General features: G+C 38.5%; 1 protein-coding gene across 1 annotated transcript; it reads right to left on the bottom strand.

Annotated features, from left to right (window-relative positions):
- Positions 1-14,072: 14,072 nt before the first annotated feature.
- On the bottom strand, positions 14,073-48,522 carry mahe (maheshvara). Its single transcript, XM_067782950.1, has 3 exons — positions 48,061-48,522; positions 27,130-28,623; positions 14,073-25,937 (listed from the first exon to the last, which is right to left on the bottom strand). Exons 2-3 carry the CDS (start codon positions 28,525-28,527, stop codon positions 24,546-24,548), a joined length of 2,790 nt encoding a protein of 929 aa, XP_067639051.1. The 5' UTR covers positions 28,528-28,623; positions 48,061-48,522; the 3' UTR covers positions 14,073-24,545.
- Between the last annotated feature and the right edge of the window lie 23,567 nt (positions 48,523-72,089).

Below are 72,089 nucleotides of genomic sequence, written 5' to 3'. Positions count from 1 at the left end.
GAATCCTGAAAGAAATCCTTAAATGATCCCGAAAAAGTCCCGAAATGACCCTGACGGGATCCCGAAAGGATTTCGAAAACTATCCAGAAATGATGCCGGAAAAGTCCTCAAATGATCCCGTATTAGTCGAGAAAAAGTCCCGAAATGACCCTGACGGCATCCCGGACAAATCCCGAAATCCTTCCAGAAATGATCTTGGGAAGGTCCCAAAATGATCCCGAAATAGTCTCGAAAAGTCCAGAAATTACCCTAACGGGTTCCCGGACGAATCCTGAAAGCCATCCTTAAATGATCCCGAAAAAGTCCCGAAATGACCCTGACGGGATCCCGAACGGATCCCGACAACTATCCATAAATGATGCCGAAAGGGCCCGCAAATGATCCCGTATTAGTCGAGAAAAAGTCCCGAAATGACCCCGACGGGATCCCAAAAACCATCCAGAAATCATGCCGGTAGGTATCCCAAATGATCTCGAAATAGTCCCGAAATGACCTCGTCGGCATCCCGGACGGATCCCGAAAATTATCCAGAAATGATGCCGGAAAGGTCCCCAAATGATCCCCTAATAGTCCCGAAATTACCCTGATGGGATCCCGGCCGGCTCCCGAAAACCATCCAGAAATGATGCCGAAAGGGTTCCCAAATGATCCCGTATTAGTCGCGTGAAAGTCCCGAAATGACCCCGACGGGATCCGGAAAACCATCCAGAAATGATGCCGGAAGAGCCCCCAAATGATCCCGAAAAGGTCCCCAAATGACTCCGACGAGATCCCAGACGGATACCGAAAACCATACAGAAATGATGCCGGTAGGTACCCCAAATGATCCCGAAATAGTCCCGAAATGACCCCGTCCGGATCCCGGACAGATCCCGAAAACTATCCAGAAATGGTGTCAAAAGGGTCCCCAAATAATCCCGTATTAGTCGAGAAAAAGTCCCGAAATGACCCCGACGGGATCCCGGACGGATCCCGAAAATCATCCAGAAATGATGCCGGCAGAGCCCCCAAATGATCCCGAAAAAGTCCCCAAATGACACCGACATACTCCAGAAAAAGTTCCGAAATGGCTCCGAGGTATCCACGACGGATCGCGAAAACCATACAGAAATGATTCCGGAAGGATCCCAAAATGATCCCGAAATAGTGCGGAATTGACCCAGATGGGAACCCGCACAGATCCAGAAATGATCCCGGAAGGGTCCAAAAACTATCCCGGAACTGTTATAAAAAATCCCGAAATGGCTCCTACGGCATCCAGGACGGATCCAGAAATGATCTCGGAAGGGTCCCCAAATGATCCCAAAATGGTCCCGAAATGTCCCTGATGGATCCGGCAAACCATCATGAAATTATGCCGGAAGGGTCCCCAAATGATCCCGATATAAAACAGAAAAAGTCACGAAACGACCCATAGAGGATCCCCAAATGATCCCGTATTAGCCCCGAAAAGGTCCCGAAATAACCCCGACATGATCCCGGACAAATCCCGGAAACCATCCAGAAATGATGCCGGAAGGGATCCCAAATGATTCCGAAAAAGTCCGGCAATGATTCCGACGGGATCCCGAACGGATACCGAAAATCATCCAGAAGTGATGCCGGAAAGGTCCTCAAATGATCACCTAATAGTCCCGAAATGACCATTAAGGGATCCTGGACGGATCCCGTAAACCATCCAGAAATGATCCCGATATAGTCCCGAAAGGACCCTGACGGGATCTCGAACGCATCCCTAAATGACCCTGACGGGATCCCGCACAGATCCCGAAATCTATCCAGAAATGATCTTGGGAGGGACCCCAAATGATCCCGAAAGTCTCGGAAAAGTCCAGAAATTACCCTGACGGGTTCCCGGATGAATCCTGAAAGCCATCCTTAAATTATCCCGAAAAAGTCCCGAAATGACCGACGGGACCCCGAAAGGATCCCGAAAACTATCCAGAAATGATGTCGGAAAGGTCCCCAAATGATCACCTAATAGTCCCAAAATGACCCTGACGGCATCCCGGACTGATCCCCAAATCCATCCAGAAATGATCTTGGGAAGGTCCCAAAATGATCCCGAAATAGTCTCGGAAAAGTCCAGAAATTACCCTGACGGGTTCCCGGACGAATCCTGAAAGCCATCTTTAAATGATCCCGAAAAAGTCCCGAAATGACCCTGACGGGACCCCGAAAGGATCCCGAAAACTATCCAGAAATGATGTCGGAAAGGTCCTCAAATGATCTCCTAATAGTTCCGAAAAGACACTGACGGGATCCCGAACGGATCCCGACAACTATCTAGAAATGATGCCGAAAGGGCCCGCAAATGATCCCGTATTAGTCGAGAAAAAGTCCCGAAATGACCCCGACGGGATCCTGGACGGATCCCGAAAACCATCCAGAAATTATGCCGGCAGAGCCCCCAAATGATCCCGAAAAAGTCCCCAAATGACCCCGACATACTCCAGAAAAAGTTCCGAAATGGCTCCGAGGGTATCCACGACGGATCGCGAAAACCATACAGAAATGATTCCGGAAGGATCCCAAAATGATCCCGAAATAGTGCGGAATTGACCCAGATGGGATCCCGCACAGATCCAGAAATGATCCCGGAAGGGTCCAAAAACTATCCCGGAACAGTTACAAAAAATTCCGAAATGGCTCCTACGGCATCCAGGACGGATCCAGAAATGATCTCGAAAGGGTCCCCAAATGATCCCAAAATGGTCCCGAAATGACCCTGATGAATCCGGCAAACCATCATGAAATTATGCCGGAAGGGTCCCCAAATGATCCCGAAATAAAACAGAAAAAGTCACGAAACGACCCATAGAGGATCCCCAAATGATCCCGAAATAAAACAGAAAAAGTCACGAAACGACCCATAGAGGATCCCCAAATGATCCCGTATTAGCCCCGAAAAGGTCCCGAAATAACCCCGACATGATCCCGGACAAATCCCAAAAACCATCCAGAAATGATGCCGGAAGGGATCCCAAATGATTCCGAAAAAGTCCCGCAATGATTCCGACGGGATCCCGAACGGATACCGAAAATCATCCAGAAGTGATGCCGGAAAGGTCCTCAATGATCCCCCAATAGTCCCGAAATGACCGTGACGGGATCCCGAACGGATCCCGACAACTATCCAGAAATGATGCCGAAAGGGTCCGCAAATGATCCCGTATTAGTCGAGAAAAAGTCCCGAAATGACCTCGACGGGATCCCGGGCAACTCCCAAAAACCATCCAGAAATGATGCCGGTAGGTATCCCAAATGATCCCGAAATAGTCCCGGAATGACCTCGTCGGCACCCCGGACGGATCCTGAAAATTATCCAGAAATGATGCCGGAAAGGTCCCCAAATGATCCCCTAATATTCCCGATATTACCCTGATGGGATCCCGTACGGATCCCGAAAACCATGCCGAAAGGGTTCCCAAATGATCCCGTATTAGTCGCGAAAAAGTCCCGAAATGACCCCGACGGGATCCCGGACGCATCCCGAAAACCATCCAGAAATGATGCCGAAGGGGTTCCCAAATGATCCCGTATTAGTCGCGAAAAAGTCCCGAAATGACCCCGTCGGGATCCCGGACGGATCCCGAAAACCATCCAGAAATGATGCCGGAAGAGCCCCCAAATGATCCCGAAAAAGTCCCCAAATGACCCCGACGAGATCCGGGACGGATCCCGAAAACCATCCAGAAATGATGCCGAAAGGGTTCCCAAATGATTCCGTATTAGTCGCCAAAAAGTCACGAAATGATCCCGACGGGATCCCGGACGGATCCCGAAAACCATCCAGAAATGATGCCGGAAGAGTCCCCAAATGATCCCGAAAAAGTCCCCAAATGACTCCGACGAGATCCCGGACGGATCCCGAAAACCATCCAGAAATAATGCCGGAAGAGGCCCCAAATGATCCCGAAAAATTCCCCAAATTACCCCGACGAGATCCCGGATGGATCCCGAAAACCATCCAGAAATGATGCCGAAAGGGTCCCCAAATGATCCCGTATTAGTCACGAAAGTCCCGAAATGACCACGACGGGATGCCGGACGAATCCCGAAGACCATCCAGAAATGATGCCTAAAGGGACCCAAAATAACCCCGAAAAAGTCCCGTAATGATCCCGGCAACCATCAAGAATTTATCTCTCGAAGGTACTCATATGATCCCGAAAGTACCCCGACGGGACCCGGACCGATCCCGAAAACCATCCAGAAATGATGCCGGAAGGGTCCCCAAATGATCGCGAAATGATTACGGAATAGTACCGAAAATGTCCCAAAATAACCCCGACGGGATCCCGGACGGATCCCGAAAACTATACAGAAATGATCCCGGAAGGGTCCCAAAATGATCCCGAAATAGTCCCGAAAAAGTCCCGAAATTACCCCGGCGGGATCCTGGACCGATCCCGAGAACCATCCAGAAATGATCCCGGAAGGGTCTCCATATGAGGTGAAGCTAATGATAAAACCATGTTAATAAGGCAGCAGGCGCAGGAGCGAATGAAAAGTTACATAGAAACGTACAGGTAAAGTTAATAAAAGCGTGCTAATAAAAACAATTGAAGGAGGGCGGATGGCGGGGGTAAAAGGAGAGGACCACTGATCGTTCCTCCAAAATTGTCTAGATATCGATCTGTATGTGCCAGATACCACAAAAACTATTGATTTAGGAGAAAATTTATATCGAGTTATAACAATTTATAGATTTTACACCAGAGTGGGAGATAAAGGAGGGTAGGGGCGGAGGGTGTCACTGCTTACTTTGTAAGTCCTCGACTTATTTGACCCCTTGAGTCTGTGATATTGGTGAAGGCCAGTATACGTACAGTTATAATGTGTAAAAATTATTAAAAAGTAATTGCTCGAAGAGGTCGTGGGACCCCCACCCCTCTTTCCATGTGCGAAAAAAATTTCGCTAGTAGACTACTGTCTGTGTCCCATATTTCATCAAAATCCGTGTAGCCATTCTGGAGTGATTCAGTCGCAAAGACGAAAAAATATAATAATTAAATTATAACTGTTCCTAGGGGGCGGGGACCACGCCCCTTTTCAAAAATATATAGCTAGTAGATCCTTCTAGACTATTGGCTATATGTGTGCAAAATTTCATCCAAATCGGTCCAGCCGTTCTTGCGTGATTGAGTCACAAAGACAAACGTCTGGACAAACATCCAAACATCTAAACATCCAAACATCCAAACTTTCCCATTTATAATATATATTAGATATTAGATTTGTTTGAACAAATGTCGAGCACGCGAAGCGCTGAATTTATGAAATTGCTGGAAGAAAGACTCAATAAACACGAGGATAATATAATCAGACGGCTAAACGACTCCATGAGTGGTTTGGAAGAAAGATTTATGCAGCGGTTGAGTGAAATAGCTAGTGAGTTGTCTAGTACAAAGAAAAGAATAGACGTGATTGAAAATAGTCACTGCTATTGAGAGCTTGAGATCAACAGCAGTCGATGGCATGCAATCTGAGCTTTTATCGCTCAAAGCGGAAGCAGAAAAGGCGCGAAAAACAATTGAGCAGTTTGAGAGTGCGGCGGTGTCAACAGATCTCATTATAAATGGCATGCCAAAATGTAATGAAGAAAACTCGAGTGAGATGTTTGGTGATGTATGCCGGGCAATTGGTTTTGCCATGCCTAGTGTACGTGAGTGTTTTCGTATGCGACAAAACAAAAGCCAAGCGCGCTCAGCGCCAATACTGTTTAAACTCAATTTCCAATATGATAGGCGTAAGTTTCTTAAAGCAGACGCTGCTTTTTGTAAACACAAAAAGAGATCAATGATGCTATCTGATATTGGTCAAGGCGGTGAGGGTAATTTCTACATACATGAAAGTTTGACAAAAGCAAATAGAGCTCTAACAAGCTAACCTAAAACCGAACTGCGTTTTTTTTAGCGCACGCAAACAACCGGCGTTTTTTGCCCTAACCCAAATAAGCAAGCGTTGCGACAATGTAAAGCATGTGTGCAAACGTCAAATCTAAATGTCACGCAGAACAAAAATTGAAAATCGAGTTAGGTTTTCACGTAACAAATTCAATTTGAGTTGCTCTCATACAAGTTGCATGTGCATGAGACATTTTTGACAGAAAATGACTTGCGTGCGTTTATATTAGGTTGGCTTGCAAAGCATGTGTGCAAACGTCAAATCTAAATGTCACGCATAACAAAAATTGGAAATCGAGTTAGGTTTTCACGCAGCAAATTCAATTTGAGTTGCTCTCATACAAGTTGTATGTGCATGAGACATTTTTGACAGAAAATGACTTGCGTGCGTTTATATTAGGTTGGCTTGTAATGCATTACGCAACTCAACTGAAACGTCAAAAACTCATTTCGTCGGCATTTAGCATTAGAGGGAGAATCTATGTGAGAGTACATCACGGAAAAGAGGCAGTTTTTATGGACAGCAAAGAGAGCGTTGATGCACTTTTCAGCCAGTCAAGTCACATTACATAAAAATTAAGACAAACTATGTTGACATATTTATTATATTCTCTTCATTTTTCCCTATTTTCCCTATATATTTCTTCTTTTGTTTTTATATTGTGTATTTTTCTCTATTAATCAATTACTGCCACTGTAAACTTCCAAATTAATTGCGCCGATTTTGGATATCAGCACGTTTAACGCAGATATGAGTTTTACTGCTGACAAAAGATGTTTAAATTTTCTCTTGAAGCTTGTTAGTAGGAAGTATACCGGGTTGCAATTATGCTACTTTAATGCTAGAAGCTTTAATAATCAAAAAAGTTGATTACATTAATTATATTTTGCAGAGCCTTGATATTGATGTAGTATGCATAACGGAAACATGGTTTAGTGAGTCCGTATGTGATAATACTTGCGTACTGCGCGACTATAAACTATTAAGAAATGATAGGCAAACGGGGGCGAAAGGTGGTGGAATCGGCATCTACTGCAAATCCGGGATTAATCGAAAAATTATATTTAAATCAAGTTGTGATGATCAGGATGAGTATTTGGTGGTAGAAATTGGAGATGGTTGCAGGAAGTGTTTGATCGTATGTGTTTACAATCCTAGTAGAAGATTTGATCTTAGTGGCCTTTTCAATGAAGTTGCTGAGTTAGCTCCCAAATATGAGCATGTCTTGTTATGTGGGGATTTCAATATTGATCTTCTCAATAGTGATAGCAGTTCCATTGATTTAACAGATAGGCTGATTTCTGCTGGTTTGGAAGTAATAAATAAATTTCCCACCCGCTTTGGTCATAATTGTAAATCAAGTCTGCTTGATATTATATGTGTGTCTGATCGTTCAAACGTACTTCATTGTGATCAGTTTTCCATTCCAGGTGTATCAGATCACGATATGATTTACAGTTTAATACTGATGTACACAAACAATTTTATTACAGGGATTTTAAATCTGTTGATATTGATGCATTAAGATATGAGGCTGGCATCCTTGATTGGAACACAGCTTGGTTCTTTCCAGATATAAACCAAAAACTAGACTTTTTCACTTCAAGCTTAAATTATCTTTATGATAAATATATCCCTGTAAGAATGGCCAAAGTCTCCAATAAAAAACCTCCATGGTTTACAATAGTGGTATTACAAAGTATAAAAACGAGAAACCAGCTATACATACGTTGGAAACGTACACCTACGCGCGAAAACTGGGAAGCATACCGCGTTGCCCGTAACAAAGCTAATATGACCACGAAAAACTCTAAAAGGCAGCACTACCGTACCAAGTTAGATGTAAACTTATCTGGCAAAGTATTGTGGAACCATCTAAAGTCTGTTGGAATTGGGAGTAAAACTAGTATAGAATGCAATTTAGACGCCAACTCTATGAATGATTACTTCTTAGAATCAAACATTATCCAAAGCAGCAGAGATTTTAAACTGAATGAAAGCTTACTACTTGCAACAGAAAAAAACCGTGACTGAGTATGATATTCTAAAAAATATTTTTTCAATTAAATCGAATGCCATTGGAGAGGACAACGTAAGCTTAAAATTTATAAAGCTGATAATTCCATTCATACTTTCAACCCTAACACACATTTTGAATTTTTCCATCACTACCTCGACGTTTCCGGACTCCTGGAAAATAGCTAAAGTTAATCCAATCTATAAAAATCGTTCGGGTGCCATTCCATCAGATTTTCGGCCAATTAGCATACTTCCTTCTTTGTCAAAGGTTTTGGAAAGGCTAATGGTTACGCAAATAGTTGATTATCTATACAACAATAATCTTCTTGCCGAAAACCAGTCAGGATATAAAAAGGGTCACAGCTGTGCAACTGCTATGCTTAAAGTAATTGATGATATTAGACCGTCCTTCGATAAAGGTGATTTAACTGTTTTAACTCTATTGGACTTCTCCAAGGCTTTTGACAAAGTTGACCATACAATACTTTTGCACAAGCTTGAAAAGTATTTTGGGTTTTCTGAAAGCGCGGTAAATCTGCTCAAAAACTACCTTAGTAATCGTTGGCAAAAGGTTGACTAAAAATATGGCTTCTGAGCTAAGAAGATTGCATTCGGGGGTACCTCAGGGATCCATTTTGGGCCCGATTTTGTTCAGTATTTTTAGTATACTCAGTTGAGCAGAGCTCACAGAGTATATTAAGTTTGATTGGATAACGGTTGGTTGTACATATATAAAGGAATCGAGATAGATATAGACTTCCATATATCAAAATAATCAGGATCGAAAAAAAATTTGATTGAGCCATGTCCGTCCGTCCGTTAACACGATAACTTTTTGAGTAAATTTGGAGGTATATTGATGAAATTTGGTATCCTGGGCACTCATCTCAGATCGATATTTAAAATGAACGATATCGGACTATAACCACGCCCACTTTTTCGATATCGAAAATTTCGAAAAACCGAAAAATTGCGATAATTCATTACAAAAGAGAGATAAAGCGACGAAACTTGGTAGATGAGTTGAACTTATGACGCAGGATAGAAAATTAGTAAAATTTTGGACAATGAGCGTGGCACCGCCCACTTTTAAAAGGTAATTTAAAACTTTTGCAAGCTGTAATTTGGCAGTCGTTGAAGATATCATGATGAAATTTGGCAGGAACATTACACCTATTACTATATGTACGCTTAATAAAAATTAGCAAAATCGGAGAAGGACCACGCCCACTTTTAAACAAAATTTTTTTTTAAGTAAAATTTTAACAAAAAATTTAATATCTTTACAGTATATAAGTAAATTATGTCAACATTCAACTCCAGTAATGATATAGTGCAACAAAATACAAAAATAAAAGAAAATTTCAAAATGGGCGTGGCTCCGCCCTTTTTCATTTAATCTGTCTAGGATACTTTTAACGCCATAAGTCGAGCTAAAATTAACCAATCCTTTTGAAATTTGGTAGGGGCATAGATTTTATGACGTTAACTCTTTTCTGTGAAAATGGGCGAAATCTGTTTATGCCACGCCCAGTTTTTATACAGTCGTCCGTCTGTCCTTCCGCATGGCCGCTAACACGATAACTTGAGCAAAAATCGACATATCTTTAATGAACTTAGTTCACGTGCTTACTTGAACTCACTTTATCTTGGTATGAAAAATGAACGAAATCCGACTATGACCACGCCCACTTTTTCGATATCGAAAATTACGAAAAATTAAAAAAATGCCATAATTCTATACCAAATACGTAAAAAGGGATGAAACATGGTAAGGTAATTGGATTGTTTTATTGAAGCGAAATATAACTTTAGAAAAAACTTTATAAAATGGTTGTGACACTTACCATATTAAGTAGAAGAAAATGAAAAAGTCCTGCAGGGCGAAATAAAAAACCCTTAAAACTTGGCAGGTATTACGTATATAAATAAATTAGCGGTATCCAACAGATGATGTTCTGGGTCACCCTGGTCCACATTTTGGTCGATATCTGGAAAACGCCTTCACATATACAACTACCACCACTCCCTTTTAAAACTCTCATTAATACCTTTAATTTGATACCCATATCGTACAAACTCATTCTAGAGTCACCCCTGGTCCACCTTTATGGCGATATCTCGAAAAGGCGTCCACCTATAGAACTAAGGCCCACTCCCTTTTAAAATACTCATTAACTCCTTTCGTTTGATACCCATATTGCACAAACGAATTTTAGAGTCACCCCTGGCCCACCTTTATGGCGATATCTCGAAACGGCGTCCACCTATGGAACTGAGGATTACTCCCTTTTAAAATACTCATTAACACCTTTCTTTTGATACCCATATTGCACAAACGAATTCTAGAGTCACCCCTGGCCAACCTTTATGACGATATCTCGAAACGGCGTCCACCTATGGAACTAAGGATTACTCCCTTTTAAAATACTCATTAACACCTTTCTTTTGATACCCATATTGTACAAACAAATTCTAGAGTCACCCCTGGTCCACCCTAATGGCGATATCTCGAAACGGCGTCCACCTATGGGACTAAGGATTACTCCCTTCTAAAATACTTATTAACACCTTTCTTTTGATACCTATATTGAACAAACAAATTCTAGGGTCACCCCTGGTCCACCTTTATGACGATATCTAGAAAAGGCGACCACCTATAAAACGAGGGCCCACTCCCTTTTAAAAAATACTCATTAACACCTTTCGTTTGATACCCATATCGTACAAACAAAGTCGAGAGTCACCCCTGGTCCACCTTTATTGCGATACCTCGAAAAGGCGTCCACCTATAGAACTAAGGCCCACTCCCTTTTAAAAGACTCATTAACACCTTTCGTTTGATACCCATATTATACAAACGTATTCTAGAGTCACCCCTGGCCCACCTTAATGGCGATGCCTCGAAAAGGCATCCACCTATAGAACTAAGGCCCACTCACTTTTAAACCCCTCATTAATACCTTAAATTTGATACCCATATCGTACAAACACATTATAGAGTCACCCCTGGTCCACCTTTATGGCGATATTTCGAGACGGCGTCCACCTATAGAACCAAGGCCCACTCGCTTTTAAAATACTCACTAACACCTTTCGTTTGATACCCATATTGTACAAACAAATTCTAGGGTCACCCCTGGTCCACCTTTATGGAGATATCTCGAAACGGCATCCACCTATGGAACTAAGGATTACTCCCTTTTAAAATACTCATTACCACCTTTCATTTGATACCCATATCGTACAAACAAATTCTAGAGTCAACCCTGATCCACCTTTATGGCGATATCCCTAAATGGCGTCCACCTATAGAACTATGGCCCACTCCCTCATAAAATACTCTTTAATGCCTTTCATTTGATACACATGTCATACAAACACATTCCAGGGTTTCCCTCGGTTCATTTTCCTACATGGTTATTTTCCCTTATGTTGTCACCATAGCTCTCAACTGAGTATGTAATGTTCGGGTACACCCGAACTTAACCTTCCTTACTTGTTAATGATATGGTCTACTGCTGTAAAAATGTGTCCATACACCTCTATGCGGATGATGCACAAGTATATCTATCCCGTCCAACAGGACTATGTGAAGATTTGATAGCTAGAATCAATGATGATTTGCAATCAATCTCTATTTGGGCCAAATGTAATAATTTGAGTCTTAACGCAAAAAAAACCAAAGCCATATGTATTTCACACAGGTCGAATTGTGAGGAATTCTTTCCCCCAATAATTTTAGAGGACTCGTCTATAAATTTCGAGTCAGTTGTAACTAGCCTTGGTTACAAAGTTAATTCATACCTTGGGTGCTCCGATTATATAAACCAAATCATATCTAGAATTTATTTCATTCTAAGAAAGCTGTGGTACACAGCTAACTTCGTCCCGCAGGACACAAAATTACGTTTGGTGAAAACCTTTATAGTTCCACTCATTTCTTATGGCGAACTCATCTACGGGCACCTAGATAGCGCATCTGAGCGAAAACATGCAATGGCCATAAACAGCTGTGAAAGGTATGTGTTTTTTTAGGCGTAAGTATGACCACATCTCACAATTTAGTTACAAGATACTCGATTGCAATCTGACTTGCTACTTGAAGTACCGTAATCTTATATATATGCATAAACTCATTAATATGAGAAATCCAAAGTACCTTTTTGAAAAGTTGGCTTTTGCGCATTCGATTAGAACACGCAACCTCATCGTACCAAAACATCATTATAATACTTCATCACGAACGCTTTTTGTCAGTGTTGTCAAACTCTGGAACTCTTTACCAAACAAAATTAAATCGATAACAAATCCCAGGCGCTTTAAATTGGAAGTGTTTAAGTTTTTAAATATCTAAATATTTCTTCCTATTTTCTTTTACTTTTCATTCTTATGACCTTAATTTCTGTTTTTCATATTTTAAGGAATAAATCTTTCTAAACCTAAAATATTTGTTATAAGTTGTTAATTATGATTTAAATTAATTAAATTTTTTATGATATGCATATACTGTAATTATTATTGTTATTAGATATTATTATTATTAATTATATATGAAACTATTGTAAATTAATTAATGATGATGGGCTTAAGACATTAGTCTTACGCTCAACCAACGAGTCTTATAAATAAATAAATAAATAAATAAATTATATTGCACTGAGTGGTTGATGATAAATGAGAATCCGCCTCATTTCCCTTCTGTTGTTGTTGTTGTTGTTGTAGCAGTGCTTCGCCCCACCTAACAGACGCGACCGATCACAAACTGTCATCAATATCCTCTAACGGGAGTCCAAGGAAACTTGCTGTTTCAACAGGGGTGGACCATAGGGAAAGGGGTGTTAGAGGCGTTGGTTCCACATTACAATTAAAGAGATGGTTGGTGTCATGTGGGGACACATTGCAAGCGGGGCATACATTTTGTATGTCGGGGTTGATTCTGGATAGGTAAGAGTTTAACCTGTTACAGTATCCAGAACGAAGTTGAGCCAGAGTGACACGCGTTTCCCTGGGGAGTATGCGTTCCTCTTCCGCAAGTTTTGGATACTTTACTTTGAGTACTGGGTTCACCGGGCAATTCCCGGCATAAAGGTCCGACGCCTGTTTGTGGAGTTCACCAAGGACCTGCTTATGTTTTTTCGCTTCATACGGCTGTGTTCTCAGATGCCGTATTTCCTCAAAATGCTTACGGAGATGACTCCTTAAGCCCCTAGGCGGTGCTGGCTCGTCAATCAGATGTCTGTTGGGATGCCCAGGTTTCTGGGTATTCAACAGGAACTGTTTGGTCAGCATCTCGTTTCTTTCCCTGATGGGGAGTATTCTCGCCTCATTATGTAGATGGTGTTCTGGGGACATAAGAAGACAGCCCGTGGCAATTCTGAGAGCAGTATTTTGGCAGGCCTGTAGCTTCTTCCAGTGGGTAATTTTTAGGCTTGGCGACCATATGGGTGACGCGTAGCACGTAATTGGCTGGCTAATTGCTTTGTATGTAGTCATGAGCGTTTCTTTATCTTTTCCCCAGGTACTGCCAGCAAGGGATTTGAGGATTTTGTTACGGCTCTGAATTCTCGGAACAATTGCGGCTGCGTGCTCACCAAAATGTAGATCCTGATCAAACGTCACACCCAAGATTTTGGGGTGTAGGACAGTCGGTAGCGTAGAGCCATCGACGTGGATGTTCAAAATGGTCGACATTTGGGACGTCCATGTTGTAAATAAGGTCGCGGAAGATTTAGTCGGTGATAATGCCAGGTTTCGCGAGGCGATTTTCTATGAAGGTTGTACCCAGAGCAGGGGCCGAATCGTTATATACGATCCGTGATCGAATGCTATAGCTCCGCAATGGTGCATTGGATTAACGAAATATGTGAACTAGGGACAAGCGTACTCACTAAATCCATAATATATTAAATTTTTTGAAATAGTTGGATAGCCTTATTTTAATCGCTTGTGTGAAAACCGTTTTCGATCCGTGATCGTATGTTACGATTCCATAGCAGGTCTGCAAAGCAGATCTTGCCGTGAGCTTTGTCTCCTGGATCGTAGAAATGCGGGTGTTGTACCGTCAACTGATCTTGTTCGCCTATAAACTATATTTAGTAACCGAGTCAACATACCCACTGCATTGATAGAAATACAAATAATTAAAAAGTAAAGAAAATTATAATTTAATAAATTTTATATTGTAATATAAATGAAAATAAAAATTACCATTTCAAGAGCAACATTAAAAATAAAAAAAACATTTTCCCATATTATGCGTTACAATTGAGGAGTGCCATTTCAAAATGCAATATTTATGTAATCACGTTCTCCTTTTCAATATCTCCAATACAGTTATTGAAAAGTGTTCAGAGTGATTGGTCTGACCTACTTTAAATTCAAATTGTAAGATTTAGATTCATACTTAGATACTAATTTTATTACGTTTTCTTGATCTTCTCGAAACTGTTCCGATTGTAATTATTTCTTTTTGATATGGAACTCCTCAATTCATGTTAAAAATCTTCACTCCCATGTCATACTTAAATGAATATAATTAAAATACTTTTTTATTATAAGTTTTTGTTTAATCTTCATTTGAATGAATGACAATAAAATATGTATTAGTTGCATCATATTTTTAGAATTCTATTGAGAACTTCTACTTTTCACTTGTAATGATCGAGTTTTTATTTGTTTTGAATTGCATACAAATATTCGGATTCGACGCCTCACATATTTTACAGCATAATGTTTTCATAAATTGTGTATGTTATGTTTTGAAAGTAATACATACGTTTTAATTACAAGTACAATTACATTAAATTCATTTTCATTTGTGTCATTTCGATTTTATGGAAATTTGATTGCAGCACCAAAAAGAAATGGTCGAGCAAAAACTTTCGTAACAATTTAATACGCTTTTACAGTTTTAGTTTTCGTTGGTACATACCAACTTGTGCCGTGTGATCGTACACAGATCATTAAACGATTGATCAATCGCGACAATATAGTGGAGCAGTTAAAATATTTTTTGAAAATATTTCGAAAAAATTATAAAACGAGTTTTTTGTTACAAGTTCAAAAAACATAAATCCTCTACTTTTTGTTGCGACTAGATTCCAATTTCTCGCGGAAAGGCATATGTCGATAATGTTGGCATGATTAATACATTACCCATTTACATGACTTTCACATTTATATATAAAAAAATATGTTTCAGTGTGTTGCATTAAAGTATGTAAAGTACTGTATATACCGGTGACACTATTCTGTAACTTTCGATTTGAATCAAAGAATTCGCAAAAACTCGAACTTTTACAATTTTGGTTTTCTACTTCCCGACAGTATTGACTTTTCAAATGCTTTACAGAACAATGTTTCTTACTCGGCAAGATTACGGTACTTGGTTTTACATTCGCAAATACCAGATGAGTCAATAAAGCTAAGAACACAAAAAGTCCGAATTCACATACACGTATTTTCGAATCGAGTTACAGAAACGGGTCGTTATGTTCATTAAATGTGTTTGGAATGAATTAAAAAAATTGAAAAAAAAATAATATGAAAGCGACGAATTTTATCACTTCATAAAAATATATAGTATATCGCTCATTTACTTCAATAATGTCATAACTCAAAAAACACAATTTTCCAGGAGAGCCATTCAAAGATTTTAACTGCCATATGTTGCGCATATAAAGGCATATTTTCATTTTTATAGCACGTGGTAAATTTTTAACTGATCACAAAGATTTTTTTATACAACATAGTAGATCATGTTATTGGGTAGGTTCATATGTTATTAACTCAAAAGTCATGTTGTTTGAGTTATGACACTATTGAAGTAAATGAGCGATATATATTTTTGATTATATACCGCAATTTATTTTGCATTTCAGTGGTCTCTTTTTAGATTATGTAAAAGATAGCCTATAGTACGGGCGGAATTGGGCAAAATTTAAATTTATATATAATATTGAATAAATAAATTAAGAAAAAAATCACCAAATTTCTGTATATTTGTACACCCTATTATATATTTCTTAGTAGTATTGTATTGTTTAAATTTCATGTTTTACAATAAACGCAGCATTAAGGTTCAACAATAACTAGTTGTACTATGATTTTCGCTTCATATACATACATACACAACTTGAAAATGAAAAAAATTTATATATATACACATAGTTTGTATGTAAAAATGGAATTTGTGCAGCAGAGCTTACTCACATTCAAATTCATCACAATTCATAAATAATTTTCACTAAAAAAAAAAAAAAAAAATGCAAACGCTCAAATGCCTCCCAATTATTTTATTAGATATTAGGTATTGCATAAAAAATAAATTCGGACATATGTACATAGTACAAATACATATATAGTAAGTAAAGTTTATTTAAGTAGGCTGAACACGAATTAGCATGAAATTAACCAGGCATGCTTAACCAACGAACCGATATCATTTCGTTACGATAATCAACGTTAATAAACGAAACAAAGTCATTTCGTTTCGTTTATTAACGTTAAGAACGTCAAACCAACGACCCGATATCATTTCGTTACGATAACCAACGTTAATAAACGAAACAAAGTCATTTCGTTTCATTTATTAACGTTGGTTTTCGTAACGAAATGATATCGGTTCGTTGGTTAAGCATGCCTGCAATTAACTAAATATGCATACTTATCATAAATTTTGAAAAATATTAGATACTCTTTAGTGTATTTGTTATAATGCAAATTTGTGCAAAGCCTGCCTATATAGACTTTGTCGCGTATAAATAATAAGACATTTTTTTGGGAGAAGGATTTCGAAAACAAAAATCCTTGCTCCTAAAATTTTCTATCTAGGACAAAAATTGTATTTCAAAAATTCATCGATCTTTAGTTTGCCATTATTTGGATAAGACAAACAATTTAAAAAGGCAGCCCCTAAAGTGATATTTATTGCTTTTTTTTCCGGTATTGAATGGTAAAAATATTTTAATTGGGGTTGCAAGGTGTGCACGCTTTATATACATATGTACATACACTTTTATATATAAATACTGCTGTCCAGTAATTTGTTTTGTGTTATAACTTTTCTGTGTATCTATGCCTGCCTCCTTTTTTTTTTGTTTTTCATACACTAATATCGTATGTAATGTAAACGTTTACTTTTTGTATACATACATAAGATATATATTTACGCAAAGAAAAAACACATAAACTAATTTAAACCAATACTTATGACACAATACGATCATCCTTTTTTATGTGTCACACACTTCACCATTTCATAGTTATTTGAATTATTTTCTTTGATTATTTAGGTAAAAAAATGTTATTGCTAATAAAATTTAATTTTTCAGACTTTTTAAGCTGCATATTTTGTATGCATATTTCTTTTAATCTATACTCAAATACATGTAGTTCTTTTTTTGGTTTCTGTTGCTTTATTGTTTCGTTTTACGTGATCTACATACGATATTTATGTAACTTAAAAAAATATATTCAAATTTTTTTAGGTGGGCATATTGAAAATATCTTTACTAATGTTACGGACATCCGGTAAATAAAAAAATTATATAAAGATGTATATATTAATAGATCCTGCGTTTTATCTAAATTTGTTTTCTTCAAAATAAGTCGTACGCATTAAGTTATAGAGAAAAAGGTGATAAAATGCTTGTTTAAAAAGTAAAAAGAAATAAATTCGAACAAAAAATTTGTAAATACGTATCTATTTGATAGATTTCATTTCGACCACGGTATTAAGAAACATGAATAGTAAGTATTAACTTTGTAAAACAGAAGCACTAGGTAATCCATAACAAATTCATTAGTTCGCTCAGCGATTTTTCACAAATTTCCATTTTTTACATCACGTAGAAATGCATATATGTATTTAAAAACAAATAATTAAATTTATAAAAAACTGCTGTTTTTGCTTTGTAGTTCCAAAAGCAAATCCCCGTACAATGTGGAGAGTGTTGCCAAAGAGACAGTCGCTTACCGGGTAGATTCCGGTACTAAGACCTTCAAACTAGACCGGTTGCTGTGAACAATACAAGTATTAAACAGAGCTGTTATCTATTATAACATTCATTAGCGCACCTTAAACCAAAAACAGTCAAGACTCAACAAAAAATTTGTATCTTTATTTTGGCATAAATCGTTGTAAGAAATAACACGTATAACATATTTTTTTACAAAGTGATAATTATCTTCAACTAAACCAATATCTTCAAGCTTGTTTTTATAAAGTTGCAATTTTTTCGCAGCTATTCTGACTCTTTTGTAGTTTCGTGTGCCTTTTGTATGACTGTGTTATTTAAATAAATTTGTGATTTTTTTCTTTTTCATTATTTTAATAAAATGTGTTTATTTCTTTAAAATAATCGAAACCCACAGCTCATGCAAGAAATTCTTATATTTCTTATATATGTATATGAATTTTTAAAAGGAAAAAGTTAAAGAAAAATGTTAAGCTTTTAATGAGAAACAGTTTTTTGTTTTTGTAGATTTAGCAATTTACATAACTACTATACTTTCAAACATTTGCAATTGTTGTTAAATGTATACAATATTCTTGAAAATGTTCCAATACTTTTTTTACACAAAACTGTATATGTATAAATAGTAGTTTGTATGTTTTCAGTGCGTTTAATTATTTCATTTTATCTTTTTACACGCATTGTATATAATATATAATAAAAATTATGTAATAAAAACTATATTAAAAACTTGTATGTAGTTTTAGAATGTGCCTCATATCATCCATATACATAAATATATAGTAATGCAGTTGTTATTATTCTTTTATTTTAGTCTATCACATTGTTAGTTGTTAGTTTTTAAAACCGGGTTTTTTTAGGTTTTTTTTATTTGTGTATGCTAAATTTGTATTCGCTTTCTTTCCATTATTCTACACACATGTAAATACATATATTTGTATTAATTATATATACAAATGTATAACCCGCGTTTAAAGTATTGGTTTCTCTAAATGTTGTTTTTAAAACAACATTATTTGATTTTCTAACAATTACACTGGCTTGCTTATCTTCGCATACCCTGATAATCAAAATATTTTTTTTTTGGCTGAAAACCCAACCGCATATCCTTACTTTGGTATAAAACTATTTTCCTTTTCCAATTAATTACAAAATCCTACAAGCTAAAAAATTGAATGTAAAAGCTTCTAGTATGTATATAAATTAGGTAGACAAATAAAGGAGGAAATGTCTGCGAACTTGAGTATGGCATTTGTAGTTAAAAAGAAAGTGCTTGAACTATTCGTTCTTGTTCTCCATTTTGAAGTCCATAAAAAGCATGTTATTTTTTGGTTTTAATTAGTCTTAGTTGTTCTTTATTTTTATTGTGTGAAGTTGGGTTTTAAGTGCAATGTGTGCTTTCTTTTATTTCTTTTATAAACTAGATATACCATACCCAAGACAATAATTATTTTCATTTCCAACCATACTAATTTTCAATTCAAGAAATCGAATATGTTTTTAACTAAGAGATCTTTGGGTTGAGTTCGACACATATTACTAAATACTGTTATCAAATTTAATGAAGCTTCACGTAGAATTCTTTGAAATTAGTTTTACATAAAAAAAGTGTAGCTATAGGTTCTTGCAAAAGGTTCGCAAACGCGCTAGCATATGACTATCGTAAAGAAAACTGGAAAAAGTAAAAACCCATTTTATGTGTAGTGATCTTTTCCGTATACGTTTGCGTCATTTGGTTCGCTGCGAGTCATCAAATGTGCAGTGCAACCCGTCGTGAAGATATCGCTGATAGTTTTAATGTATTTGTGTTTGTTTGATATAAAATCTAGCTTCGTTTCTAATTCTCCTATGCTTAGCACATAGTTTACCAATACATCTTAATACATACATATTATATGCATATAAAAAACCGAATACAATTAATTTGCAAAATTTAGCTTGTCGCTAATTTGCAATATTTGTTATGGTAATTTCGCTTACTTAATTTCAATATAAAACCATGAAGAATGCGATTTGTCACAATATTCGAAAACATTGAATATTAAGCCAAAGTTAAGCTGTTTTTAATTATTCAATTTTTTTTTAATGTGCAAATTAAACAAATTGCTGGATGTTTTATATGCTTAAGAAATTTGTTCGAAAATCACTTAAAACCGGTTAGAAGATGCTTAAGTTAAAGCACATACACATTCAAATATTTACATATTGTACATGCATGTATTAAAATTCGAACTATTCTAATAGAACGGTTGTAACTCAACAGTTTTGTTAAAAAGGACGTATCTTATACATTCTGCTAATGCGGCCGTATCTGAGCGTAGTCTTTAATAATCGTACCTCAAGAGACCGGTTAAAGAGGTTGTAACTAAAAAAAATATTTTGTTGTCAAAAAAGCTTTAGGTTTAACATAATTTATTTGCTTTTTATTATATTGGTAAACGGGAATATTGACAAATGTGTCTTCTATAGTATAGTTTACCATTTTAAGTAGTTAACGAATTGTGAAAAGAAATGAAACTAAATTTAGTTCATATCTCTTGTCAAAATTTTATTTTTCCAATTTAGAACCTCTTTAACCGGCTTCCTGATAAGCGACTTCGCTGAGATACGGCCTTTTTAATAAGACTGTTGAGATACGACCTTGCTATTAGGATGGGGCGAACTGTATGATTGTACATACATACATTCGGATTGGGGCAAATATTTGGTTATGAATATTCGAATAGATTTTTAAGTAAAATTTAAAAACTATATCTTAAAAATTACGTTTCACGTTTTATGTTTTCGCTTTTTTCCTCACATTTAGTAGATAATGTATGTATATGCATGTATGTATCTTTATGTATGATAACTAAAAAAATATTTACTTTTATGCTGGGTCGTTTCTATGTAATACGAATCGGTAAGAAATTCTATTCGAAATTCTATCCCATTAAGACAGTAAATATAGTTCCTATGAGAACTATTTTACTATAGATTCACATTGTATATTGAGAGTTCTGCTCTTTACTTAGTGGCAATAATATATCCTATTTGTTGGATATTGGCTTCAATATTATTATTCATATTTCATCAACATGTTTCCCTTCAGCTATGCTAGTTATTAAATTGTTTATTTTGCTTCAAAATTAAAATTCGAGTACCAAGTCCTTGTCGACGACTTTTGTGTTCTTTCTTTCACTTAAGAGTGCAAGCAACAACAATGCATGCAAAGTGAAAGAATTTATGTTACATATTATTTTCTATAATATATGTATATAAACTTCTTTACAGACAAATATTTAAATCCGTTGCTGATTTTATTTTAAGTGGTTCAACAATTTACGAGTGTGAAGAGTATTCGAAAAGCATCTCATATCACAGTATTCAAGTTACTGCAATTTGTTTTTTTTTTTCTTACTATACATATACGCGCGATAAACATATTTTCTTTTCGTATCGTGGAAACCCATTTGGGATATCCACTTAGGCGTGATCGTCACATTATCTGCTTTTGTGGTTTATTTTTGATGCTGTTCAGAAATAATTTCTAAACGGATAAATTAATAATCAAGATGACGTGAATAGACCACATATCGCTCATTTACTTCAATAGTGTCATAACTCAAAAAACACAATTTTCCAGGAGCCATTCAAAGATTTCAACTGCTATATGTTGCGCATATAAAGGCATATTTTCATTTTTATAGCACGTGGTAAATTTTTAACTGATGACAAAGATTTTTTTATACAACATAGATCATGATATTGGGTACGCTTATATGTTATTAACTCAAAAGTCGTGTTTTTGAGTTATGACACTATTAAAGTAAATGTTATCAAAGGTATAAAAATATTTAAGCAAAATGGTGGTACTATTAGTATATGCACTTATAAATGGACAAATGTATAGTGAAAATTGTAAAGTAGGACAATATCTCTCGAAGGTAGAGTTTGATGCCTTCGAAACGGCTAGGTTTTTATTTATTTTCTGTAGATTTGGCATACTAAATATGTTGGTTTTAAAAATAGTTCAAAGTAGTCATACATATATGTTTTCTAATTTGTCCCAAAACAATTGGGAAGCCAAAAATATTTTGCAAATCGCCAAGCAAAAAAAATTCAGGCTAAGAGCCGTTTTCACCATCTTCAGTTAGCCCCTTATCTATAAAAAAAAAATAAATAAATGTAAGGCGCGATAACCTCCGAAGAGATATTAGGCCGAGCTTCTCAGCCCCTTATCTATAACTAATCAATATTCTCATTTCCTCCATGTCAACTGAATAATGGACTGTCAGTTAAATGCAAGACAAAAGTGTAAAAAATGTCAGCTGTTTTGTTTATATTCGTGTATCCACAATATATTTTTCCATTAATTCTACAAAATATACACAATTATCGATTTAACTGCGGATTCTCACCCTGTATGAAGCTATTTGAAATATTGCCATCATCCAGTTAAATTCTAGCTTAACTAAAGGGCCTTAAACGGCCCTAAGGTATTGATAAAAGATATCATCACTTAGAACTGGTTAAAAATGAGCATATTAAGCTGTCCTTTTTTTTAATCATATAAATAAATTCCTAAAAGGACTTGGGCTGAGAAACCGTCGACCGGTCCACTTTACAAAATTTTTATTCATATATTATAGGGATAAAAAAAACATTTATGTTGCAATTAAAAAAAAAACATTTATGCTGCAATTAAAAAAAAAAAAACAAAAACATTTACGTTGAAAATAAAAATTGACAATAAAAAATATTTAAGATATTCAAGACACCTTGTTTTGAACTTATCTGCTTAAAAATTTTATTGTTTGTTTCTGTAAACTGTGAATGCTGATAACCAGAGTCACGCACCCCAATTGATTTAAGGGCAAAAAACAACAGATGTAACAAAAAAATTATGAATAAAATAATTTAAATATATGTACTCGATAACTGAGCATAATAAACACCAATATTGTACTGCATATTGTACAAACTTGTTTCAAAAAATTGGTAATTGTTAAGTTTCTGAATCCCAAGAGCATCTAACACCGCTTAAACTTTTCGTTTTTGTGTTATGGCCCGTTGGTTTAGGCTTAGGAATTATTTGTATTATTGTAGCTTTTCTTTTTTTATGTTTAAGTTTTTGTATGGATGAATGTGGCGCATTTTATGTTTTCTCATTACATACAATCAAGTTTTTTACTGGCGAGATTTTGGCTGTTGCTATGTTATAATTTTGTGAAAAGAAACCATCTTAAATAAAATAGTACTCTTAAATACGTATGCAATTTCGAACTTATCAAGCTAAAAATTGTTTCTCATTAATTAAATTGATTTTCTTTGTAAAAAAACTAGCCTACGGCCGCACACTAAAGGCCGCCCGATTGTAGAAATCATTTATTACTTTCGAGCAAGTAGAATTTATATTCCCTACTGTCTACTCTAGAGTAAATACGTATGAAATATTTTCGAACAATTAGATAAAAGAGCCAAATGTATAAAAATATTAATAATGAAGAATTGTATTTAGACGTTGCAGCACGATCTTTTATCGTTTGGATTTTCAATGTAATAATAACTAAAATGGTATTGAAGATGCAAAGTAGTTTGCGGAATATCCTTAATACAATGTTTTAATGAATAATTCAAAATATTAAATTTTTTCTTTGTAGTATTCAGCGTTTAAATTGTTTTTATCTGTTTCTTTTGCGTTCTGACTGCTTTCTTTCAGTTGCCCGCTTTTTTTTTTAATATATATTACTAGAAACTGGGATAAAAAATTTCTTAGTTATATATAAATTATTTCGTAAAATTTGGAAATGTACTCATTCAAAGTTTTTTCACATGCTTAAATGCTAAATTAAGATTTTATACCATAATGCGGTAGAGCTTAAGTTTATGAAAACCAATTCATTATTTTGGTTCAAATTTCATACAAGAAAAAATTCGACGAATTGTTTAAGTAAATGTATAAAACAGTGCTATGCGAATAAAAAAAAATTAAAATGAGTTCATATTAACGATCTTACCCGAAATGAAACTTACTCGAAAATACATGCTGCTGAATACTGCATTCTTTTACCAAAGAACATCAAAATAGTATGTTTGATTTAAAGCTCTTAACTTTTGCCCAGAGTAGACATTTCTTTAAATTATAGTTAAGAAAAGGCTGTTTCTTTTCTCTGCAGTATTGCTTATAACAACGTTTGTTTTCGAGAAAGCCGACTAATTGTTTATCTGGCGCTTTGCGTTGCAATGAGTTTTACAATTTACTCAACTAAGTCAGGTCTTTTTAGATAAGTTAGATTATTGATAATTTTTTCGGAAACATATATATCCGTTATAAATCTTGTTTATATGCACTACTTAATGACCATTATTTGTTGCGCTATCTTTCCAAATATTTCTTTTCATTACAATGGGTTTTGCTGTTATTAATTGTCTTGAAGTGTTTGAACTCCTTCCGGCATTATATTTAATTCATATATTGAACAAACACCCTTTTTTATCAATTATTTTTATAGTTTATGAATATTTCATCGTTTTTTTTTTTATAGTATTAATAAGTAATTAATATATGCAAATCGATAAAATTGAAGAAATGTGTATGTTATATATATATTTGCCATGTGCAGAGCTCTATAAATCATATTTAGTCTGATGGACTTACGTTCTCTGTTGCTGTTGTTGTTGCTGCTGTTGTTGCATTACATCGGCAGCAGTTACTGGTGCTACACCAGCTGCAAACTGATGTGGATGTGGATAGTAAGCAGCTGTAGCATGTGGTGGTAAGCCTCCATAAGGATTGGCAGCAGCAGCAGCAGCTGCAGCCGCTAACACGCCGCTAGCATCATACATGTAAGCAGCTGCTGTATTAGCGGTTGCGGTAGGAGGTGATTGCGCTGGTGCAGCGTACAACGCTGCAGCTGGTGGTGTCGATACATTGCTGGGATACTCGCCACCCAACTGGCCGCCAGCTGCAGCTACAGCAGCTGCAATATTTGCTACCTGCTGTTGGTGTTGTTGCTGTTGCTGCTGCTGTTGTTGTTGTTGTATATTGGCAACTGCAGCGCCATTCATGATACCACCTCCATTAAGTTGTTGACGATCAACGCCACCATTAGCACCACCATTAGCAATCATATTTTGTTGTTGTTGTTGCTGTTTGTCATAGTGCTGTTGCTGTGGATTATATTCACGTTTTTGATATTGTTGAAAACGTGGTACACTACCATTTTGTTGTGGAATGAATTGCTGACTACGTGGTCGATATTGCTGTTGTTGTGGCATATAACTAGTATTTTGTTGCATATGTGGTGGCATATAGCCCATCATGGGTCGTGGTCCACCGCCAGCATTAAAAGGTGCACGTGGTCGATAAGTGCGACCACCGTTGGCGTCTTGAACATTGCCGCCATATTGATTACCACCATTGCCGCTACTAACCACACCAGATCTATTGTTCCAATTACCACCAGCACCACCAGTACCAACTCCACCACCCACATTATGTTGCTGATAGAAGCCATTCTGCTGTTGATAATTAGGTTGTTTAGGAGCATACGCACCGTTAGCATTACCTCCCGCTTGATAATTCAATGGATTGGTACGTTGTTGATGTGGTGGTTGGCCTTGTTGCTGCCAACGACGATTATTGTTACCACGACCATTTCCACTTCCACCCGATGAACGAGCCAAGTCCAATAGTGCCTGCGGTGGCACTTGGCCAGCCTCTTCCAAAACAGAAATTAAATCTCGTGCCTGTTTTCCATTATCGGGAGTGAAGAATGTATAGGCAGTACCTAATTGTTGACAACGACCAGTGCGACCAATGCGATGTACGTAGTTTTCAGATGAATTTGGATAATCGTAATTGATGACATATTGCAAATCTTCTACATCTAAACCACGAGAGGCAACATCAGTGGCAATTAAAATATTGGATTTGCCATTACGGAAGTCTTTCAATACTGAATCACGTTCAGGTTGTGATTTATCGCCATGGATGGAAGTGGCGGTGTAACCTTCGTTACGTATTATCTGTAAGATTTCTTCGACCTGAAAAATATTCAAAGAAATATGTTTAAAATAATAAATGGTTTGGCTTGAATCCTTCTTCAAACAGTTTAATTATATGAGTCTGATTGGCAATTTTTCAGTGGGAGCTTAACCCAGATATGCCGACGGACCTCCTGGTGAAGCAATTTCCACAATTTTTTTAATACCGTTCTTTTAACATAAAATATTACAGAAATTAAGATAAATTAAAAAAAAAAATATTTTTAAACGACTTTGTAGGGTGTACTACATGTAGTACGCTCGGCATATCTGGGTTAAGCTATGGCAATTGAGTTGGTTACTTTTTTTTTTGTTAAATCCTGCTGTTTACAGTATATCAAAATTGTGTCGAAAGTATTGGAATAGCTTCATCCGTACATACATGCAGGTGAAATAAATTAATGCTTTTTGAAAAAGAAATTAATTTTTTCATTTTTTTTTTCTTTAAACAGTGTTTCAAATAAATAAAAAAAAAGTGGGACACAATACACCCTAATACCAATTTCATAGAAAGGGTTAATGAAATACTTAAGGCCCTTGTTGAAGTCAACATTCCATACGAAACACAATTTCTTAGATAATTCATTATTATATCTTTATTGCTTTATTGCGGAGTCAAAACCAAGTCGGGTTGGCTTTGTGATTAGGATTTTATTGTCAATGTCACAAATGACAATAAAAAATAAATTGCGAATAACTTGCGAAAAAACATTAATACAAAATTTTATTTTTGCCATTTCTTTTAGCAACAGGTAGTATGACTTTTTGAAAAATAGGCACATTTGGTTTGGCGCAACACCTATGAAAACTTGCGCATGCATTTTATTTTAATTGTCTGTAAGCGTACTATTTTTTTAGACCCCTGACAGATTTTGGTTAATAAAGCAATTGGCCCACTGTGAAAATTGAAAAATTAATTATTTCATTAACTTAATTATAATTCCAATAAGTTTCTGTGTAAAATGGTACAATTTGGGCTAATATCGCCACTAAAAAACGAGTAAAACCCACTAAGGAATTTGGATAATATTTAAGTGATAGTGAAAAATGTTCCCAGCTATGATGTCAATACTACTCCTTCATCCACTAACGTATGCTACCAAGGCCAAGAATTAACGAGTCAAATGCAATTTTTTACAAAAAATCTAATTACTTTGCTAGTAACTGTAGTAAATGCGAAATTTCCTCTTACCTTAATTTTTGTTTCGACGAAAATAATAATCTTATTATTATTATTAGCGGCGTTGTTTGTGGTTGGTGCAATTTCTTTCAGCAATTTAACAACGCGTTGTGGTTTTTCTGATTCTTGACAAATTTCAACCATTTGACGAATATTGTGATTGGCTGATAAATTCATCGATCCAATATTGATAGATATATATTCTTTTAAGAAATCTCCGGCAAGTGCCTGCACTTCCTTAGGCCAAGTTGCTGACCACATGACTACCTGGCGATCCGGGCGAATTTGCTCTATTATTTTACGTATTTGTGGCTCAAATCCCATATCAAGCATACGATCTGCTTCGTCTAATACTAAATAAGTGCAACGTTGTAAATTGGTATTTCGATTCTCTAAGAAATCAATAAGACGTCCAGGAGTTGCAATTATAACTTCAACACCACGTTCTAAATCTCGAGCTTGTGGTATTTTCGAAGATCCTCCAAAAATGCAAGTATGGCGTATTTCGGGTTTAGCCAAGTGACCATAATCACGTACGACCGTCTGTATTTGTTGAGCTAATTCACGAGTTGGTGCTAATACTAAAGCTATTGGACCTTCTCCCCGTTGTAATGGTGGCTGATTTGCAATATGAACCATAGCAGGTAACATATATGCCAGTGTCTTGCCAGAACCTGTTTGGGCAATACCAACCAAATCACGTCCGGAGAGCGCAATGGGCCAACCTTGTGCTTGAATAGCAGTGGGTTTGGTAAAACCTTGCCGCTTCATTTCTTCAATAGTATATTCTGGGAGCGAGCATTCCTCAAAAGTTGATACTGGGTGAGGAATTCCATTTCCGGAAACTGTTATTTCTAATTCAATACGCATTTCAGCTACTTGTTGTTCACTCATGTTAAGAGTATTTGGATGTGGTACATAGAAGTTTTTTTTGAAGGGTTGTAAATTCTCCCAACGTGGTACTTGTAAGTTGCGTCCAGGATTTTTTGCCTTTTCACGTTGAAGTTCAGCTCGTTCTTCTTTGCTTAACAAACCCATATTCATGCCATGGTATCCCCCACCGGGTTGATAACCGCCGGTTGGTTTCTGATGGCGGGGTACGAAGTTCGGATTTTTACCACGTGGTTGGTAACCTCCAGGAGTGGCAACACTGTTACCATAAAAACTTGGCCCACTACTTGTCATCATAGAATTGGCATTAGCTCCACGGTAAGAGTTCTGACCACCACCATAAGCTCCAGATCCTCCAGCATATGACACACCAGAATTATTGCCACTGTTTATGGGATTACGTTGATAATGTGGACGCTCGGGACGGGGACCACCACCACCAATAGCACCCCCTCCATAAAATCCAGTTGAGTTGGCTTGAGGGCTCCCATTGTTTACTGCATAGCCACCTGCGTACATTTTTACTTTTTGTGATTTCTTTTGTTTAGATTTTAATCTGATATATTTGGCTTTTTATAGATTAGGACAAAAGTCTTGCGTTTTTCAAAGTTGCCTCTAAAAAAAAAGAAAAAAGCAAAACAAAATATAGCGTTAAAAAATGTTCGGCAAATGTTTTGTGACATTTAAATGATATACAAAGACAGTCCTGGTTGACTACGGAAAGTTTATTCTCTAAGCCATGGATTAAAAAAGTGCAACACCCCGCAGAAAAAATGAGAGACGATCGCACAAAACGACAGTTTCGCACTACAGATTGAATGAATAACCACGAACTGGTGCTAATCGAATACACAACAGCGCAGTTAGCAGCCACAAAGCTCTGCAAAGCGGGCAACTGCCTTTCGTAGAACTTCCCAACATTAAGTAACAGAAAGTACAGCGAGGGCCGTATTTTTTTTTTCAAAGCAAATTTGCAGCTAGCCTGTCATCAGCATGGCTTTAGAAAACTCCATAGCACCACCACCGCGCTAAATACCATTAGCACCCAGATAAATTGTGGTTTAAATCAAAACCCCACCATAGAACAGTACTCGTTGCGCTAGACCTATCAAAAGCTTTCGATACGGTCAACCATGGCACGTTACTGCAAGACCTGGAAGGGTCTACCCTTCCCCCATGTCTTAAAAGCTGGACCGCAAATTATATGGGTGGTCGGCAGGCATCGGTGAAATATAGAAAAGAAACATCAAAAACAAGAACAATTAAACAAGGGGTGCCACAGGGTGGTGTCCTATCCCCACTTTTGTTTAATTTCTACATATCAAAACTACCTTAACCACCGGAAGGAGTTACTATCGTTTCTTGGGTGTGACGTTTGATCAGGATCTACATTTTGGTGAGCATGCAGCCGCAATTGTACCGAAATTGCAGAGCCGTAATAAAATCCTCAAATCGCTTGCTGCCAGTACTTGGGGAAAGATAAATAAATGCTCATTACTACTTACAAAGCAATTGGCCAGCCGATTGCATGCTACGCGTCCCCTATAAGGTCGCCAAGCCTTAAAACTACTCACTGGAAGAAGAAGAAGCTACAGGCCTGCCAAAATACTGCTCTCAGAATCGCCACGGACTGTCTTCTTGTCCCCAGAGCATCATCTACATATTGAGGCGCGAATACTCCCCATCAGGGAGAGAAATGAGATGCTAACCAAACAGTTCCTGTTGAATACCCAGCAACCTGGGCATCCCAACAGGTATATGATTGATGAGCCAAAACCGCACCCCGACATACAAAATGTATGCCCCGCTTGCCGCTTCCCAAGGCAGTCGGTTCTATGTACCGGAGCGACTCGGGATTTTTCCCGACCAAGGACTGTCATTTCAGTGTGACCCCATTTAATTTGTTTCGTCCCTCCCACAAATTGTCATCCTCCCAGCAGCTCCTTGCAGCAGGACTGCTCCATTTTCTCTTGCTCCGGGAAGGTATCGAATCCAATCCGGGTCCGTCTCCTGACCCCGGTCCTGAGAAATGGTTTTGCTGCATTTGCCAGAAAAGAATCTTTTTAGGACGGTCATACTCTGTTCAGTGTGTCTCGTGCAAGGGATGGTTGCATCGGACAGGTTGTTCTGGGCTTGATCCCAAAACCCGAGGTCCACGTAACTTTTATAAATCTTTTGTGGGTCCTTGCTGCTCACGCCCAAGGGCGTCCCGTAGTCTACGCCTAAGCGCCCCTCCACTACCTTCCAGCAGCCTCGCTGCTCAGAAAGCACAACAAGTACCCGCTGCTGCTCGCGCCCCACGGCGCTAACAACTCAAACAGCTGATACCACTCATAACTACTACCTTCGTAGTAGAGCTGGTAGCAATGCTGAGCATCAGCCCCTGCCCCCTTCTTCTTCTCCCCCCTCTTTTCTGGCAGCAATCGTGCAGGTCAGGGAAACAGACTCTTAGTCCCTACCTCCGTTTGCACCGTCTGCCAGCACAGAATATATATGTTTGCGACATCCGCCCAATGCAGCTCCTGCCTTGGGTGGTGCCACTTTCCTAGATGTTCTGGTCTCCGCGACGGCAACCCCCCGACGGGTTTCATAGCGCAATGTTGCCAGGTCGCAAACCCAAATCATTCGGGCACCCCAATGCTTGCCCAAGGACGCCCAGTCCCAGAGCCACAACAGCAATTGCGTCCTGGCCTTCCACAACCCTTTAATTGTAATGTGGAACCAACGCCTCTAACACCCCTTTCCTTATGGTCCACCCCTGTTGAAACGGCAAGTTTCCTTGGACTCCCGTTAGAGGATATTGATGACAATTTGTGATCGGTCGCGGCTATTAGGTGGGGCGAGCATTGCTACAACAACAACAACAACCCAGGCGTAGTCACCCGTCACTTACCCCCAGAGTGGCGGCGTCTCCCCTTATGCACTTCAGAATTCTGCAGTTAAACTGTAATGGACTAACTGGGAAGATTACGGAGATAGTCGATTTCATGAAGCGGCACAACATCCGCATTGCTGCGATTCAAGAGACTAAACTCACAGCAAGATCTGCTTTGCAGACCTGCTCTGGGTATAATGTCCACAGGAAAGACCGCGAGAGCGGAAATGGAGGCGGTCTCGCGTTTATCATACACCACTCTGTGCAATATTATATATTTAATCCTGGCATCGACCGCAGGGACAATGTCTTAGAACGTCAAGGCCTATCTGTCCGGTCAGGCGATGCAAAGCTAGAAATCTTCAACATCTACATCCCTCCTGCCACCTGTTGCCCCAGTGGATACCACCTAATATCAGGGCCTTATTCGCTGGGAACAATCGCATTATCTTAGGCGATTTCAATGCCCATCATGATCTATGGCATTCAAACTTGCGGGCGGACAGTAGGGGTGATATGTTGGCGGATCAAACAGAAGAAACGACGTTCTGCACAATAACGGAGACGCCCCCACACGTATGGTAGGAAGCTGTCACAGCTCGCCAGATATCTCAATCGTGAGCGCAGAACTCGTAAACTGCGTCAACTGGCAGCCGATGGTAACATTGGCATCCGACCACCTGCCCATACTTATTTCGCTCGAGCGTACCGCCGACTTCATCGTCACTGAAAAACGCACTTTCATAAACTTAAAAAAAGGAAAGTGGGACGAATACAAATCCTTTACAGACTACCGCTTTGCTGGCCTCCCTATCCCGTCTGATGCCCGCCAAGGGGAGTGTGCTTTCCGTAAGGTAACCTCTCTGCCGGTGTAGGTAAAATTCCCTATCGAATCCGTCTAGGGACAATACAAAGTTTCCATCGCGATAAAGTGCTGTCGGATGCAAAAAAATGCGCGAGCGCTTTCTGCCGACAATATATAATGCATTCTACGGTCGACAAAGACAGACGGAGGACCAACAGACACGCACATAAACATAAATTCCGCGCGTCACCAATTACCATCACCGCCAAAGAGGTTGAGGATGCCATCGGTCATGCTAAACCATCCAAAGCAGTGGGCCCAGATGGCATAGCCATGCCGATGCTTAAAAGCCTAGGAAAAGAGGGCGAGCTTATTTACAACATGCACGTCCCAAATGTCGACCATTTTGAAGATCCACGTCGATGGCACTACGCTACCGACTGTCCTACACCCCAAAATCTTGGGTGTGACGTTTGATCAGGATCTACATTTTGGTGTGCATGCAGCCGCAACTGTACCGAAAATCCAGATCCGTAATAAAATCCTCAAATCCTTTACTGGTAGTACTTGGGAAAAAGACAAAGAAGCGCTCATTACCACATACAAAGCAATTGGCCAGCGGATGGCATGCTACGTGTCCCCTATATGGTCGCGAAGCTTAAAAACTACTCATGGGAAGAAGCTACAGGCTCTCAGAACCGCCACGGGCTGTCTCCTTATGTCCCCAGAACATCATCTACACAATGAGGCAAGAGTAGTCGCCATCAGTTCCTCATAATGCTTACGAAGATGGCTCCTTAAGCCCCTAGGCTGTGTTGGCTCATCAATCAGATGCCTGTTGGGATGCATAGGTTTCTGGGTATTCTCTCCGAACTCAGCCGTATGAAGCAAAAAAACAGAAGCAGGTCCTGAGTGAACTCCACAAACAGGCGTCGTACCTTTATGCCAGGAATTGCCTGGTGAATCCAGTACTCAAAGAACAGTACCCAAAACTTGCGGAAGAGGAACGCATACTCCCCAGGGAAACGCGTGTCACTCTTGCTCAACTTCGTTCTGGATACTGTAACAGGTTAAACTCTTACCTATCCAGAATCAACCCCGACATACAAAATGTATGCCCCGCTTGCAATGTGTCCCCACATGACACCAACCATCTCTTTAATTATAATGTGGAACCAACGCCTCTAACACCCCTTTCCTTATGGTCCACCACTGTTGAAACGGCAAGTTTCCTTGGACTCCCGTTAGAGGATATTGATGACAATTTGTGATCGGTCGCGGCTGTTAGGTGGGGCGAAGCATTGCTACAACAACATCAACAGCAACCGTGGCGATAGCCACGGTTATACCACATACCCGGACTTGGCATGGCGTAGCCCAGGGTTATTTTTTATAAGCGCGGCCGAAGGCCGCCTACGCAGAAAGGTGTTCTACGCAGAATTACTGTGCATGGCGCAGCCGGTGTTGGATCGGCTAACATAACAATAAACATAAGAGTTATAAGGTAATATCAGCTCGTTCACGAATGCAAAAAAGAGTGTTTTCAAATTTTTGGTAAATAAAGACTAGAAGAGTTAAAGATATATATACATCAGATGAAAGGTATTTTTACGAGTTATTTTTCGATTCTGCACTTGTTCCGTTTTTTAGATGTGGCAGCACAGATTTGCAATGTCAAAATATATATACGTATACACATATAAAAGTGGTATAGAAATTTGCAAACTTTAACAAATAACGGTAATAGTCTAGTTGAGGGGTCGACTGCTAATACGCTACCAAAAATATCGAGAGAGGTGTCAAACGACGCGTCTTGACATCAGTACTAATAATCCGAAAGCGGAAAATAAAAATTTTAACGCGTTCAAAAGATATTAACGATAAACCGAAAAAGACCCGCGGGTACCTCCGAAACCGGGGGTGGGATCCATAGTATTTTTGCGCAGAACATCTTTCTGCGTTGGCGGCCTTCGGCCGCGCGTATAAAAAATAATCCTGGGCTACGCCATGCCAAGTCCGGGTGTGTGGTATAACCGTGGCTACCGCCACGGTGATGCACAATTTTTTTTGTGGGTACTAACACAACAACAACCACATGAAAATCGCCAATTTCAACTGCAAATATCTCCGGACAGAGATACAATTTTTCTTGGTTGAGGGGTCGACTGCTAATACGCTACCAAAAATATCGAGAGAGGTATGTAAAGACGCGTATTAATCTCGAAAACAATCCGAAGGCGAAAAAGACAAATTTTATTTCTGTCCGGAGATATTTGCAGTTGAAGTTGGCGATTTCCATGTGGTTGTTGTTGTGTTTTTACCCACCAAAAAATGGTGGGTGGTGGCTACCGCCACGGTTATACCACACACCCGGACTTGGCATGGCGTATCCTAGGGTTATTTTTTATAAGCGCGGCCGAAGGCCGCCAACGCAGAAAAGAGTTCTGCGCAAAAATACTATGGATCCCACCCCCGGTTTCGGAGGTACCCGCGGGTCTTTTTCGGTTTTTCGTTAATATCTTTTGAACGAGTTAATATTTTTATTTTCCGCCTCCGGATTATTAATACTGATGTCAAGAATAGAAGCTGATAAAACTGTGTGTAATCGTTTGCATCTATTAAAGTGCTTTACACTGATGAAACTATTTACAGATCCTCTCGCCAATAATTCACTATTGACCATAATGGTTGGTAGGCCGCAGTTGTCAATAAATTTACCTACGGCTTTAAAAAAAAGCCATCATCACGTGAAATGTCCCAACGTGTATAAAAAGATTATCGAAACGTGGTTTTTCGGAAGCCTCTATTTGGAGAGCAATTTTAGCTATCGCTAAATCAAATGTCACTTGCATATGCTCTTCATCGCACTCCAAAGCAACTTTTTGGGACTGTTTCATTATCTCTAATACAACACTTGCGTTTGTTGGTGACAAATTTATTGTTGTTAAATACGAAATTTTTTGTTTTGGCGATAGACCGTTAAAAATGAGGCTATTGAAACCAACCCACATCGGCGTATTTGATATTTTTAAGAAATGCGATACGAACCATATCAAATTTGTTTCCTTCAGTGATGTCAAATTTTCTGGAATAAACGACCGTAGTGGACTATTTAAAGGTTGCAAATATTCACTAAGCTTCGGTTTTTTTGAATAATTTTCTATTTCCGAGGTAACTACGTCAAATGTTCTCCGTCTTTTTTTTGCAATTTCAGAAGGTTCTTCTACATCAACGCAACGAGTATCATTGCTTCCGCTACTTTCAGAAACATTACTAATATTTTGAAATATAATGCCGACAGTGTCATGCAACGAATCTTTTCCAGTCGCTGTATCTACAAATCTATCAAAATTATTAAATGCCAATCCAGTGCCTAAATTTTTATTACGAGAAATATCTTCTGGGCAAATATCAGTGCGAAGGCAAGAAGTGAAAGTAACTTCTGTTTGTAACTCCTCTACTGTTGTGTAACTACAGCAGTGACCATATCTGTGTAAAATATTTAAAATTTTTTTTACTATTTGTTAAACTATTTATGGTTATTCCAAGAGAAATGTGCTTTGATGTTTTTATGTTGCCATTAGAAATCGCATATATGTAATCTTCAGAGAATGATTTTGCTAGTCGCTGACAATGAGCACTACGTACACGACGATAATTTCCACCAGAAATTGATTTTAAATGAAACTGAATAATCGATTCTGGAATATTACACTCCCCTTTCATTAAATCAGTAGCTGTTAACTGACTGGGCAACTTTTTACGCTCCATTTTTTTCACTTCTGCATTTAAAATGAGGGCTTCTCTCTCCAAAACGTCATTTTTTTCTATTTTTAAAATATCACTCCGCAGTAAACTGCCACCGTAAGGTTTAACAATTTTTTTATTGTCTATTTCTACTATTGCAATTTTTTTTTGTAAATGTATTCTCCAATTTGGACAAAACGAAGTACCTGCTGTCATCGAGCAAAGAGTCAGCGCATATGCGCGCCTTGGCAACCACGCTACTGTTGGCAGCCATAATTTCGAAATAGTAAAAGACTTCGTTTATTTGGGAACCAGCATCAACACTAGCAACAACATCTGCACTGAAATCCAGCGAAGAATCAATCTTGCCAATAAATGCTACTTTGGATAAGGTAAGCAATTGAAAAGTAATGTCCTCTCTCGGCGAACGAAAATCGTACTCTACAAGTCACTTATCGTACCCGTCCAACAGCAGATGAAGCGGCTTTGTGAGTGTTCGAGAGAAAAGTTCTTCGAAAGATTTATGGACCTCTACGCGTTGGCGATGGCGAGTACCGAAGAAGATTTAATGATGAGCTGTACGAGCTATACGCAGACATCAACATAGTCCAGCGAATTAAAGCGCAGCGGCTGCGCTGGCTAGGCCATGTTATGCGAATAAAAGATGATGCTCCGGCCAAGAAAGTGTTTCTATCGGAACCCGCCTATGGAAGCAGAGGTAGAGGGCGGCCCACACTCCGTTGGAAGGACCAGGTGGAAAACGATTTAAACTCCCTTGGTGTGACCAATTGGCGCCGGTTGGCGGAGCGAAGGAGCGACTGGCGCGCCTTGTTGGACGGCCATAACCGTTTAGACGGTTAAGCGCCAATTAAGTAAGTAAGTAAGTAAGTATTCTCCAATCGTTTTTCCAAGTGATATGGCTTTATGTACGAATACTCTAATTTATTCACGTCTTGAACATTTTCCATAAAAAGTGTGTGTAAAAAAGAAAGAAAAAATGACTGCTGGTTTTTAATAATATTTTCGGAAATAAATTGGCACACTTCTTCATAGGCCTTCTTGTTTACATTTCTAACTTTATGCCAGTCTGTCTCCTCACGTTTTGCCGAGACTTTGCGAAATAAATTATTTTCATATGCTTTTTTGCAAGTGGAGTGATAATAGATGTGATTATTTTTACGAATAATACTAACTTTATTACCTTTTTCTTTTCCGCCTTCGGATTATTGTTCTGGTAATAGTCTAGTTGAGGGGTCGACTGCTAATACGCTACCAAAAATATCGAGAGAGGTGTCAAAAGACGCGTATTAATCTCGAGAACAATAATCCGATGGCGGAAAAGAAAAAAATTTATCTCTGTCCGGAGATATTTGCAGTTGAAGTTGGCGATTTCCATGTGGTTGTTGTTGTCTTATACCCCAAAAAAAGTGTGGATCGCCGTGGCGGTAGCCACGGTTATACTACACACCCGGACTTGGCATGGCGTAGCCCAGGAGCCCAGGGTTATTTTTTATAAGCGCGACCGAAGCCGCCAACGCAGAAAGGTGTTCTGCGCAAAAATACTATGGATCCGACCCCCGGTTTCGGAGGTACCCGCGGGTCTTTTTTCGGTTTTTCGTTAATATCTTTTGAACGCGTTAAAATTTTTATTTTCCGCCTTCGGATTATTAATACTGATATCAAGACGCGTCGTTTGACACCTCTCTCGATATTTTTGGTAGCGTATTATAGTCCGGGAGGCAGAGACATTTTGGAGCTTGTTATTTTACCATCGTTGGTTTTTTTTTTTTAATAGTAGTTTAATCTGCGTACATGTACGAAACAGCGGTCAGCTGCTCTGGTAGCGGTGGATGTAGGCGCTGGAGCGCCTCCCACGCGTAAAAAATGTTTTTAAATAAAAATATATTACCATAGCTGAAACTTATTTTTTTATTAAATTGTATTATAAAATAATGAAAAATGATAGTCAGCTGTTGATATGCAAGTGGAAAATGCATCAGCTGTGAATATAAAGAGTGTAAATAAAAAATAAAAATAAAAATATTTTACCATCGTTAAAATTTGTTTACATAACAAGAATTATTATTTAAGTGAGGAAAAAGTAAGTCAGCTGGCTGTTAGGCGGGGGAAAGACCGTCAGCTGATGCAATAAACATCATTCGCGGCGAGCGAAACCCAGCGTCCCGCATTGTTTTCTTGGCATCAGCTGACTACTTTTCCCTTGCATAACAAGCAGCTGACGAGTATTTTCTTTAAATACATGTTAAATAGTATAACATATTTCATTTTCAACGATGGTAATATTTAATGTACATAAATATCTGCACAATAATGTACGGTACTGGAAGGTCAGTAGCGTGGGGACGCTCTCAGATCGCAAGTAACTGTTCCTCAGTGTACAACGTAAAATCAAAATGTCTAAAGTGCAACGGTTTTGTGTATTTTGTTTGCAAAAATCGGGTAATTTAATAAACTTTAATGAGACAAATTTATTGAAATGCAATGACATCTTAAGTGTGCGTAAAGAAAATAATTTGTTGTCAAAAAATGTAGTATTACCGAAACAAATAAACGACTTTGAATTATACCATGCCAAGTGTTATAGAACATTTACAGCTTTGCCGCCAAAATATCGCAAACGTGAAGAGATTGTGAGTGAAATCGAAGAAAGCGAAGCATCAACATCATCAGCAAAGGAAAATGAGTAAGTACATTGAAAACTACTGAACTGTTAATAAAACATAAATGAAGAATCAAATAAAAAAATTTTAAATTATTTTGTTACTGTTAATTATTTATATTTGTGCATTTAGTTTATCGGATTGAAATATAAATTTAAATTATTTGTGAACAGTATTAAGAATTTAAAATTACCGTTAAAATAATTGCAAAATATACATTTAAAAGTTTCGTAGTCAAAGCGTATACAGTACGATACACAGCGGAGAGTATACCTGCTTATTTACCTGTGAAGACGGAGAGAAGTGCGTTTAGGGTCCGCTTTAACTCTCTACCTGGAATAACTTTCTGGTTATAAATAATAATAGTTATTTCTTAATGTTTAGTAATATTTTTTTTAGTAACAGATTTTATTACTAACTATTTTAGTGCATAATAATTAAGATCATTTTTAATTAAAAAAAATGTTATATTGAAGGAATTATAAAATCTTACACTTAAGCATATTTTTAATATGTTATGCTTAATTATAATTTTTTAATGATTTTTTAGACAAGAAATGATTCCAAATCCTGCTGAAGATGTTACTATGGAAGAATGTGCGCAAACTGAATCCAATGAAGATGTCCAACAAGAGGAGTTATTTAATGAAACTGTATGTATATTTTGCGATAAAAAACGGAAAAAGGTTAAAAGCCGTGAAGAAATATTACGCGTGTGTAACGAAGAAACAGTTGATAATTTAGAAAGTTTAGCTCTCCAATTAGACGATTTGAATTTTTTTAATAAAGTTAGTATTATTCGTAAAAATAATCACATCTATTATCACTCCACTAGTTCAAGGGATTGCAACCGAGAATTAACAAATAAATGTATTAACTGCATCCGTGCGAAAGAAAGACTAAATATCGATGTGGACATTAATCACGTGACATTTAGTAAAAGTTGTCCACTATATGTGAATAAACTGGAAGCTAAAAGGAGAAAAAATGGTTAATAGCAATCAAAATCAATAATACTTTTTTATGCAAATATACAAGGACTTATAAATAATAAAGCGGAGTTAGAGCACATTATAGAAGAGCATCAATACGATATAATAATTCTATCGGAAACTCATGTAACCGAAGACATAGAACTTAGTGAAATAAAACTACAAAATTTCAATAGTTTTCAGTGTGTATCAAGCTCTCGAAGAACAGGTGGCGTGATTATATACACGCATAAAGAAATTAAAACGAATATTGTAGACTGTCTAGTCAGTGATATGAAAATATGGACATTAACAATAAAATGCATCGTTGATAACAACGAGCTGTACATCATGGGGCTTTATAGATCACCAAATAGCTCGGAACGTGAATTTTGCAACACATTTCAAGATAAACTGGAAACAATAACGGAAATAAGTAAAGATTTTATAATAGCAGGCGACTTTAACATTGACTGGTCGAAAGATAGTTTATACAAGCGAGAATTAGAAAAAATAACAAATGATAACGGTATAATGCAGAAAATGAACGAGAGTACTAGAATAACTAGAAACTCTAAAACCTTGATTGATTATGTTTTAACGAATATACACAATCTGAGCGTAACAGTGCAACATTCTCTAAAAATATCAGATCATGAGTCGATAGTTATAGAAAAACCTACTCGCGAAAGTGTAATAAAACCAAAGCACAAAGTAATTGAACAATTCCACTACAACCAGCGTAAATTTAATAGAATGCTTTTAAACAAAAACCTAAAACATAGTAACGCATATGATGTAAATGAAAACACTGTTATTCTGGAAAAGTGCATACAAGATTTGGTGGTAGCTAATACGAGAAGTAGAACGATTAGAAATAGCTCAAGTCGCAACAAATGGTTTAACTCGACGTTAAAGAAGCTAAAAATAAATAAAATTAGAGCATACCAAGCTACGAGAGTAATGGACGATACCAATTCATGGTTAATTTATAAAATTGTATGTAAAACATACAAACAAGAGATAATAAAGGCAAAAAATAAATACTTTAAGCTAAAAATCAATAGCGCAACAAATCAAAAAGAAATGTGGAGAATACTTAAAAATTTAATACTTAGCAAAGATGTAAAAGAAATAAGCTCTATAATTTATAAAAACGAAGAAATAAGTGATGAAAATGAAATAGCTGATAAGCTCAATAAATACTTCATTGAGAGCATATAATTAATAGATCATTCAATTGATAAAGAAATATATATTAACAATATTGATCATTGTCCTGAAACCTTTCATTTTAAAGAAATACAAATTTGCGAACTAAAGGCAATTTGTAAAAAACTTAAGAACAAAAAGGATTGGAATAATGTGAGCCCAAAGATCATTTTGGACAACTGGAATGTACTTGGGCCTTTCTTAACAAAGTTAATAAATCATTCATTAATGAGCGGAGTATTCCCAAATGAATGGAAGGACTCATTGGTAGTGCCAGTTGAAAAAATCGCTAAAACAAAAAAATGTGAAGAGTTTCGTCCAATAAATACTCTTAAGATATTTGAAAAAATAATGGAAATTGTGAAAAATCAACTACAAACGTACCTAGAAACTAATAATATACTGTCTCTAAACCAGTCCGGATTTCGTAAGAATCATTCATGTGAAAGTGCAATAAACTTCGTCGTAAGTGAGTGGAAGAAGCGTCCACGAAAATCAATAATAGCAGCTCTATTTCTTGATTTTAAAAGAGCATTTGAAACAATAGACAGAGGTATTCTAATAAAAAAAGCTGTATATGTATGGAATAAGAGCTACTTTGGTTTAAGGACTACCTTACAAATCGTAGAGAGCAAACAAAAATAAAATCCACAAAATCAAGTTTTTCATATGTGAATACAGGGGTGCCCCAAGGATCTCTTCTGGGAACAATTCTGTTTATAATTTACATAAATGATATAGAAAGTGATATCAAAATCCAAATTGGTAATGTATGGAGACGATACATTGGTATATACAGAAGCAGAAACAGTGGAAGAATGTAAACGAAAGTTAGAATGTGATATAGATGAAATTATAAAATGGCTTAAAATGAATAGGCTCAAATTGAATGAACAGAAAACAAAAGTAATGGTGATGAAAATAACAAATAACGAAATAAATTTAGAGATAAATAATACTAGTATTGAGCAAGTAACCAATATGAAATACTTAGGTGTAATAATAGACAATGAGCTCAAATTTAACAATCACGTGGACTATTTGTGTAAAAAAGCTGCAAAAAAGATTTACTTCTTTAGAAGAATACGAAATAAATTAGACACTTTAACAGCAATAAAAATATACAATACAATCATAAAGCCACATTTTGAATACTGTTCCACAATTCTGTACACATCTTGTAACCAATCACAAATAGGAAGAATACAGAAATTACAAAACAAATGTATGAGATCAATAATAAAATGCACAAATACACCCCAATAAGTCACATGCTTGAAACATTGAAATGGCTAAATATTGAGCAAAAACTGATGCTCAATACACTAATAATGATTTTTAAAATTAAACAGAACAGGGCGCCGATGTATTTAACAACTTGCATTCAGTATGTTAGAGATACACACCAATATGCTGTGCGGAATGCGAATGACTTTCGACTAGCGGACTACTGCAGCCCAAAACACATTATTATATAAGGGCCTTAACATATTTAACTCGTTACCTGATTATATCAAACGAGAGAATAATATTATGAATTTTAAACGGCTATGTATAGATCTTATTCGAGGCTAAAATACTTTTTATTACTTTTTACTTTTTATTACTTAATATATATATATATCATACACGTCTGTGAATTGAAAATGAATTTGTGATATTTAAAATTTATTGTGAAATCAAAAAATAATAATAATAATAATAAATATCAATCTATCTATCTATCACTTGCAAAAAAGCATATGAAAATAATTTATTTCGCAAAGTCTCGGCAAAACGTGAGGAGACAGACTGGCATAAAGTTAGAAATGTAAACAAGAAGGCCTATGAAGAAGTGTGCCAATTTATTTCCGAAAATATTATTAAAAACCAGCAGTCATTTTTTCTTTCTTTTTTACACACACTTTTTATGGAAAATGTTCAAGACGTGAATAAATTATAGTATTCGTACATAAAGCCATATCACTTGGAAAAACGATTGGAGAATACATTTACAAAAAAAAATTGCAATAGTAGAAATAGACAATAAAAAAATTGTTAAACCTTACGGTGGCAGTTTACTGCGAAGTGATATTTTAAAAATAGAAAAAAAATGACGTTTTGGAGAGAGCAGCCCTCATTTTAAATGCAGAAGTGAAAAAAATGGAGCGTAAAAAGTTGCACAGTCAGTTAACAGCTACTGATTTAATGAAAGGGGAGTGTAATATTCCAGAATCGATTATTCATTTTCATTTAAAATCAATTTCTGGTGGAAATTATCGTCGTGTACGTAGTGCTCATTGTCAGCGACTACCAAAATCATTCTCTGAAGATTACATATATGCGATTTCTAATGGCAACATAAAAACATCAAAGCACATTTCTCTTGGAATAACCATAAATAGTTTAACAAATAGTAAAAAAATTTTAAATATTTTACACAGATATGGTCACTGCTGTAGTTACACAACAGTAGAGGAGTTACAAACAGAAGCTACTTTCACTTCTTGCCTTCGCACTGATATTTGCCCAGAAGATATTTCTCGTAATAAAAATTAGGCACTGGATTGGCATTTAATAATTTTGATAGATTTGTAGATACAGCGACTGACAAAGATTCGTTGCATGACACTGTCGGCATTATATTTCAAAATATTAGTAATGTTTCTGAAAGTAGCGGAAGCAATGATGATACTCGTTGCGTTGATGTAGAACCTTCTGAAATTGCAAAGAAAAGACGGAGAACATTTGACGTAGTTACCTCGGAAATAGAAAATTATTCAAAAAAACCGAAGCTTAGTGAATATTTGCAACCTTTAAATAGTCCACTACGGCCGTTTATTCCAGAAAATTTGACATCACTGAAGGAAACAAATTTTATATGGTTCGTATCGCATTTCTTAAAAATATCAAATACGCCGATGTGGGTTGGTCGCCAAAACAAAAAATTTCGTATTTAACAACAATAAATTTGTCACCAACAACCGCAAATGTTGTATTAGTGATAATGAAACAGTCCCAAAAAGTTGCTTTGGAGTGCGATGAAGAGCATATGCAAGTGACATTTGATTTAGCGATAGCTAAAATTGCTCTCCAAATACAGGCTTCCGAAAAACCACGTTTCGATAATCTTTTTATACACGTTGGCACATTTCACGTGATGATGGCTTTTTTTTAAAGCCGTAGGTAAATTTATTGACAACTGCGGCCTACCAACCATTATGGTCAATAGTGAATTATTGGCGAGAGGATCTGTAAATAGTTTCATCAGTGGAAAGCACTTTAATAGATGCAAACGATTACACACAGTTTTATCAGCTTCTATTCAAATATTGCATTTTGAAAGTTTCCTGGAATTGTGCAACCTTGAATTTACGGATGAGATGAAAAATTACTTAATAGATTTTACCAAAGAAAAATATAGTATGCCAATGTTACAAAATACTGAATTAATAGAATTATTTCAATTGTATGAAACATATAAAAAAGAAACGCTCGAAGGAAAATATGGAAAAACAGCGCAATTTTACATGATATATATAAATTTATAGATTACTATTTCATGTTGAATAGCAGCATAAGAGCGGCAAATTTCGAGACATTTCTGTATGTTTTACCAAAAATTAGTAACTTATTTTTTATATTTAACTTACAAAATTATTCTCGATATTTGGTTAAATATCATGACAATATAATGAAGGTGGACGAATCTCATCCTGGTTTAGGAGAACAGTTCCGAAAAGGATCGTTTGGCATCAAGAGGACAGAAAAACCGTTTTCCAGACAACCTGTCTATTTAACATTGGAGCAAACCATAAATGCAGATGCTGCAAATAAGTTAACAGGCATAAGTCACATGACGAATTCTATTGCAGCCCGTCAAAGATGGTGTAAAAGCCACAATTTTAGATCGACTATAATTGCTTTTGTTATGGAAGAGACAGGCATAAGGAAGCGCCGGGATATTACTGCTGATCTTGAAAAAAATCGTATTCAAAAAAATTCTACGCAAATTTATAAGTTAATTGAAGCGATTAATGAAAAATTAATCCTTTTTCAAATAATATCGATCGTAATTGTTTATTTAACATTTCAACGGGTGAATCAGTACCAGATAATATTGCGAAATTTTTATTGAACATCGAGAAGAATGGGAACGAACAGCGAGAAAGATTTATTGAAGAATGCGCTGCAGATAGACAGGTTTGAAAAAGTTATAAAACAAAATAAATTTTAAATTTCAGTAATACTGTACAGAAAAAGAAGATGTCAGTTTCTGGTAAAGTTGTAGAAGATGGAACGAGATTTATTCGGCCAATTGCTGTCCGTATCTTTACAACAAACTTTAGATATTGATAAAGTCTCGACATATCCATTAACACCTGTACCTTTTTCATTGTGCCATTTAGATAGTACTATTTGTACGACTGCTAAATCAGCTCCTTTAAAATTATTAGAAAAAAAACGGACAATATACCTCCTGCACATACTGACATCATAGTTTTCGATGGTTTTTTTATTCTCCATTTAATGAAAGAAGTACCGTTAACGTTTGGCAACGTATCGGAAAAAATTTTGCAAATGTTTCTCATGAACAAAGCCTCTATTGTTATAATAGCATTTGACCGATACATGTTTCCATCCATAAAAGGTCATGAGCATATTTTACGAGGAATGAGACGCTCCAACTTTCACATTACCGGACGTGATCAAATTCGCCCGGCCGACTTCGTAGCTGAGTTAAAAAATGTTAATTTCAAAGAGGCTTTGGTTAATTTTATTATCGACGATTGGAACAGTGATTACATGGCTCCCTTTATAGCAAATAGGCAAATTTATTAAAATTTTGATAAATGTTATAAATATGAGGTCGTTAATAATTACGTACAAAGAGCGGACGATTTTAATTTAAATTGTCCAGCGCACGAGGAGGCAGATACAAAAATAGTATATCACATTTGCAAAATAAATTGTGAAGCTAATATTACTATAAGATGTTTAGATACTGATGTTGCAATTATAATGCTAGCAAATATGGAAAATACCCATAAAGACGTTAATATTTCAATGGAATTTGGCGTAGGAAATCATCAACGATTCATTAATATAACAAAATTGTACTAAAATTTGGGTCCACAGTTGAGCGCCGCATTACCAGGTTTTCATGCTCTCACAGGTAAAACTGATAAACTGTTCATTAATATTACAAAATATATCTTCTGAAAAATGCTTTTGTTATTAAATATTTAATTCTCTTCTTAGGTTGCGACTTCAATCCAGCTTTCTTTCAAAAAGGCAAAAACCGACCATTTCAGTTGCTACAGAAAAAACAAAAATATATAGATGCTTTTAAAAAAATTAGTAATATTTCTGAAATAGATATTAACAAAGAATTTTCAACAATTGAGGAATATGTTGGCCGCATATATGGCTTCACAAAAATAAATGAGATTAACAAAGCGCGGGTAGCGAGTTTCGTAAAAACTTACAAAATACTGGACAACGATGACGTCTTTCAACTACCAAAAAAAAAAGTATCGACGGATCTGCAATGCCACCATGCCAATCCGAATAGCGGCAACATTTTCTAAGAACGTGTTACATTGCACATCTCTGGGCTCATGCTTTTTGTAAAAATCCTTCGCCATTTTTTCCAGAAAAGTATGGTTGGAAAGAAAAAGAAGAGAAGTACATTTTCAAGTGGTTCGAAGGCACGCAATTGCCATCACAAGTGTCAGAATTACACTCGACTCAACTGAAGATAATACTGAAGGTATTATATTTTACGTTATATATTTTAATAAAATTCACTTAATAATTAATTTATTAATGTTTATTTTATTTATAGAAAATGATGAGAATCAACTAGACACCTCAGAAGCCTTACCTTCGAGCGACGAGGAGGATAGCGGACAAGATGAATAATTATTATTTAAAAAATTATTAATAATTTCATGATCAAAATGTTGATATTGCTGTTCTCTCAAATTAAAATATTTTAATACAAAGACTTTAGTTTTACAAATAAAAAATATAATATTTCTCATTTACTGCATATTTTAGAACCTTTGTGTGCAAATATTTAAGCGAATTAAATATTACCATCGCTGAAAATGAAATATGTTATACTATTTAACATGTATTTAAAGAAATGCTCATCAGCTACTTGTTATGCAAGGGAAAAGTAGTCAGCTGATGCCAAGAAAACAATGCGGGACGCTGGGCTTCGCTCGCCATGAATGATGTTTATTGCATCAGCTGACGGCCTTTCCCCCGCCTAACAGCCAGCTGACTTACTTTTTCCTCACTTAAATAATAATTCTTGTTATATAAACAAATTTTAACGATGCTAAAATATTTCTATTTTAATTTTTCATTTATACTCTTTATATTCACAGCTGATGCATTTTCCACTTGCATATCAACAGCTGACTATTATTTTTCATTATTTTATAATACAATTAGATCAGAAAACAAATTTCAGCGATGGTAATATAGTTTTATTCCACAAGATTTTTTACGCGTGGGAGGGGCTCTACCGCCTACACCCACCGTTAGTGTGCCAGCTGACCGTCGTTTCCTGAGCGTACGCACAACCAACTACCTTATATGTGAAAGCCAATAGTAACTTTTGTGCCAAAAATGTGTCGCTGCCTCCCGGACTATTAGCAGTCGACCCCTCAACTAGACTATTACCATTGTTCTCGAGATTAATACGCATCTTTTGACTTTTCTCTCGATATTTTTTGACGCGTTTTAGCAGTCGACCACTCAACTAGACTTTAACAAAATTTTTATTTTCCGGTTTCGGATTATTAATACTGATGTCAAGGCGCGGCGTTTGACACCTCAATCGATATTTTTGGACGCGTATTAGCAGTGTCATGCTGTCGTATAGAATTACCATAATTTTTGATAAAAAAAATAGGTGGTGCACAAGATTGTAAAACGTTACCGCCGACTGTTGTAAAAAAGGGTAGTAGTGCAGTTTATGGTACCCACCCTAAAGTTGGGCCAAGATTTTTGAGTGACGTAGCGAAAGACGCGTATTAATCTCGAGAACAATAATCCGAAGGCGGAAAAGAAAAATTTTATCTCTGTCCGGAGATATTTGCAGTTGAAGTTGGCGATTTTAATGTGGTTGTTGTTGTGTTTATACCCCCAAAAAAAATTGTGCATCACCGTGGCAGTAGCCACGGTTATACCACACACCCGGAATTGGCATGGGCGTAGCCCAGGGTTATTTTTTATAAGCGCGGCCGAAGGCCGCCAACGCAGAAAGATGTTCTGCGCAAAAATACTATGGATCCCACCCCCGGTTTCAGAGGGACCCGGGTAAAAAAGTTAACTTTCGCTTTCGGATTCTTTATCTAGACGTGAATACGCGTCTTTTGATACCCCACTCGAAAATTTTGGCCCAAATTTCGGTGGGTACCGTAAACTGCACTATTACCTAAAAAAGTGTATTTCAATCTACATACATACGTGGAATATTGAGATAATTCTATAAGTATATCTCAATGGATTATTAAAGAAAAGCACATGGTGAATGAAGAACGGGGTTTTTCGATACATACACATCAAGTCTCACATATGTATATATATACATATGTGCATTATTTTAGTGAATTTTGAACTTCGTAATTCACATAAGCCATGTCGTTTGGAAAATCAATACTGGTTCGTTTTGCTTAGCCAAAGGGTGAAAGTGGTTCTTTTATAAAGAACAAACATTTTAGATTTACTAGAAATTTCCAAGCATATATATAATGATGCACTTACCCAACTTTTAAAATTGTTTACTATTTCACTGAAATAGCACAATATTTTCCGCTTCGATGCGAAGTTTTTTACTAGTTATTTTTAGGCAACTATAAGACTTTTCGCACTGAATGAAAGCGGCTAATAATATCGGTTACTTAATTTTTTTGTTAAATTATCGCTTCTGCCCTTGATGAATGTAATGTGAATGCGTTTTTTTTTCCTTATAAATGTGATGAAAATTTAAGATTTTTTTCATAAATTTTCCCTTCACTTTGCTGCTTCTGTTTTCGTATTTCACTTATTGTTACGAAAAAAGTAAATACTTTACGTTTTTCGATGCATTAGTTAATTTTTCTTTTATACAATATAATAAAATACTATTATTTTATTGCATTTTATATAATTAACTAATTCAAATGTGCAGGAAAAAGCGAAAACGACGTGATGGCAATTGAACGAACAATTACCCAACTGTGACAAACGAACGAAAAAATCCCGAACGAAAACCGAGTGACGGCAGCTGTTGGGAAATTTTTATCTTGATTTGCAAATGGCGGACTCATAGCGGAATGAACAAGGTGGCAGAATGGTGACATACCTAGAAACCATGACGGAACGATACAAAGTGGCAGCATAGTGACATACCTACAAAAACAAATAAAAATTCCATGTATTTTGTTTTTGTAAATTAGATGGGCAAATGCATAGCGGAACGATACAGGTGGCAGCATGGTGACATACCTACAAACATAAATAAAAATTCCATGTACTTTGTTTTTGTAAATTCGATGGACAAATGTCAAAATCGTATTGCGCCGGAAGTTGATATATCAAATCAAATAAAAAACGTTTGTAATCAGCTGTTCCATGCTGCCACCTTGTATCGTTGTGCCATGGGCAAATGTCAAAATCGCACTGCGCCGAAAGTTGATTTATCAAATCAAATAAAAAAGGGTATGATCAGCTGTCCCATGCTACCACCTTTTATCGTTCCGCCATGCTACAAACATAAGTAAAAATCCCATGTACTTTGTTTTTGTAAAGCCCCCATTACTGAAACGATCATGGTTCAACTATATACAGGTTGGCTCATCTGTAAAGCAACAAAATATGTCTGTTCAAATTGTCAAAATCTGTGTATTTGTGTTGGTGCGAATGGTATGGAATGGAAACATAAAACTTAGCAGTTTTTGTATATGTAAGTAAAATGTTGCCAATGTGTTGGTTTCATTTTGAGTTTGCCATCTCCTTTTGACAATCCCTTCGACCATGCAATGACATGGTTCAATTATGTACAGGTTGGCTCATCTCATCAGCTGATTTGATTTATATCATTGCATGGTCGAAGGGATTGTCAAAAGGATATAGCAAACTCAAAATGAAACCAACACATTGGTTTTATGTTTCCATTCCATACCATTCGCACCAACACCAATACACAGATTTTGACAATTTGAACAGACATATTTTGTTGCTTTACAGATGAGCCAACCTGTATATAGTTGAACCATGCAAAGTACATAGAATTTTTATATATGTTTGTAGGTATGTAACCATGCTGCCATCTTGTATCGTTTCGCCATTCCCTATACGATACATCACAAATCACACACAGAAGATTTTGCATTCACGAGTTCAAAACTGCTTGGTTCTGCGCAACTACGTCACACTTGACTGCTTCATCGAATGAAAGAAAGAGAAAAAAAAAACAAGAGCTAAAGGAAAATGACGTAAAAATTGCTGGTAATAGTCTAGTTGAGGGGTCGACTGCTAATACCAAGGCGAATCAATACCAGGTGGTGGCAAAGCGAATTGAACCAATTCGCCGTGCAGAAGAATGTCAGGTCAAAAGAAAAATTTCATTGATTTCGATTAACTGACATATTGTTGTACAAGGATTTGTATGGAAAATTATCAAGAAGAAGCAATCAGCTGTTGGGATAACACCACCTCTACTGAAATCGCCTTGGCTAATACGCTTCCAAAAATATCGTGAGAGGTGTCAAACGACGCGTCTTGACATCAGTATTAATAATCCGAAGGCGGAAAATAAAAATATTAACTCATTCAAAGGATAATAACGATAAACCGGAAAAAGACCCGCGTGTACCTCCGAAACCGGAGTGAGAGCCACGGTGATACACCATTTTTTTTTGTGGGTACAACACCAACAACCACATGAAAATCGCCAAATTCAACTGCAAATATCTCCGGACATAGATAAAGTTTTTCTTTTCCGCCATCGGATTATTGTTCTCGAGATTAATACGCGTCTTTTGACACCTCTCTCGATATTTTTGGTAGCGCATTAGCAGTCGACCCCTCAACTAGACTATTACCAAAATAAGTCTCCTAGTCATAACGTATCCAAAACAATCAATAAAATCTACAAAAAGTTATTACATTCACCAACTCAAAAATTTTTAGGTTATGGATAGGGCGAAAACCCAAAATCGAATTGGTTGGCTACGATACGGTTACGACCCACAAATCACACACACAAGATTGTCCATTGCACAATTTTTACGTAATTTTCGTTTAAAGCGGAATCATTGGTGCCGTTGGTCGTATCGCTGTAGTCGTATCCCCAACGTAATCAGCTGTTTATCGTTACGACGGTAAACCAAAACCCAATTGGTTGGCTACGATACGGTTAGGACCTTAGCGGAACTAATAATCGATTGCATTGATTCTCATAAGGTTGGTCGAATCAGCTGTTATAATGTTACCGATACGGTTACCGATAAAGCACCAATGTCTGCAGCTTTAAGCCGGAGTCATTGGCGCCGTATGTCGTATCGCTGTATCCGTATCCCTAACGTAATCAGCTGTTTATCGTTACGACGGTAAACCAAAACCCAATTGGTTGGCTACGATACGGTTACGACCTTAGCGGCACTAATAATCGATTGCATTGATTCTCATAAGGTTGGTCGAATCAGCTGTTATAAGGGCGTTACGATATGGCACCAATAATCGATTACATTGATACCCATAAGGTTGGTCGAATCAGCTGTTATAAGGTTACCGATAACGCACCAATGTCTTCAGCTAAAACTTTTTAATTCTCTGCTTTAAGGCTTGGTTTCCTCGAAAGCGGTGCCGCTATATGGTTACATAGCCGTAGAGTACGTTGTCAAAAATATTGCAATGTAAAAATGTTTATGTGGAAACTAAGAAGACGGTGAAGTTCACCGTAACGTAATATAGCGGCCGGGCATAAAACAACTGTTGAAATTGTAGCAATCTATGTAATTCAAGTTTATGAAAAAAAAATGTTTTGTCATATTTTTTCAGTCGAAGATTTTTCTTACCATAATTTAAACTGTTTTCTGTATCGCTTAATATAATTTAAAATAAATTATTATTATAAAACCGTGAGATTATAATAAGTTATGGGCGAACTAAAAGATCACGGGATACTTCAGTTTAATGGTCGAAATGCATTTTGATGCTCTTTGTTTGGGCGAAGTTTTAACGGGCTCTCCTCCAAATGAAGAAGCGCCGAAGGCAGAATTTTTAAAGAAGGACAAGAAGGCCAAAGACTTGTTTGTTGGATTTATTCATAACGATTGTTTGGGCTATGTTCGCGAAAACACAACGACTAAAGAAATGTGGGATAATCTCCAAATTAGTTTTGCACGAAAATCAATTGTGAGCCAGCTGTTGGTGCGGAAGCAGCTAGCAACGCTCCGCATGAGGGAAGACGATTCTGTGATCAGTCATTTGAATATTTTTGAAAATTTGGTGAGACAGCTGAAGATGGCGGGTGCTACAATCAATGAAGAAGATCTGTTGCCGCAGTTATTTTTAACGTTACCGGAAAAATTTGATCCGCTTGTGACTGCTTTGCAAAACTTAAGTGATACTAACCCTACAAGAAACGCTGATAGTTTTACTAATACACTCACACTTCTAATTGACAATGCTGATCCTGCGATGACATAAACATTGATACTCAAATTTATGCATGTTCCTTTGTTCGCTCACGCATGTCCGCATGTTCCCAACGACATCCTATAATCATGAAAAAGGACTCAAACTGGGGAAGCTTCGGACACCTGGTACAGAACAAAAGAACATACAGCAGATACCATTATGCATGTGAGACAGATACATAATTCTCAACGGAATTTTATGTATGCGAGAACAGTTTATCCGATTTAATCATGTTGTCACTACTGACTGTCATATGACAATCAAATGATTATCACGGTTGTTTTGTTATTTTTTAAATTCCGCCATTTTCAACCGACGAAAACCATATAAAAAATAAGTTTGAAAAATGAAAAAGAGAGCATTTCAAAGCTCCATGCTAAAAGAAAAAAAAATCGAAAATAATATTAAAAAATACCAAAAGCTGACGGAATGTATGGGGCGCACTCCTGTTGTTTTGTTATTTTCTGAATTTAAATTAAACATTCTGAACTCGAATTCTTATAAAACTATTTATTTTAAACAAATAAAAAACACGTATGCTTTTATCACGCACAAAATTAAAAAAATAATGAAATAAAGTAAATAAAAAGCAAAAAGCATTGTTTCATTTTTGGCGGAATATAACAATGGTCATTTATGATAGTATAACAGTCAAACCTGATATCTACAGTAAACTATCATTTATAACACTTTTTGATAGTTAGAGTGTCAGCACTGATCCAGGAAAAGGAATGAGAGTGAGCAGTACGGCTATATACTTAATCAGTAGGCCATGTTGGTGTATAAGAAGGAGACAAAAACTCACACGTACACAGTTGTTTACATCACATTTGCGCAAGTCCCCTTAAGTTCGTGATAGAAAGTTTGTATGAGGCGCTGATCGTTGGGTTGACATTGCTGATAATCAGATGATAGTCATATGATAGTCAGTATTCTTGTAGGGAAGTTGACGGTTAGTGTTGTAAAAGAAAGATTGTTGGCAGAAGAGATCAAGTTATCTGATCGTCATTGTGGCAGCACGGCCGCACGCAACCCTGTCGATCATTTGTTACTTGTGTTTATTGTAAATCATCTGTTTGTATGTATGCATTGGAATGTAAACCGCGATTGTCTCTTGTCAATATCATTCGCTGAAAGTAAAGGCTCCATTACTGATACTTAGCATAGACTTGACTTGGCTTGCGAACTGTCACTTACAGTTCTGTTAAATGAACATTGCATGTTACTGATTACTCAAAACTTAACTTGACTTAGAAGTCTGTCGAATTTTGATTTTCTATGTAAGTTCTAAGTGACGTTTACATTTTGAGATGCCATTTGTTTGTTTCCATATCATTTTGACATTTTGTCATACAAATTGACATTTATTTAAAAATAAATTTCAACGCTGATTATGATGCCAGACTTTATGCGCCAAGTGGAGTATAATCGTGGCTAAGTTGCCAAGTTTACGCCAACATCTTACGATGTCAACTCCCGTTACAAATGGAAATATCCACGAATCTTCCAACCAAGTAATGTATTCCGCAACGCATCCCGTTAACTTTCCCATGTCCTACGCCACCGTACAAAGCTCCGTTGCGCCCTCAGCCGACGCCGCTGCGCCAAACGCTGCTTCCTTCGTCCACGCTACCCACAACGCAATGCAATCGGGCCATTCTGACGCGGCTGATCCCACTGCTTCATCTAATTCCTTCTGTATCGCAATGCCAACTTCTTCCGTGCTAGGTGCTATTGTTTCAACCACAATTGCCAGTGATGTTTACAATGTCATACCAGGTACTACAACCGCCAGTGCCACATTCGCCAATCTTGTCGGTGATAACGGGGCTACACCAAAACTACTCACAGGGCTGGATCACTGCTACTTAGGACTTCCGAGTGAGACCATAAGAATCAATGCCAATGGGCCGTATGCCACCCACACTGAGCTGGGGTGGACAGTATTTGGACCCTCAACAGCCCCTTCACCAGAATCGAACACAAGTCTGTTCGTGGGGCATACGTCTGAGCAAAGGCTTGACGTCATGATTGCTGACTATTTCAGCACCGAAGGATTTGGAGTAATGTCATCACCGCCCATTGAGGGCAAGGCAGACGTGCGAGCACGTTCATTGCTTGCCTCGACGACCCGCCATGTAGACCGGCACTACGAAACCGGCCTGCTTTGGAAAACAGACGACGTCCATCTCCCTGAAAGCTACACAGCTGCGTACAAACGTTTGGTCGGTATTGAAAGGCGCATGCAAAAAGATCCAGTATTCGCCAATACGTACAAAGAAATCATGGACTCTTACGTCACCAAGGGCTAGACGCGTAGACTCACGCCAGATGAAGCAGCACAAAGCTCCCAAAAAACTTGGTACTTGCCACACTTTGGGGTTACCAATCCTAACAAACCTGGAAAACTTCGCCTAGTGTTTGATGCTGCAGCTGAGTCCCATGGTGTTTCTCTCCCAGTTGCTTAAGGGTCCACAAGAATACCAGCCTCTGCCGTCCGTGCTATTCCACTTTCGGGAAGGAGCAGTAGCAGTATGTCGCGATATAAAGGAAATGTTCCATCAGGTACGCATACGCGAGGAGGACCGATGTTCACAACGTTTCCTATGGCGTGACGGCAACACATCAAAACAACCAGAGGTCTTCGAGATGGTAGTAATGACGTTCGGAGCGGCTTGCTTGCCAGAAGTCTCCTCGAGCCGTGAAGTCGATCCTCGAGCGACATTATGTGGATGATTTCGTTGACAGTTTTAACGATGCTAACGAGGCAATCGACGTAGCGAAGAAAGTGCGTGACATCCATAAGATTGCAGGGTTCGAGTTACGCCGCTTTACATCGAATTCGCAAGAAGTTTTGGAGGCACTCAATGGGACGGAATTTTCCTTACACATTCTCAGCAAGGAAGGGATAGCCGTTGAGAAAATTCTTGGTATGGCCTGGCAGCCGTCTACCGACTGTTTCACCTTTAGACTTTGATTCCACAAAATAGACGACGCCATCAACACTGGCGAACGGAAACCCACCAAACGAGAACTGCTCAGCATTGTAATGTCGATATTCCACCCCATCGTATTTCTCAATTACAGCGAAATTATTAATGCGTGAAATTTGGCGAAGGAAGATTAAATGGGATGAACAATTAGCCGACGATCTCAATGATGCTTGGCGTTCATGGCAACAACGACTTCCATCAACCACATGTTTGCGAATTCCAAGATACTACTTTCGGTGCGAAAAGCCAAACGATATTCAGCTGCACATTTTTGTTGATGCTAGCGAACAGGCGTTCGCAGCAGTGGCATACTGGAGGATCGAAAACTCGGCTGGTGAAATAAGCGTATCCTTCGTCTGTTCAAAATCACGCTGCGCACCACTGAAGCCACTCACTGTGCCGCGCCTCGAGCTGCAAGCCGCAGTTCTTGGCACATGATTGATGCAAACAATCCGCGAGGAGCATGAGGTTGTCATATCCGATTGTGTCCTATGGTCCGATTCAGCAACCCTACTCAAGTGGATACGCAGCGAACATAGACAATATAAACCATTTTTCGCCCACAGAGTGGCGGAAATTATAGCCGCTACAACATTATGTAGTTGGAGATGGATACCAACAGGTCATAACGTTGCTGACGAAGCCACCCGAACTAGACGCACTTGCACTGAGTCCGAATCGTGTTGGTTAAGTGGCCCACAGTTTTTGCGAATGAGAAAAGAGTGTTGGCCAACAGGCCGCGAAATCCAAGAAACTGACGCTTCCGGCGATGAAGAACTCCGACCGAAACATACCTTGGCCGTTGTGAGTAATATTTTTATCGATTACAACCGTTTTACATCTTTTTGCAGACTGATCCGAACAATTGGATGGGTGACTCGTTTCGTGGGGCGATGCCGTAACGGTAAGGAACCTGATGAGGTCTATGGATTAACGTCATGGGAATTAAAAGCGGCAAAGACAGTTATTTATAGCCAGGTTCAAGCTGAAGCGTTCGCCGCAGAACTCCGTTTGCTCGAAAAAGGCACTCCCATCTCTCGGTGAAGTGTGATCTACAAACTCTCGCCTTGCATAGATGAGCACCGTATCCTTCGCGCGAAAGATCGCATCGACGCCGCGGAATGGCTACCAGTTCCCACTCGACGTCCTATTATATTACCCTCAAATCATCCGTTCACAAAGCTTCTACTGAAGCACCATCACGTTGCCATGAAACATCAAAACGCAGAAGCAACAACCTGCAAAATCCGCCAAAAATATTGGATACCCCGATTGCGTAAGTTACCTCGAACCGTTATTAGTAGCTGTCAAGTCTGTCGATTGTCCAGAGCGGCGCCAGTTGTACCCACTATGGGCCCATTGCCCGTTGATCGTTTAACGCCGTACGGAAGACCGTTCTCCTACACCGGCCTCGATTATTTTGGCCCTATCAACGTCACGATCGGCCGACGTCAAGAGAAACGCTGGGTGGCACTGTTCACCTGCCTCACCATTAGGGCGATACACTTGGAACTCGCTCATGACTTAAGTACGGATGCGTGTATCATAACTATCCGCAACTTCATCAATCGTCGCGGAGTTCCCGTGAGAATAAGGTCAGACAATGGAAAAAATTTTGTGGGCGCCAATCAAGAAGCTAAACGGTTTAGTGAAGTATTCGACTGCGAGCGCTTGCAAGCAGAAATGTCAAGTAAAGGCGTGGAGTGGTGGTTCAACTGTCCGATCAATCCATCCGAGGGTGGTGCGTGGGAACGGATGGTGCAGTGCGTAAAACGAATGCTGCGTCAAACACTGAAAGAGAGATGTCCGAAGGAACACACACTGCTTTGCTTCTTGATCGAAGCGGAAAACGTCGTCAACTCTCGTCCTCTCACTCATCTGCCAATATCACCTGACCAGGAGAAACCACTCACGCCAAACCATTTCTTGCTCGGCACGGCCAACACTGCGCACACACCAGCGACTCATGTACAGCCCGAAAGGCTATGTGATCTGCGAAAGCAGTGGAGGATTGCTCGCCAACTACGAGATCACTTCTGGAAGAGGTGGATTGCAGAGTATTTGCCAACATTAATCCGTCGTGCGAAATGGTGTGAGGCTACAAGATCCTTGAAGATTGGCGATGTTGTGTGTATTTGCGACAGTTCCATACCACGCAATCAATAGTGTCGAGGCATTATAGAACAAGTCTACCCAGGAGTGGATGATGTCGTCAGCAAGCGCACGTGCGTACTTCAAAAGGAACGTGGCGGCGAGCTGCATCCAAATTGGCTTTGTTGGACGTGGAATCTGGTGAATCTTGTTGATTCACGGGGCGGGGGTGTGGCAGCACGGCCGCACGCAACCCTGTCGATCATTTGTTACTTGTATTTATTGTGAATCATCTGTTTGTATGTATGCATTGGAATGTAAACCGCGATTGTCTCTTGTCAATATCATTCGCTAAAAGTAAGTCGGACGAGACGCAACCGCGGTAAGTTTAATTTGTACAATTCCATTATTTGTTCGATTGTCATCACATTTGTATTCTAATCCCTGTTCTAGAAATAAACTCTCTCAAACATTTAAACGTTAAAATTAATTTGTGTTAAATTTCGAGTCATCGTCCGAGCAGCAGCGATCACAGTCATCAAAGGGATTATTCTGAGAAGACAGCATTCAGTAGTAAGAAATACGTGAAAAAGCCTTCAAAGTTTCAAGGCAAGTGTTTTAAATGCGGAGAAGTTAGTCATAGAGCCAAAGATTGTCGGCAAGTAGAAGCTAGAAGCGCAGTAAATAATAAAAAAAGCGAATAGTATTTGTTTTGTTGCTGATCGTGGAAACGATTCGAAGAAAGCGTATGGTTCAAACCTTAAATTTAAACTTGACTCTGGAGCAAGTGACCATATGGCTAATGAGAAATGGTATTATAAAAATCTAATTAAATTGGATAACCATGTTCTCAGTGATGTAGCTAAAGATAATCAGTGGGTTGAGTAATAAAGGAGTAGGGTTTATTATGCAAGATGTCCTGTATGTGCCAGAGTTAAGGAACAATTTGTTGTCAGTTCGAAAACTTACAAATGCCGGTGTTGATGTGGTATTTTGCAAAAGCAAGGCAAATATTATAAAGAATGGAGAACTGTTAGCAACTGCACATCTACGTAATGGGTTGTATGAAATTGAAATAGAAGTTAAGCCGTCTGCTTCTTCTTCTTGTGACGATGAACGGTCGTCAGCATTAATGTGTAATCAGGATAAGGTTAAACTTTGGCATAAACGATTTGGTCACATTGGCCAACAAGCATTTGATGATTTAATTACCAAGCAAATGGTAAATGGGTTAGAAGTAAATAGAGAAAAATTAAATTTTTGCGATGTTTGTGTTGAAGCTAAACATTCTCGAGTTTCTTTCAATGGACATCGTGTTCGAGCTAAACAGCCACTTGAAAGAATCCACTCTGACGTATGTGGACCATTTGATCCTGTTGCATGGGATGGATCAAAGTACTATGTTTCGTTTATAGACGAGTATACACATTTTGTATTCGTCTATAATATTAAAAAGAAGTCCGATGTTTTTGAAATGTTGAAGCAATATGAAGCTGTGGTAACTGCTAAATTTGGAACCTCTATATTGAAATTAACTGTTTATCAAGATAGGGAATACTTTTCCAATGAGCAACAAGGTTGGTACAAAAAGAAGGGGATTCAAGTGGAATCAACGGTTGCCTATTCACCTCAGCAAAATGGAGTTGCCGAGCGATTTAATAGGACTTTGTTGGAAAAAGTTAGATCAATGTTGATTGAATCTAACGTGCCAAAGCGAATGTGGTGTGAAGCGGTATATACAGGTGTATATATCATAAATCGTAGTCCAACAATGTCATTGGATGGTTTCATTACACCAGCTGAGATGTGGTATGGGGTAAAGCCAGATGTAAGTAAATTGCGTATATTTGGTTGTAAGGCATTCGCATGGATACCCAATCAGAAGAGGAAGAAGTTAGATTCGAAGAGCTGTAAGACAGTAATGATTGGTTATGTTGCTAATGGGTATAGACTGTGGGACATAAAAAATCAGAAGATATTAATTGCACGAGATGTCGTATTCGATGAATCAGTTTTCCTGTTTAAAGAGGAAGTATTTAACAAAGCTGATAATAAAGAAGTACGTAATAAACGCCACCACGAGTAAGAAGGGGAAAAAGATGATGAGGTTCTCGTGGCAGATGGTGTTTCTGATTGTGTTCCAGTACGCAGAAAAATTTCCAGCGAAGAGATGATACAGCAACAACAACAACAACGAAAGTCACAGCAGCAAGAACTAGAGCAGGAAAATGAAACAAATACATTTAATGAATTTGTAAATGAGAATGATGATGAAGAAATTCCTTCAGAGAATAACGATGTTCTAAATGAGCATACTCTTAGGCGTAGTGAACGTGAGCGGCGAACTTCAAGAAAGCTGTTTTATTATTTTATTGGGTATAGAGCTACTTCGGCTGCATATACTCCTACAGGTTATCCTGAAACATATAGAGAAATTGAAAGTAGAAGTGATGAGGAATTAGAATCTATGTACAAAAATAATGTCTGGGACATAGTATCTCTTCCGAAGGATGTTAAGCCACTTAAAAGTAAATGGATTTTCCGAGTAAAAGGAGATCGGAATGGCAATCCAACTCGTTATAAGGCTCGTCTCGTAGCGAAAGGTTTCTTGCAAAAGGAAGGAATTGATTACAATGAAACACATGCTCCAGTAGCCAAACTTACAACAATTAGAGTTGTGCTAGCAGTTGGTGTACATGAGCATTTGTTGTTTCACCAACTAGATGTAAAAACAGCTTTTTTACATGGTGAATTGCAAGAAGATATTTATATGGCTATTCCAGAAGGCATTGAAATAGAACCAGACAAAGTGTGCAAACTACGTAAATCTTTGTATGGGTTAAAACAAGCACTACGATGCTGGAACCAGAAATTTAATAAACATTTGTTAAGTATAGGATTCAAAAGATCAAATAATGATTATTGTTTATACACTAAATTTTCTAATGGGGATTTCTTAATTGTAACAAAAGCCGTGTTTTTTTTTACACTTAAACGTCTATACGCTTAAACTTTATATGGACTGCTAAGCGTCAACCTTTAAATACACCTCTGAAATTGCTGCGCATAAAATGTGTACTACTAAATTTCAATACGCATTATACTCAGATGTAACTGAAATATGTTTCACCCTCTACACTAATTCTATGTACTCTATGTGTGTCCACAATTCATCGCAACTGATTCAGCTATATGTTATACCCTATGGCCATCAGAGCGTTGTGTCTCCGCTTTTCGGTACACCCTGTGGCTGTAGCTAGTTATTTAACCACTGCCGCTAGATGGGTCTCCTAAGCATTATCTAAGCGAGGATAGGCGTTTTTTTTCACGCGCCAACGTAATCGTATACACGTGTATAAAAAAACACGGCTAATGTATGTCGATGACCTCCTTATTGCTGGTAAGCCGATAGCTTTTATTAACTGGTTGAAAAAGACTTTGAATGAAAAATTTGAAATGTCAGATTGTGGTGAATTGAAATATTTTCTGGGAATTAAAATTGAGAATTTTAGTGTTCTTATTACTTTATCACAAGAAGCTAGTATTGATAAAGTATTGAGAAAATTTGGAATGGAAGACTGTGATAATGTGCGAAGTCCTATGGAAAAAGGATTACAACTATTGCAAAGTAAAGAAAAATCCAGTTGTGACAAGCCCTATAGAGAATTGCTAGAGAGCCTAATATAAATTATGCTTTGCGTAGGACCTGATATTTGTTTTTCAATTGGCTACATGGGGAGATATCAGCAGAATGCAATGCCTAAAGAGAGTTTTGAGGTATCTCCAAGGCACCAAAGGAAAGAAGTTGATATTCAAGGAAACTCTTAACAAGCCTCTTATTGGTGTCGCTAATGCAGATTGGGGAAGTGATGTGACTGATCGGAAATCAGTGAGTGGTTTCGTATTTCAAGTATATGGATGTACGCTTTCTTGGTCAAGTAAGAAACAACCGACCGTTGCGCTTTCTTCTAGCGAATCAGAATACATAGCATTGAGTACGACAGTAACTGAAGCAGTATGGTTACATGGTTTATTGAATGACTTAAAACAAATCACAGATCAAGCAATAGAAATATTTGAAGATAATAATGGATGCATTGGAATGGCAAACAATTTTGAAATTAAACGCACAAAACATATTGACATAAAACATCATTTTCTAAGAGACATGATTGCAAAGGGCATGATAAAACTGACTGCAATCAATACCGAAGACCAGTTAGCAGATTTATTTACAAAAGCTTTAAATACAAGTAGATTTACTAATTTATGTTTGTTACGTTCTGCTGTTATGGTCTACGGTTACGGTCCACTTGGGAGCGTTTTCGTGCGAACACACCTAGTGACTGGTGATGGTGCGAAAGTTGCGATACAAAAGTATCGAAACAAAGAAATAAAAATTCGGCGATCACTAGCGAAAAATTTTGCCATGAGTTTCCGGCGAACGAGAAACCAATTTTAGACATTGAGACAAGAAAGAAAGGAAAAAAACTCTCGAAGAAGCCGTTATACAAAAGAGAAGGTCGTTTGAAAGTTACTAAATTTATGGAAGCTTAGAATAACAGAACAGAACATGTGTTTCTTCCGTTAATTCTCGGAATTTGGTGGAAGGATTTGGATTTGCTTCAGCCTAATTTTGGCGGCCCTGCGATTATACAAAAGGATCGTGTAACATCTATTGGCACAACGTCTACAGCAAAGGCGTCAAGCACCAATACTGCTTCAGTAACTTTATTGCACACATCAACTGCGCATCCCCAACTATACTCAACTAATCGCAAAACACCCTCACCGGCTGTGCACGTATTCAAGTGAGTATTGTTGATGAACCAAAAGACTGCAACGAGGAATTGCAGGCCGATTCCTTAACCCAACTACTAAAAGAACAAACAGGTAAATGCCCAGAAACTAGGAAGAGTCGATAGCGCAAAGTCCATTACGACAAACCTCTTTTCTACTCGTCTATTTTGGGTGGTAATAAACATACAACGGTTGTGTTGTGTTGGCACAAACTCAACGTATAGAATATCAAGTTGAAGTAGGTCGGCGTTTCACAGTCACACATAGCGAGGAAAGTACTAGTGATTCCGATTCGGATTCAGACGGAACTAAACTAATTGTGATGAGAACCGTTGGTATCCGAAGATAAAGCCCTTTCTCTACGTCTACGAAGTACACTACCACCTTTGGAACAGCGTCCGGCACCATCTGCGCCTCCAGGGCCAGCAGTACGCTGCAGCGTAATACAACGAACGCCAAAATTGGCCCAAGTCATCCAGGTCGTAAAAGTCAACACGAAGTTTCATTGCCACCAGGTTCACTCGATCACCTCGGACCAGAGCGCAACAACCACCAACAGTACCAACACAGCGCGCCCAAGACCGCGCACCACAACCAACAACAGCGTCAACTTTACCAGCAAAGTCAACATCACCAGTAACCACGCCGGCAGAAGCCCACGGTACGTACTCTGGCGGCCATGTATGTATCAGCCTTAAAAATAGTTACCCTACAAAAAATTTGGTCATAAAACTTACCCACGGCCATACAAACGTGACTATGAATATAACCTATGACTGTAAAGTGACTAGTCTAATGACGTGGAATGACGAGAGCGTTTTTTGCAGGGTAGTTAAGGAACTTCTAAGTAATGCTTAGAGGGTTTTATATACTTCGGTTGAACCATTTAACAAGGGTCGATTTTTTCCCTCAAATTTTATTATTGAATACTTGAAATTGTTAGCTTTACAGCAAAGGGCATAAATCCCTTTTTTATATCATTTTAATAATATATTTTGTCGGTTTAAAATGTTTGAAGTTAGCTCTATAAATTTTATTGACAATAAGCCGTCCTTATCACGTGAAACGCTTTAACGATCCATTTTTGGAGCTCAACCGTGGGTTGTTAGAAAAAAATTTATGCACGAATTGGCTAGAAGATTTAAACATTCTTTTCTTATATCATTCAAATACAATATATATATATATATATATATATCTATACATATGACTCACTATTGCTAGCAATATCGTTCGAACAACCAGAAGCAAATAATATACGTGCATATAATACATAGCGCTATACAAATTTAATCTTTATTGCTTTTATAACAAGTTTTCTTGGTACATATTACATGTTAGTGTCATTATACTATGCGTTGTACCAAATTAATATTTTGTTAAACTCAAAAATAAATAAATCCCAACTATATAGCCCTAAAATATCTTTTGTGAAGGGAAAACAGAAAAGGGGTACTCGACCAAATTCTTACGTTGTATGTAGTATATTTACTATACATAAGTACATTTAATTACATATTTTTTTTTTTTTCACACAAAGCGTTTATAACGATTGTCAAAAAAAAAATAAAAAAAAGGGGGAGACCTAAATATATGTATACCTTGAAGTATTACGAGCAAAAGTAACAGAACAAACTTAGCGAGACTTAAGTATTCGTATTAGATTTCGTTTTCGATTTCGGCCCAATAAAGTGTGAACTGTTGGATCATTTTTTTTCCTCTCACTCTATTCACTACACACACTTACCTACATTTTCATAGTGTGAATAACTATTCGTAGTTCAACAATGCTGTAGCCCTGGTTAAGAAACCTGCATTATCGCATTGTTTTTTTGTAGCATACATACGTTAATAGAAATGAATTATAAATAAATAAGTATTTAAAATGGGAATGCTGGCGTCGCCATTTATTTAGAAGGCACTTAGGGAAACAGGTAAGTGGCCACCGAAAAATAGGTGCGTCGGTGGTCATGGTTTTGAGGGTGGGACAAGCACCGGGCGTCGCAACAACACCCGCGGCGCCCCCAAGATATATTCGGCCCTTTTATTTGTATTTTAATTTTCAGCATTTTTTTTTTTGATTTTGATTTCAGAGTTAGTAACCGGTCGTTTCCGGTTCGGTTAGTTTTTTTTTAACAGTTTTTTTTAGATTTTCGGTTTCTTTGAATTTAAAATTTTTTGAATGTTAACGGTCTGTCCGTGGTATCCGGTTCGACCGGATGTCGTTACATTTTGAAGTTATAAGCGTTTTGAGTCGGTCTCTGCGCTTCTGTCAGTTTTTTTTTTTTGAATTTGACAGCTGTTAGTTTGAAAGGCATGATAGGAACTTTTTTCTGATTATGGCGCAGGAACAGTAAGGTTGGCAAGGACCCGCACCAGCCGACAATGACTAGCCACTGTGCACCACCACATCATGCCGGCCGCCTTCCTTACTGCTTCCAACTTAGATGCGAAACCATAACAGATGGCGCCCAACGGGGCGCCTGAGGAGCTGGTCGCGAGGGTCAGTCGGGTCAACCTGTGAAGTTGACCATCTCACCAGTCCGAGTGAGCAGCCACAGGAGCTGCCACCTACGTTGCGGTGGGATGGTTGGTCGGATCGGGTTGTCCGGACTGGTCTTCGGGGGCAGTAGCTGACGGAGCCACGAGACTTAACGTCAGTCTCCGGATTTTTGCATTCACCCGGTGAGGCAGTGCTGAACGCACTTAGTTTTTTTGTAATTGGAATTTTTTTTGCTACCGGAAGTTGTCCGTCAGTCGGCTTTGGAACAATTTTGTCCGCTAAATTGGGATTTTTTCTTTTAATGTTTAACATTTTGTTTGCCAAATTTGTGTCGTTGGTGTGAGTGTGTTCAAAGAACCCCAGCTCATCCCACGTCACAGGTGGTAGTTTAGAATACCACCTGGACTGTGACGGGTTGAGCTGGGATTCAAAGCGGCACCCTTTTCTGTCCCACCAGTCTGGGGAGCGGGCATCGAAACCGCTCCACCCATTGCGGCGGAGGCAGGAGGGGTGTCCAGTGAGAATGGACGGGAGGCCTCAACACCCCCAACCAGTCCCAGGGGCGAGCTCCTGGAGACTGCCCCTGCGTTGCGGCTGGGCGTGTTGAGACCAACCCGTGTGTGCCTGGAGTGACCCTAGTGGCCCCAACCAGTCTCGGAGGGGGCCTTAAGACCCAATCGCATTGCGGTTGGGAGCACTAGGGACAAGTATGAATGGATTTGTGTTGTTTTTTTTTGTGTTTAAATTTTATTTTTTTCTCCTGTAGCCTGAGTGTCTTCTGGAGGGAAGGGGATGCCAGCATTCCCATTGCTTACATATTATATATATATATATAACTAACCGCCTTTTTCAGCTTTTGGAAATTTTTTTTTTATTGGTACGCTTATCGAAATAATCATTGTAGTTATTCTCGGGCATTTTTTTTTTATATAGATATATACATTTTTTTTTCTTCAACAAACCATCGTCTGGAAACAGAAGTGTGGTTTGAACACTAGGATTTGACAAATTGTATTTTTTTGACTATGTCGCGTGACCAGTCTTTTGGGCAACCGGGGCGGAATACTCCGTTCGGGAGTGCGGGGAATTTCCGGGGAAACCAGCACCGGGGCGGTAATAATAGGGGGGCTTTCCCAAGGCCAGGCGTCCCTTGGTGGTGCACACCCCATTAGGGGGACAATACGGAGATCCCGCGGTAATGAACATGGGCTCGGACCTGAATGACCCTCGCGATAAAATGGACAGACCTGTAAGCACCAGTAATCTTAATGCGCCCCTATTAAACGCGCATGATATCTCGGGGCTAATGACCAATGTGTCGACTTATGCACCGGATGGAGCTGGTGCCTTACCATTACAACAAGGAGTTGGAAACTTTAGAGAAGCTGCAGGGGATCGGGCGAATACCCCAGGAATGCAGGACGAAGCTACTCGTGGAGGCTCGTGGACGTGCTGCACCACGTGCTACACCAGCTGTTCCAGGCTTCGCAGGAGGAAATGCGGAGAGTGATGGGGTCAATCAGAAACAATATGGACCAGCTCAACGCCGCTCTCGAATCTGCGAATCAGAACCGGAACGCGAATAGGATGGACCGTAATCCACTTCTAACAGTAATACTACCAATATACCCTGCTCCGAGCAGCATAGTAGTGAAACCGCAGGAGTGGAAAATCTCGTTCGACGGCACTGAGAGCGTAGCAGATTTCCTTTTTAAGCTGAACACCTTGTGTGAGCGCACACAATGCACGGACGAACAAATAATGGCTAGCTTCCACCTGTTTCTTTCCGGGCGAGCCGAAGAATGGTACTGGCTGTTCACGAAACAAAACCCAAATGCGACATATGCCTTTTTGTGCTACTCATTGAAAAGAGCGTTTGGCACTTTGAAAACGGACCACGAGATCATGATGGAGATCTCCATACGTAAGCAGAAAGCAAGCGAGTGCTATGACGTGTTCCACACAGACATTATTTCCTTGAACGCGCGCTTAAGAGAACCCATGTCGGAGGTTCTACTGATTGACATTATAAAAAGGAACGTCAACAGTAGCCTTAAGCTGTTGCTTTTCAACGCAGATGTAAGGACCCTTCATGATCTACGCGATGTAGCACGCAGAGGTGAACAAGTGCTGAAAGAAAGCAAGCTGTTGGGAGCCACTTACCCAGGACGGCATGTAAACGAAGCACGCGTGACAACCCCGGATATGAGGATGGAAGGCGAGAACGGCGAACTCCAAAATGCCCTAGGGACCATCGCAGGTAGGGAAACCAGTACCCGAGCGAGAAGGCGGGGGAACCTCGTTCGGCTTCATAGCTCCCAAACCAGCCGGTGCTCGAGATGTCGTCCCGTGCACCGAACCAGAGGGTGAATCTCTGCATGGAGGTGGTGAGCTTCAGAGGTGCAGTAGTACCCTGGAAGAAGAACGCTCAAACGTAATAATAACTTACCCTGACAGTACGGACAATTCGAATAGTTCTGAATCCGAGAGTCAAGCGTCCTCATCCGCGATGAGCGAGCCGATCAAGATTCTGCGACGCCAACACAGGGACGTCGCTTGCCAGACGCAATTTTCACCAAACCTAGAAGAAAGGGAACATAGGTATGAATAAATAAAACATACCATTTTTGAACAATACTCGGTATCGGACAATATTTTGAAGTGCAGGAAGAGATACCACAGGAGAGTACAGGAGCGTAGACTGCTGCAAGCCACCACGTTAACGCTTACAGAGGATGAAAGGCCTCTAGTAAAGGCTAAAATTAAAGATGGTTTTATTGTTGGGTTGTTGGACTCGGGAGCCAATGTCTCCATCTTAGGAAAAAATGGATTAGAATTCCTAGAGGATAACGGCTTCGATTATCAGCCCTTACATGCGTTCGTATATACCGCGGGCGGCAAGAAGCAAAAAATTTTAGACTCAGAATCTCTACCGGTTACCTTCAAAAATACCACAAAGGTTATTCGTTTTTACCTTGTTCCTTCATTGCTCCAAGAAGCGTACTTCGGGGTAGATTTTTGGAGAGCATTTACGTTAGCTCCCGAAATATTCCCAAGCGTAGAGTGCATAGAGATTAGACCTGAAAAGGAAGAAGAACTTAACCTCCATGAATTGTCACCAGCCCGGAAATTAGAATTACAAAGGTCATCGAAACGTTTCTTTCGTACGAGAAGTTAGGCCTAGGGCAAACTAAATTAGTGGAGCATCACATTGACACCTGTGATGCAGTTCCCATAAAAAGCTAACATTTCCCTCTTTCGCCACCGAGGCAAGCCGAAGCTTTTAGCGAACTAGACAGGTTACTCGAATTAGCAGTTATAGAAGAATCAAACTCCCCGTGGTGTAGTCCTGTAGTACTGGTCCGGAAACCAGGTAAAGTTGGGCTGTGCATAGATTCCAGGAAGGTCAATGCGGTGACTAAGAAAGACTCGTACCCCCTACCTCATATCAACGGCTTATTGAGCAGACTGAAGGATACCCATTTTATTAGTGGCATTGATCTGAAGGACGCGTTCTTCCAGATCAAATTTACAGAGTCCTCCAAGGAAAAAACAGCATTCGCAGTTCCGGGGAGGCCTCTGTACCACTTCAAGGTAATGCCATTTGGTCTGTGCAATGGACCGCTGACTATGAGTAGGCTGATGGACAAGGCAATCCCGTCTGCGAGAGAACGATTTTGTCTACCTGGACGACCTGATGGTATGTAGCACTAATTTTGAGGATCACCTAAAGTTGCTGGCGGAAGTGGCAAAGTGCTTAACCGAGGCAGGGTTGACAATAAACGTGAAGAAAAGCAAATTTTGTCAGAAGGAAATACGCTACTTAGGGTACCTGATAGGCAGCGGGTGTTTGAAAGTGGATCCGGGAAAAATAGAAGCAATGCAAAACTTCCCGATCCCTAAATCCCCTCGGCAAGTGCGTAGGTTTGTGGGCATGGCGAATTGGTACAGGGTGTTTATTACCAATTTTGCTGACTTGGCAGGTCCCTTGACTGACTGTCTCCGTAAGTCATCAGGCCCATTCAAGCTTACCTCTGATGCTATATATGCCTTCGAAAAACTAAAAGTAGCTTTGAGTTCCGCTCCTGTCTTGGCCCAACCTGATTTTTCCCGAGAATTCGTAATCCAATGCGACGCGTCTAAAATGGGTGTTGGCGGAGTGTTATTCCAGGTCGATGACGAGGGCGCTGAGCATCCAATCGCATTTGTGTCGAAAAAGCTGAATAATGCTCAACGCAATTACACGGTAACCGAGCTGGAATGTCTCGCCGCCATAATCAGCGTGAAGCGTTTCCGGCCCTATGTTGAGGGATTACCGTTTCGTATCATCACGGACCACTCCAGTCTCAAGTGGTTAATGACACAAAAGGACTTGAGCGGGAGGTTGGCGAGGTGTTCACTGCAAAGATACGACTTTAAAATGGAACATCGTAAGGGCACCCTGAATGTAGTACTAGATGCGCTGTCGCGGTTTGATGCCGATGATTTGACTTTCACTACCACAACCGGGGAAATAGATTTAGTCTCTCCCGAATTCAGCAGTAACGAATATTTAGACTTGATTCGGACCGTCACCGAAAATGAGGAATCGCTTCCGGATTTACGAGTGGTGGACGGGGTAATTTTCAAACGGGTTAAATTTCGTAAGGGAATGGAAGGGGAAGAAGACTCACTGTGGCGATTATGGTTGCCGAAAGGGTTGACTGAGGAAGCAGTGAGACTAGCACATGACGCTAACCGGAGTTACCATGGCGGGTGGCAGAAAACCTTAGAACGTGTTAGGTAGAAGTACTTCTGGCCGCAGCAGGCTAAGGACGTCAGGGACTACGTTCAGCGTCGTGACACCTGCAAAGCTGTAAAACCCACCAATCAGCAGTCGAGACCACCTATAGGGAGTACCTTTGAATCCGAAAGGCCATTTCAGCTGTTATATTGCGCCTTTCTAGGGCCGTATCCGAGATCTAAGCGGCGCAATCAATTTCTTTATATAGTACTAGATCATCTTTCGAAATACGTTTGGCTAAAGCCCATGCAGAGAGCCACCACTGCTAACGTTATAAATTACTTCGCTTCCGAAATTTTTCCAGCTGTAGGGTTCCCTGAATTTATTCACAGTGACAATGGTAAGCAGTTTATCTCGAAGGAAATGAACCAATTTTTTGCAAATTACGGGGTGACGCACGTGAGGACAGGGTTATATTCTCCCCAAGCAAACGCATCCGAGCGCGTTAATAGAGAAATTGTTTCGAAGATTAGGATTTTCCTGAGAGATAAACCTGACCATACCGATTGGGATAAGCATATACCCGAGATTTTATCAGTTTTGAGAAGTGATTTTCATACGGCGATTCAGTGCTCTCCATACTTTACATTATATGGCCAAAATATGGTCCAACATGCCTCAACGTACAAAATTTTAGAGAAACTCGGCAGCCTTCGGGAAGACCAAGTTACGATAGTAAGCAGAGCTGACAAGTTGACCAGTATTCGTGAGCAGATCCGTAGAAATTTAGATCAGGCCAAGGATAGGGGAGTAACCACCTATAACACGCGCTCTAGGCAAGTCAACTACAAGGAAGGTCAGGAAGTTTTTCGAAAAAAATTTGCCTTAAGTAACTTCAAACAGGGCATTAACGCCAAATTCCTGCCAAAATACCTGAAGTGTCGCGTGCTCCGAAAAATAGGCAATGCACTGTATGATCTCGAAGACCTAAACGGGAAATTGATAGGTCGCTTCCACGCTTCGGATATTCGTCCTCAATGAACCAACAAGAACGGTTTTATGCCAAATTACAATTTGACTTTTTTTATATCTACCTACCAATCGGACTTTTTTTGGTCTGGGCGTTTTAGCGGTCGGGGACATCTCGCCCAGTATTCTCCCCGAGCACTGACCTCATAGTATGTTCACACGCGGACTCACCGAGGACCGTGAACACCCTGGCAGTCCACGCTTAGGTCGGACTAGCCTTACGGAGTTTGGAAGAGTTCTCCATATCAAAATGTCTTCACCTTTTTTTTTTGTTTTGCCTTTCTGTGGGGGCGATAACCACTAGAAATCATCTTTCGGGGTTTTGACGAGTTCTCCATAACAAATGTCTAATTTCCGCAAAGCCCTTTTAAACTAGGGAACAGAATTAATTCCCAACTTGACTTAACTTTTTTTTGATGGACCTATGTTGCCCGGCTAGCTTCATAGTAGGACTTTGAGACTCTTATCTCAGGGGTGAGTCGTGCCCCACGAATTAACCCAACTACTAAAAGAACAAACTGGTAAATGCCCAGAAACTAGAAAGAGTCGATAGCGCAAAGTCCATTCCGACAAACCTCTTTTCTACTCGTCTATTTTGGGTGGTAATAAACATTACAACGGTTGTGTTGTGTTGGCACAAACTCAACGTATAGAATATCCAGTTGAAGTAGGTCGGCGCTTCACAGTCACACCTAGTGAGGAAAGTACTAGTGATTCCAATTCGGATTCAGACGGCACTAAACTAATTGTGATGAGAACCCTTGGTATCCGAAGATAAACCCCTTTCTCTACGTCTACGAAGTACACTACCACCTCTGGAACAGCGTCCGGCACCGTCTCCGCCTCCAGGGCCAGCAGTACGCTGCAGCGTAATACAACGAACGCCAAAATTGGCCCCAAGTCATCCAGGTCGTAAAAGTCAACACGAAGTTTCATTGCCACCAGGTTCACTCGATCACCTCGGACCAGAGCGCAACAACCACCAACAGTACCAACTCAGCGCGCCCAAGACCGCGCACCACAACCAACAACAGCGTCAACTTCACCAGCAAAGTCAACATCACCAGTAACCACGCCGGCAGAGGCCCACGGTACGTACTCTGGCGGCCATGTAAGTATCAGTCATGTATAAACTTAAAAATAGTTACCCTACAAAAAATTTGGTCATAAAACTTACCCACGGCCATACAAACGTGACTATGAATATAACCTATGACTGTAAAGTGACTAGTCCAATGACGTGGAATGACGAGAGCGTTTTTTGCAGGGTACTTAAGGAACTTCTAAGTAATGCTTAGAGGGTTTTATATACTTCGGTTGAACCATTTAACAAGGGTCGATTTTTTCCCTCAAATTTTATTATTGAATACTTGAAATTGTTAGCTTTACAGCAAAGGGCATAAATCCCTTTTTTATATCATTTTAATAATATATTTTGTCGGTTTAAAATGTTTGAAGTTAGCTCTATAAATTTTATTGACAATAAGCCGTCCTTATCACGTGAAACGCTTTAACGATCCATTTTTGGAGCTCAACCGTGGGTTGTTAGAAAAAAATGTATGCACGAATTAGCTAGAAGATTTAAACTTTCTTTTCTTATATCATTCAAATACAATATATATATATATATATATCTATACATATGACTCACTATTGCTAGCAATATCGTTCGAACAACCAGAAGCAAATAATATACGTGCATATAATACATAGCGCTATACAAATTTAACCTTTATTGCTTTTATAACAAGTTTTCTTGGTTACATATTACATGTTAGTGTCATTATACTATGCGTTATACCAAATTAATATTTTGTTAAACTCAAAAATAAGTTCTACTACAACAACATAATAATTTTGTAAGAGAGCCCCAATTATCGGAATTTGTATCCCAACTTTATAGCCCTAAAATATGTTTTGTGAAAGGAAACCAGAAAAGGGGTACTCGACCAAATTCTTACGTTGTATG

This window comes from Eurosta solidaginis, chromosome 4 (genome assembly GCF_040869045.1).
Source record: "Eurosta solidaginis isolate ZX-2024a chromosome 4, ASM4086904v1, whole genome shotgun sequence".
NCBI classification, from domain to species: Eukaryota; Metazoa; Arthropoda; class Insecta; order Diptera; family Tephritidae; genus Eurosta; species Eurosta solidaginis.
This window is presented reverse-complemented; position numbering and strand designations above follow the sequence as displayed.

Coding starts and splice junctions, on each gene's coding strand:
- mahe (XM_067782950.1), bottom strand. CDS start 28,527: ATGTACGCAGGTGGCTATGCAGTAAACAATGGGAGCCCTCAAGCCAAC. Junction 25,938..27,129: donor TCGTCGAAACAAAAATTAAG/GTAAGAGGAAAT, acceptor AATATTTTTCAG/GTCGAAGAAATCTTACAGAT.